The following is a 57,008-nucleotide window of genomic DNA, read 5'->3' on the forward strand; positions in this document are numbered from 1 at the left end:
CAATGGAAATCTCACTTTCTCGTAATAGGCTTTGACTACTACAACTACAACTATTAATACTACCAAGAAAATGTATTTGATCTGTAAACTACTTTTCAACACTCTAGAACATGTTTGACACAAAGCAGGAAATTTAAAACTGATCATAAAATCATTGGGTTTTATGATAGAAAAAGAAACCTGACAAAGCTCTCAGATAAAATTGTGTTCACTTTTTGATAACTTTAATTTACAATAAACTTGTTTCGGCATAACTTAGTTGTTGTTTGACTCCTCTATGTTTCTTCCCTTGAGCCGGGTCGTAACATATTGGGGGCTCGTCCAGGATAAATTCCTAGTTTTGTAGTTTTTTTCTCCTAGATTGTGTAAGATTGAGTTAGTGGTGTGTTGTCTTAAAAATGCGGCTGTAGGCTGCTGTGTTTCTGCTGGTGAGTATATGGTGAATATAGTGTCTGAGTGTTGTTGATTTGAAGATGTCAGTGATCTCTGGTTAGTTAGGGGAGTGTGCCAGCTGGACTGATTTATCTGTCCTTCCTTCGGTGTACTCATTTGTTTTTTTGCCTTTGTTACTTTTGGAGGTAATCCTTGGTGGAGACCTGTTTCTCTGGCGGGGGTAAGCATTTCAGGTCCTTGGTCGTATAGCTAACGTTTACTGAAGTTTTGCTTTTAAAGACGCCTTGGGCCCGGCACGCCTCTGAAGACACTTAGGTTTAGTGAAAGTTAGGCAGGAACCAGGGGGTTTGCTTTAAAGGGGACATAGCATGCCCATTTTACCACAAGTTGATATGGTTCCTTGGGGTCTTAATGAAATGTCTGTAACATACTTTGGTCAAAATACCACAAGGATCATTTAAAACAGCACCCTTTTTACCCTGTATAAAACAGCCCTCCACAGAGTGACCTGTTTTGAGTGCCTGTTCCTTTAAATGCTAATGAGCCAGCTCCCCCCTCCCCCCTCTCCCCCCATGATTTTAAACGATATAACGATTACATATTTTATATGATATAAATTATCAAATATGCATCCCATACTTTGTATTCCCCTTGTTGTCCTGGAGTTTTAATTTTCCCAATCACATAATTAAATGTCCCCCTCTGCCCATCCACTACAAGCACACAAGCAGACAGACAGAGAGAGAAAGAGAGGGGTGGGGGGGGCTATGAAGACCATCATTTACCCCCGAACCCCGACATTCAACGGGTACAACAACAAGCGGAGAAAGCATAATCGCGGGCTGACCTTATATATACAGTCTATGGGGCTGACCAGCGCGGAGAAATGCACGTCCCGTGTGAACAGCCAGGCGGCTGCGCGCTGGACAACGGCGCTGCGCTGCCTCGCAGCGGCACTTCCGCGTCCGGTGTACCCCGGCGTAACGAGTGGGGGGGCTCGGTGTCTTTGTGCCGGTGTTACAGTAGTGCTGAACACTGCGGAAGTCTTCCACACTGCTGGCTGTGTGGCGCTGACACAAATTCCAGCTCACGCATGGGAGAGCGAGCGGTCGCACTCGAGCAACTGCTGCAGCCTCCCAGTCCCAACGATCCAGACAAATGCCACATGTGAGTGAATCGCGGGCTGACCAGCGGAGAAATGCTCGTCCCGTGTGAACAGCCCGGCTGCGCGCTTGGGAACGGCACTGCGCTGCCTCGCAGCCTCGCTGCGTCCGGTGTAAACCTGGCGTGACGGGGGGACGGGGACGGGGGGATGAGGTGGGGGTGGGCCAAGACCATGTAGGGAGACTTCCAGTGCCTTGTTACGACACAAAACCCAGGAAACTCAATCGAGTCGCTCAAGCATGATGTTTCTGACTTAGAGGAACCATAACAAAACGCGCAAGTGTTTTTTTCCCAGAGTTTTTGGGTTGGTAGACATGCCAGATACCCACATTAACGTGTAGAAGCACTAACAAAGTGGAATTTGCATGCTATGTCCCCTTTAACTGTCACTGCACTCAGAGGCTTGCTCACTGTGCTCACCAGTGAGTGATTTGATAAGTTAGGTGAGTTAAAGTTTGTGCTTCATTGGGCACAACTGTGGTAATGTGTCCAGGATCCTAACTTTGTAATGCAGTTTTTGATTTGTCAATTGATGTTTAACTTGACTTTAGAGTTTTTAGTTCTCCTGTAGTTGCCTTATTGATTACAAGCAGGTTAAATTGTGGTTATGGGGTTTGTATGGGTAATATCTTGTGGTACTCTAGTAGCTTGATGGGTTGTTTCTAGGCCTATTTGTGATTATGGTTTTGGAAGCCATTCAGTAGAGAGCATTTTTTGACTTAGCTGTTTTGTGTTATTGGATACTTTGTGCTGTGCATACTGGTTTAGTCTTATGGAAAGACATTTGGTGCATCTCAGTTTGCTGTGTTGGATGAATATTCTAGTATGGCAACACTTGATGACTTTATTAGTGCACCTTCAGAGGAGTTGCTTGGTCAGTTTACAAAAGACCAGCTTCTTAAACTTGCGAGTTATTATGACATTTAGATTGTGAGCAGTGAGAAACGAATTAACGATAGTATTAAATATGCTCTTAAAGCTATTCTAATAGAAAATGGTGTCATCAAGCCATCACGATCACAAGCTTCTCATCAAAGTCCAGGTCATAAAATGTCAGATCCTGTGATTGAGTTGATGTTAAAAGAACTTGCTTTAAAAGAACAGGTGCACCTAGAACACAAGCATTTCAATAAAGAGCTGGAATTCAAGCATGCTGCTTTTGGCTAGTTTTATGTTGCTTAATCTGAGTTTAATGCCGTAAGGAACATTAGATTGGTACCTCCATTCATAGAAAGAGATGTTGAAAAATATTTCCCTCATTTTGAACGTGTGGCTACCATCTCAAAGTGGCTTAAACATGCCTGGACGTTACTTTTGCAAAGTGTTTTGGTAGGAGAAGCACAGGAAGCTTACTCAGCTATAAGCATTGAGGATAGCCAGGAGTATGAAACAGTTAAAGGGGCCATCTTAAGAACTTATGAGCTAGTTACCGCCAACGCTTTAGAAGCCTCATTAAGCTTAACACTCAAACTGATGTTGAGTTAGCAAAGGAAAAGGAGACCTGTTTTAGTAGATGGTGCAAGTTACAGACGGTAGAAACTAAGGAAGACCTTACACAACTAGTCTTGCTTGAAGAGTTTAAAAACTGTCTGCCAAAGGTTGTTTTCATTTATCTCAATGAGCAAAAAGTGACAACTCGTGACAAAGCTGCTATTCTAGCAGATGAGTTTGGGTTGACACACAAGATACATTTTGATAGTGGACAATGTGAGCAAAAGGGAAGATCTATGTTTAATAGAGCTTGCTCTTCAAAGCCTCTTCCCACTGTCTCTACAGCTTTCACTAAGAAAGTCGGCTACTGTAAGAGCTCGCTCAGAAAAGGCTTGTTTCTATTGCAAGAAACCTGGTCACCTGATTGCTGATTGCCCTGTCTTGAGCAAGAAACAAAAGTCTTTTAAGCCTGTTGCCTTGATAAAGACCGTTAACTCTGCTGTAACCCAAGATATGGAGCGTTTAACCCAAAAGTGTGAGTTGGCTGGCTCTTCATCTTTCCTTATGGATGGTTTTGTTTCTCTTGTCTCTCATTCTACAACCAGGTGTAGCGTGAGGGAAAGCGGGGAAAATGAGGGATTGCAACAACGTCACCTGGGGAATTTCACCTCCAGGAAATAACTAAACTCTTGTGTGCAACAGCACAGTTTCGTTTATATCACGGGGCAAGAGACGTGTTTTACTTGTAGAAAAGAACTTTAATTTAACTCAATAAATGCATCAACAAAAAGCACAATGCAACAAACAATCAACAGAACACAAATTAACACATGAAATTAAACACTTTAGACAAGAGCAAAAAGGACAGGGCTGGGACTTACATGGCGACGAGAACCAAAGGAAAAAGAGAAGGATTAATAAACTAACCACCCGTGACACTGCAAACCAACAAAACGGGTCGTGAAGAAAACGCCACCACCAGGGATTGGGTCGCCGCCTCAGGCCCACAGCACCTGTCCAACAATAAAAAGATAATTAAAACATGTCACAGGGTTAAATCAAATGCTGGTAAAAACAAACAAAACATACAAAACAAAATAACAAAATAAACCGAATCCAAACCAATATAAACAACAATTTAAATGGAATTAGAATGTTAATAAAAATCAGGCGTCCCCCTGAGGTGGTCACTCCACGCTTCAACTCAAATGAGCGTGGAGAGCCACAGTGAAAGAGAGAGATAGAGAGAGAGCACTCCATTAAAAGCGGAGCACTTCCTTAAAAGCCCAGACCGTTCTTTACAGCCAGAACAGTTTCTTTATAAGCCAGAACAGTTTCTTTATAAGCCAGAACAGCAGGGTTGTCCGAAGCGTGGTGGCCAATGACGGCTGACGAAGGAGCAGGGCCTCTAGAAAGGCGAATAAACAAATTTAGTAAATAAAATGACAAATACAGAATTGTCCAAAAGTCCAGATGAGCTTGAGAAGCAATATCCTGAGACTTTTCCGGTTTGTGTTGAGATTGCACTTTCTGACACATTCTTTACAAAAGATGAAATGTTGGGTTTTGGTAAAGTGTTCACCTCTTGTGAAGAGCTAAAATGTGAACAAGTGAAAGATGTAACCTTGTCCTCCCTTGTTTCTGATGATAAAATTACAGCTGTCTTTATTTTGTGAACAATGGCGTGTTAATGAGGAAGTGGACTTCTCCTGAGATGTCTTGTCAGAATGATTGGAGTAGTGTGTTTCAGGTTGTTGTTCCCAGTGTCTATCGCTGTGATATCTTGCATTTGGCTCATGATCATTGCCTTGCTGGACATATGGGGATTAAAATAACATGAGAGATTTTTTCTGGCCTGGTGTAAAATCTGATGTTGCTGGGTACTGTAGAACATGTCATGTGTACCAAACTGTTGGTAAGCCCAACCAGAAAATCCCACCGGCACCGTTTCATCCTATTCCTGCTATAGGAGAGTCCTTTGAGTGCATCTTGATTGATTGTGTTGGTCAACTTCCTCATGCCAAATCAGGTAATCAGTACTTACTGACCATTATGTGTACAGCTTCTCGGCTTCCTCAAGCTATCCCTCTATGCAGCAGTTGTCCATTGAGCACTGCACGTCATCTGCTCACCACCCAGAGTCTCAGGGAGTCCTAGAGAGGTTTCACCAGACTACTGTAAAGAGTTTGAGAGAGATTGGGATGATGGAACCCCTTTACTCCTCTTTGCAGCTAGAGAGATGACCCAAGAGTCCCTTGGCTTTAGCCCAGCTGAACTGGTGTTCGGCCATACTGTGCGGGGCCCTCTGAAACTGTTGAAAAATGGTTGGCAAACAGTCTACTGCCACTCATCTGTTATACTTTGTTTGTCACTTCCGGTCTAAGCTTAGCAGGGCATGTGAACTGGCCAAGCAGAACTTGGGGGAAGCCCAGGGAAGAATGAAGAAGTGGTACGACAAAAAGGCAAAGCATCGAACGTTTTCCCCAGGTGATAGGGTGTTGTTGCTGTTGCCACTTCCTTGTGAAATCTCTGCCTTTGTGACTCCAGATGACTTCTGTCAGTACACAGTTATGGCTTTCGGGATGCGGAATGCACCTTCCACATCCTACCGTCTAGTATATAAGGTGTTAAAAGGAGTTACTGGTTGTGAAGCATATCTTGACGATGTGGTCATCAACAGCTCACCCTGGTCTCAACACATAACTCAGCTGGAGGTGGTGTTCCATAGGCTTGCTGCTGCCAATTTGACTTTGAACCTTGCCAAGTGTGAATTTGGACAGGCCACTGTCTCTTCCAGTCAGGACCTGGTGCTCTACACACACCATAACCCAAACCTTGTTTGTGTCAGCAGGATGAAAAACTCCAATCACCGTTTAATGTGATGGAGTTTGTTTTTGCAAGGGTTTAACCTGAAGATCCAGCACATTTGTGGAAAGAACAACGTGCTGGCAGATGTCCTTTTCAGGTCGTGAGTTTACTCCATTGTAGCAAATATTCATTCATCTTTGTTTCATATTATCTTTGTGTTATTTTCTCTCCCCGCGATGCCGTTCCAGTCCCTGAGAAAGACCCTTCTGCCCCTGCTGCCTCCTCTCTCTCACTCTCCGCCCAGCCTCCACGCCTCATTGAGCCGTTCATTCCCACACCTAAGCGTTATTTAGGGGAATTGGGGGCTTGTGGTCGGTTCTTGCTCCAGTGCTCCCTTTGTGTTTCAGCAGCAGCCTGCGACTTATTCTAGGGATCCATCCCGTCATCGGATTACTATCAGGTAAGGCAGCTCAGTGGGCTACAGCTTTATGGGAGAGAGGCTCATCTATTTGTAGTTCATATTCCTCCTTCATAGCGTAGATGAGAACACAAGAACCACGGTCTTCTCTCCACTCATCGCCAGATTGTTCAGTCACCTCAGTCGTATACTCTCTCTCGATTGAACTACTAATGAAAAGTTTATTTGTATGCTTCTTGTGAATCACCTAATGTTAATCTTCTCCTGTGCCTCATGATCGCCAGAGCCAACTCGCCTGCCTCTTCTCCAGCTCACAGGATCCCATGCACACCCTCAGCCAGTCATTGGCCTGCCTTTGCTCAACATTAAAAACTCTTATCCTTCACACCAATCCCTCTCTGTGTCTGCTGTCTGGTCCAGTTAAAACTAAAACGTCACACTAAGCCCTCAAATGTTTTTAAGATTTTAACAATGTCTCTGCCCCAGCAAATCCATATTGAACCCTTAATTGAAAATAATTAAACTCTGTATTGTCTTTCTCTGCCTCAGAGTCTGGTCACTTTTCCCATTGTCACCATTATCTTTCTGCCGCATTCTTCAAGCCTTAGTCGAGAGGCTTTTCTGTTAATAAGGAGGCTGAGGGCAAGGCTGGTAGTTTAAACATTGACACACTTCTCCATTATGTTACAAACTGTTTCTTCTAATTAATGTTGTAAATACTGTTATCTTGTTGATGCGTTCAGTTACATGCAACATACATTGCACTTCTGTCCATCCTGGGAGAGGGATTCCACACATGTGGCTATCTGAGTTTCTGCATTTTTTCCCCCCCAACTCTCTTCTTTCCTTACATTCAAAAGCACTTGAGCGTGCTATCTTTAATCAACTCTCTTCCTATCTTCACCAGAACAACCAGTCTGGTTTCAAGGCAGGCCTGTCAACTCCTTGCTGTCTCTGAGCCACTTCACACTGCTAGAACAGCCTCTCTCTCCTCTGTCCTCATCCTTCTAGACCTTTCTGCTGCGTTTGATATGGTGAACCACCGAATCCTTATTTTCTCCCTTCAGGATCTGGATGTCTCAGTCTACTCTCTCCCTGCTCTCATCCTACCTCAAAGACCGCACTTAACTTGGAGAGGATCTGTGTCATAACCTTTTTCTCTCACTACTGGGGTCCCTCAAGGTTCCGTCCTGGGTCCTTTCCTCTTCTCTCTGAACACCAACTCTCTCGGCTCTGTTATTTACTCACATGGCTTTTCCTACCACAGCTATGCAGATGACACCCAACTAATTCTCTCTTTTCGCCTATCTGAAACACAGGTAGCAGCACGAATCTCTGCCTGTCTGACTGACATCTCTCAGTGGATGTCTGCTTACCATCTGAAATTAACCTTGACAAGACCGAGCTACTTTTCCTTCCAGGGAAAGGCTCTCCCATCCATGACCTTACTATCTCCATCGACAACTCCATGGTAGCCACCACCCAAACCGCTAGGAACCTGAGTGTGACACTCGACAGTCAACTCTCCCTTACTGCCAACATTGCTGCAACAACCCGCTCGTGTAGATACATGTTGCACAACATCAGGAGAATACATCCCCTTTTCAATCGGAAGGTGGACTTCAGACAACTCTTGTGATTCTTCCGATCAAGATCAGACTGATTCCCAACGAGCAGAAACCCAGCCAATAGATGCTCGACCAGTGGGCGTAAAACCAGCAACAATTGCAACCAAGCCCTTGAGGAGTGAGCAAGAGTTAGATTTTCAGCCCATGGAGGTGGGAAAAAGATGAAGAAAACAAAACATGACCCGATTAGAGAGTTTGCTGTACAGCTTCTTCCTATCCCTCCAGAGGCTAAGCAGTTTACTCACCATAATTGAATAACTGTATATCATTTGATCAGAAGCCCTTGGCAGATTAACGGAGATGGGTTGGTGGTTTTCAAAAATGTGGATTTGAGAATTCACAACAGAAAGTGTCACCAAGAAAAGGACGAAAAGCGGCTTGGACAAGTTCGCACACCCAAACAGGAGAGGATGGCGAGAGTAACCAGTGGAACTTATTATGTCATAATACAATTATCAGTAAACTGCTTTGCATAGGGGGAGTTGAATGACAATCACTAGGTGGTGATATTGGAGGCTCTAGAGAGAGGATTTTTGAAAGTGAGAGAAATGGCATGTAGGAGAGTTATAATCTATGTCGACGGACCGAGAACAAAATCCCTGCCCTGGAAGGAGGCTGAAAAGGCCTTTGTGGCAACTCTATCTGAGAAAGCCTCGGTTCGGGGGCAGTAACAGAGAGATTGTGATCATTACTGCTCTGGAACCTGATGCAGAGAGACAGAAAAGAGAGATGATCAGGATGAGCAGGATTGGCTAGATCGAGGAGCAGGTCAGTGATAGACCCAGGCAGAGATCACAGACTGTGAGTAGAGATGAAGGAATACAAACAGAGCCAGAAGAACTCCCACAGATCCCACGAAGCAAAGCTAACACCACCACCCTGATGTCAACGCAGGGACAACGATGGTACATCCAGTGTGACCCTTCAGAGCGGTGGATGACGACAGGCAACACAGATGGGAGCTACCTACACCGGGAACATCGCACACAGTCAATGCCAATCATCAACCAAGTGCCCAGCAGAACCTAGACTGGTCCTACTGACTGAACTACAAGTCAAAGTGAGACGATGGGGAGAAGCTATCCTCCTGTCCTGATCCAAGATGTAAGTGACTCTGAAGGGGAGAGGGATCAGTCCAGAGGGGATGACGACTGTGGCAGTATCCTGTCCCCTGCATGTCAATCCGAAGGTGATTACAGAAACCTCAGAGATGGATAGTGTAAGGGTGTGAAGAAGAAAGAAGAGATTATGGACATAAAAACTGTCTTAGAGAGATTTGCTAGAGATGTGCATTTTGGTCCCATAGCCACCACAGATAGGGGAGAATTTTTCATTCCAGAAGCTGGACAGACATTGTAGATATTCCTGGAAAGTGGCTATAGCACACTGCTTCCTAATGATATCCATGTACCATACTCTGGTTGAACATCGAGAAATGACTGGTAAATTTCGACTAGTTTATGTAGGGGGAGTGCATGATGTTATGCTGGGAAGATTAAATAAAACTGCTTTTAAGTATTAACAAGCAGTTATAAAAGAAAGAATTGAAGAAAGAGACAGAGACTGAGTTTTTGATGATGAACATGTCGGTCAGCCACCGACATCTGAGCTTGACGGCGTGGGGACTGATTCCACCCCCAGCACCAGCAGCATTGGGTATTATGCCAGCACCTTCCCCTTTTCCAGCTGTACCTGCTCCTGTGGATCCTGTTCCACCACCGGCAGCTGGTTTGCCACCGGCCTCAACTCCAGCTCCTGTCGCCGTAAATGAGCGGCAGGAGTTCAAGAAACTCAAGACCATGATAAGAGACCAGAGGCCTGGGGAAATCATGCAGGAATACCTGGGTAATGTGTGGCCAATGCTTGAAAGAAGTACTAGATGTGATGCAGCTAGGAAACTATGGTTGCAGTCTACAACATTGCATGCAATCGAAACTAATGAGACTGCTCAAGATTATCTGGACAATGAAGATTGCATACCTACAGCGAGCCCAGGCCAGACTGGATCAGGGAGCTATGCTGACTCAGGTGTGGAGAGTGTTAAAGTCAGCAGTAGAACCTGCCAGATACGTGAGGGCCCTATGGGCCATAACTCAGGGCTGACGAGGAGAGGTAACTTTTGCAGAGCAGATGATGAAGAAGAGAATTTGGAGAGGCTGTAGAAATTGATCGAGAAGATAATGGAGGCAGGTTTGAAACTTAACCTGAAAAAGTTTTGGTTTGGACAATTTCAAGGGAACTATCTGGGGTTTCAGGTCTCAACTGATCTGGGACTCTTGGAGGGTTACAAAGAGAAGCTGGAACAAATATCTCTGCCAACATCTCAGAACTAACTGCAGAAAATCTTGGGACTGTGTCACTATGTGAGAGACGATGTAACGAGTTACCAGAAATATGCCAAGCCATTGTGTGCATGTCTAAAGAAGAGAGAAGGTTCTAGCAAAGACTGGATATGGACTGCTACTGATCAACACCATCTTGACGAGTTGAAAAAGGCCATCAACAAAGCTGTATGCTTGGAACCAAGAAGCCTAACCACCAGGCTTATGGCAGAGCTCAGTTGTGATGATGATAATGCTATGGTGAAGGTGAACAAAAAAGGTAGGGTTATTGTAGCTATGTGGAGCTATATGCTGTCCACGGTGGAAAAGAAGTATCCACCGGAGGAAAAAGAACTGCTGTCCTGGCTAAGTACTGGAGCGCCCTGAAAGATTGTGATGAAGTGTGATGACTATCCTGAGGAAAGGAACCCTAGAAACCACCAAAGCTACTAATATGCGGTGGGGGAGATGGGAAGACATCATCTTGGAACCTGATCTCGAAATCGGACTGGCACACCACCCACCAAAATGCCAGTGAAACCACCTGAACCTGAAGAAAATCCCTTTGAATGGATTATTTACCCTGATGGATCAAAAAGGGACATGACAACACGCAGGTGAAGGCATAGCTGTGATGAATTGTACAAGCGCAAGATAAAGAGAGCCAGAGTTATCACAGACAGTTTTTACTGTTTTCAGGCTCTCAAAGAAGACCTGTACACTTGGGTTGAAATGGTTTTGAGGGTGCCAAGGGAAGAATGGTTGCCCATCAAGACATGTGGAAGGAAATTGCTGAGCTACGGCTTAATATGGATCTAGATTTAGTGGTAGTGGTGCAGGCTGTATATGAAGTGCTAGGCCAGGGGTCGGCAACCCGCGGCTCTGGAGCCGCATGCGGCTCTTCAGCCGTCTGCAGCGGCTCCCTGTACAGTGTTGTGCATGTCGCGCATATTTTGCGCGAACAGTTAACTTAACGAATCAGTTTTCATATGATTAACGTGAACGTGAGTGAACGTCACGTTCACGTTAATTTTCTAAATCATCATGAAATACCAGGAGCGGGCGAATGTGTGTGTGTGTGTGTGCTCCCAGACAACGCACACTCAAACAGGCCCCGCCTCCGCCCCCGCTAACTCCCTCAGAGAGATACACAAAGTGAGATCATAGCTCGTTCACGTACTTACCGGCTGCTTCTTATCTGTGGAAACACAGAGTTTCTCTGGTCACAGCTGCTCAGTGATCAGCGCCACAGCTTCTAGATCAGAGCAGAAGCTGCAGTTGGTTTGTACCGAGCTTCAGTTTCTGTGTCTGCCTCCAGTCTGACCTGCTCTCACTTTTTGTTTTAATATTTAGTCAACTAAAATATATATTTATAAGCTATTAGGCTGTAGCTATATCTTTTTATTTCAAAGTGGACTACTTCTTATTTTATACATTTCCCACAAATATGGGGAGGACTCTAATAGGCCTGCATAGTTCTGTGTTTAATTTATTTCAAAGTAGGCCTTCACATTGCCAGTGTATTTTGTTCTCCTCTTAATAAGAGTTTGGTGTTTTCCTTTGTTGTAACAGTTAAAAATAGCAATAAAATGTCAACAGTTTTCTTTATTGTCGTTCTATAATTTCATAAATGCAACAAACTAGAGGTTTAATATATATAGTATAACTATATATAAAACTTTACAAGCTGTGTTATCAAATATGTTTTGCGGCTCCAGACAAATTTGAATTGGGGGAAGAGGGGGCAAAACGGCTCTTTTGATAGTAAAGGTTGCCTACCCCTGTGCTAGGCCATGCAGGTACTCCATCTACGCGGAATAAATTGGAAAAACAACAACTCTGGATTTCTGAGCGCCAAATCAGTCACCATAAAGGGCACCATATCCTGGGGATCAGTATGTATGGGCATAGCTGGACCTAAGGGGTTAACAGGGAAGAAAGGTGAGTAGTATATTTTGGTACTTGTGGACTCAATGTCAGGATATGTAGCCATTGGACCTGTGAGGTAAGCTAATGGTAACAGTGTTGTGAATATGCTTGAGCAAGTCTGAAGAGATTTGGGAGTACCTAAAAAAACTGGATTGGTAAAAGCCTAAATTCTATGGAATGGAGCAAGAAGACACTGGAGTTGGGGATGGCCCTGAATGACAGGCATCAACCTGATAGGCCCTCCCCCTCAGTTGAGCTGAATCGCCAACAGTGTGTGTCTCAGGAAGTGGGGCGGGGTTCTGGTGACAGGAAGACAAACCAGACCCCAAAGTCCCATTCCATGTTGGACAGCAGGTATGGGTGAAGGCGCATGGCCACCCTACGGACACTGCAGTTGAAGCCAAGTATGATATATCTGACACAATCGAACAAAATGACATCAGGCTGGCCAATGTTAATGGGGCAGTTGCCCTGAGAAGAACAATTTCCAGGGTCTCTGTAGGAAGAGCTATAATGAGTCTGAATTTTGCCAAGAAAGGATATGTGTCAAATGATTCTGAGATTTCTACATGGAGACAAGCTAAGAACACTTGTCTACTGTGTATGGCACCCACCACACTAAGCATCCAATGGAAACCACTGGTGATCCTGAGGGCGAAAATTATGGATGCTTATTTTTGTGGCAAGAGTAGGGTGAAGAATCGTCGTAATCCAATTGGAAAGGCCAATGTACACCTTCACAAACACAGTGAGAAGAACGCACACTGTTCTTTACCTGTTGATTAAGTGTACAACGTTTCAGTCCCGTGGACCTTCATCAGGCAAATCATGTAATGGACATTTTTTCATTTGCGAATGTGATATTGCATGAGCAGACGTGTATGTGGAAGACTGACCAAATTGTTTATCTAAAAGGGCAACTTTAGGGTTACGATTATTTCTTAGAGACTTTAACTTTAAGCCTAAACGTTATGGTATCTCTTGGCATATGGTTGGGATCTCACATCTGGGGTCGTCCACAGAACGTGAAGTCAGGATGTCTCCTCCACACTGATAAGACATCAGGAGGGTAATAAATACCTTTACATACCCAATGGGAGGGGGCTGTGGGTTATAAGAACACAGATTTCTCCTCTGTTCTTTGCTAATTTGTACATGTCATCCAGAGTACGTGGATGACATAGATAGAACTGTTGCTATCATTAAAAACATCTTTACTTCCGTAAAGAAGTCAGTTATAGCTGAAACATGATGGTACACAACTGTACCTGATCTCTCTCTCCTCTCTCTACTTTCCTTATCATTTGGCGCATGTAGTCTTTTCTAATTAGTTTAATGGAAACAGACTGTGGGTCTGAGAGCCTGATAGTTCCTTCTCTCTGATTGGCCACTCTCAAGAGGTTTAGCTTATATATGTGTTGGAATATCCTTTGTCTCACTCTTTACCTGATGAAGGTCCAGAGGACCGAAAGGTTGTACACTTAATAGTTTTTTTTGCAAGTACTGGACAGTGTGTGAGATTTCTCTTCTCTCACCTGCTCCAAGAAGCAGTATCTACGCACAGAAAGGACTGAAGGCCTAAAACATAAAAATTAAAAGAATTGTTTTATTTTATTTGTTTGATTAAATGATGTTAAATGTGTTTATATGTTTGTTTTGGAAAATAAATAAAGTTAAAGGCTCTTTTATTATTTTTTGGTAATTGTTTAGTTATAAACTCAAGACAATTACGGGTCGGTGTGTCTTAGCCATTTATGTTAATTTTTGGCCATTTTGTTTTGGTTATTTGGGGAAATATTTTGGTTTGACTTACTTTTGGACACTTGGTGGCAGTCATTAGAGGCACTGGGTGATATAAGTCGGGCATAGGTAACAGGAAGTGTAGGACGCAGGAACTGGGAGAGCACACAGTTATCACCAGAGTACCAGACAGAACAGACAAACCCTCAGACTGACAGATAGTCATACTAAGAGTGAATCTCCACAGATCCAACCATAGATCATCTAACTGCACGCCAAAGTTCGCCTCATCAATATTTGTTATTTCAGTCCATGATTATGAACACATCACACGCATTAGCCACAATGGAAAGAAATGTGCCAGCAGTGGGATGTCTCTCATAACCAGTCGGGGGCGCTGTGACCGTGCACACCACGTACTCTTCTCCTATCGTGCCCTCTCATTTCAGTCTTCCCTGACTCTGACGCATCGTTGTGCACAAGAAGGCGACATAGTTCAGTCTATGTGGTCCATGATCATCTAGGTAACCAAAGAGCTGTTGTGCATACGTCTGAGCAGACATGTCACATAAAGAGGACTGTAAAGCGAAGGAGAGTCCCGTGGAAAAAAGCTACAGGACGCCAGGGCTTAGGGGTGCTAGGACTACCACACTGTTCCGAGCGGTCAACCCTGAGCTCTTCATCAAACCTGTAAGACGCAGTGGCTGTGTCCGAAATTACTAACTAATCAATATATACTTAACTATATAGTGAATTCGCCTTTTTGATAGTAGTTTCCGAATGTTTAGTGATTTTTTTATTCCCTATATAGTGCACTCAGTGTTTCACATAATGCATCATGAAAAATAGTGTACAACCGATGCGGAGAGACGAGAAGAGTGGGGGCAGCAGGACCAGCCCAACCTGTCAGACAAATGTAGCAGAACATCACAGCACAAACTGCAGCAAACAAGTTTATTCCTACATTTAAAAAAGTCAGTTGCCTCATCACGAGACAAATAAACATCAGATTCTCAAAGTCAGCCATGTTTGTTAACGTTTGACGTCATGCCCTCAGTGTGCATTTGAACGCTGGGAAGTCGGAATATCCGACTTGCATTGAATGTAGCATTACTGTTGTACGTCATAATCCTGCGACAATGACGTCATTATCGGTGCACAGAAAATGCGGGGTTTTTTTTATGGAACAGTGAATTATTTTGGATTAAGCACGATTAGCATTATCACTAAACATCAGGCTGATGGATGATTTCACTCCAAAGCCGTCTTTGTAACATAAAACTATGTTGTTTTGTAGAATAAACCAGTGATGATGTTTGGACTGGTGACCATCACTCTATGTATTGGATACCTGGGCTATCTGCACGCAATGAAAGAGAATGACCAGCAGCTTTATGAAACCATCAACAGTGAAGGGGAGAGATGCACGAGGAGGAAGACGTCCAAATGGGAGTGATGGCTCATCGTGTTCTAAAGTACTCTTGAGTGTGTTTGTGGGTGTGTGTTGATGTGCTGTCAGAACACAGTGAATTAAAACCTGGCTTGACTGAACCAAGGACATGTCTCTAAATGCTTCCATCAAACAAAGTTCACACAAGCTCAAAGCGTCTGATAAGCTCCTTTACTGTTTGTCATGATAAATCAAACATTGTTTCAAACTGTAGGCTGGATAAAACATGTCTTCTGGCAACTTGTCAAGGACAGTTGTCATTAATTAAATGTATGTTACAAGTTTACTAAAAGTTGATTCAGATGATTAATAAAAAAATATTTGCAGCCTTAATTTGTCTACATTCGAACCTGAGCAGTGGTCTGTGGGTATGCAGAAGCCACTATAATACATGTACAATTTTAAATACTAATATTGCATTTAGCCTCACTGAAGAAACCAGAGCCTGCTCATTAACATTACTTCTAGTTCATTGTTTATTAATTAGCAGATGCTAAATCATGGAGTAAGAAATTCAAAAAAATACTTTGAGAATGAATTACATGAATCATAGTATATCACTCTCCAATCACAAAAACACTGACATATCACTTCATATTTATTGAGTTCTCTTTATACACAAACTGTAAATTGTTAGTTTGTGGATTCATTATTTGGGGCTTATTAACTTATTTGACTTAAATTATGTTTTTCTGCTGCCATTGATGAACTGATCAGTTTGTCGATTGACAGGCTAATGAGCCATTTCATGGACTGCATGGTGAAAATGACGTCAGCTCCTTTCCAATTGTTGAGATCTTCACATGGGAGCTGTCAGTGTGAAGCTAAAATCAGCAGCTTCACCATACAAACTTCATGTTTTATTAAACATTAGTAACAACCAACAGCAGATAAAATGCATGGTAAGGCACAGATGTTAACAGCAGAAAATGTTGGTGTTGATCCATTATTTGGCTCTCTCATCCTGTGGAGTGAAACAAAAGGCAGTGATCTGAGATTGTGGGGCTTCAAATGTCATAAGCAAAGGGCCTAATATTGACTGCTTGGTAAGTACATGAAAATAAAATCATTGCTATCCATGAAATTTATGATTGAAGATTAATTAGTTTTATTCAATCATACTTTTAAGTTTGTCTGAGGTGGTACCTTAATAACCATAGCCAGCTCCTGCAGTGTTTGTTCATATCGGGGTTCCATACTCTGGAGGTTCTCAGGTTTAACAATCTGCTTTTGAATCCCAGGGCTTCCTGCTTCCACCACCATCTGAAGGAAACTCTTCTCCTGAGAAGGCCAACATAAATCTCACTTTGCACTGCCTTCATAGTTTGTTTATAATGCTTATTTATGTACAAGTGTTTCACCTGAACTCGGAGTAGAAGGGTGAAGGCCAGGCCTGTTTTTCCTGCTCTTGCTGTTCTTCCAATCCTTCATAAAAAGAAGTCAGGACAGATTCGTTACACACTAGACAATACGAATGATCTCTTATTCTACACACGGCAGTGCCTTAAAAAAAATAGTAAGCAGTTAAATACCTACAAGAGGGACAGCTCACCTGTGAATGTATGTCCTGATGTATTGTGGTGCATCGTAATTCACAACACATTTGACTCTGTTAATGTCAATTCCTCTGGCAGCTGCATCGGTGCAGACCAACCTTTGAGAGGACACAAGTCATTTATCCTTTATGCCAAGGAGTTCATCAACGGTTGACAACAAGCTGGATTCAAAGTATCAATATTCCATTTAGTGTTCTTTATACATTTACAACATTGAAATTAAGGTCCTCAACTACTAATGTGTTTACTTAGAACCTCCCAACTGATATTTGTTTCTTTGTTTTATAATGTTGCCTTAAATTTATTGTTCAAAGAATTGTGACATGTAGTAAGTGTTACATTTTCCAGTGGACTAAGTACTGAATGGACGGTTTCTAAGTTACCAAAAACATATTTTTGACATTACAATTATTTTCACAACAACATTGTTTCTTAGGGAGAGTGTTCACTGCTTAATGTACTCTGTCCCCATGATTCCTCTCTATCTGTTGTCAACTGTCACATGCTTTTATCACTCAGATCACACAGTCTCTCTGGAGGCCTCTTCCCAACGGATTTTGCAGCTCTAGAAATTGTGAAATAGCAACAAACCCTCAGCATTTTTGTACTATATGTTTCATTGAATTATTGATTTTTGGGGTGTTCCTCTAACATACACAATCCTTGAGGAGGTTGCTGGACCAAAATATAATTATTTGCAGCATTAGTGTACAGGAAGTGATCTTTGATACTTTTGTGATCTACTATTTTCTTACACAGCACACACAAGTACACTCACAGTTGGATTTTTCCTTGTTCAAATTCTTTCAGCTTCTTCTTTCTCTCTCCAGGAGAGAGGCGTGAGGAGAACTCGGCAGCATTGATTCCACCAAAGAGCTGTACTAGGAGGAACAGTCTGAGGAGGAAAGAAGGGCAAATAAAAAGTATGAACAGCCTTGAAAATTCAAAACAATTTACGCAACAGCTCTCTCCCACCTGTGTGCAGTCTCTCTGGAATTGGTGAAGCAGAGGATGGGGCTGAGCTTCATTCGTAGGAGGAAGTGAAGGATGAGAAGGGGTTTGCTGCTTAACGTACAGGGAACATAGTGCTCCTAAAAACACAAAGGTGCAGGTGTTCAAAAGGTCACATATTTGCTCCATATTTCTCTCCACTTACATGTTTGCCTGTGCTCAATCCTGAAGGTTAATTTGTCATCTCTTACCGTCAGGCCTTGGGGGAAGTCAAACCGCTCTTGTTTGTGGGTGGGGACTGCAGGTGTGGTGATGTTGCTGCATCTGTGGAGGGAGCTAAAGAGTCTGGGCTGGTGGAGGCCCAGCTGCTGAAGCTTTTCTGGGTTTTGTGTGAGTGTGGCAGAAAACAGCAGCTTCTGTAGTGGCATCTGAGGTGGAGACAGACTGAGAGGAGACATGGGCAAGGTTACTAATGTCTACAGCATGGCTATTAAACAAGTGAGCTGCAGGCTTGATAATGCCTGTAAAAAATTGTTATTGCCTGCAAGACTGCTTATAAAATCAGACTGGCATGTTTGTGACATGCAGCAGAGCGGCAGTGGACATGGACGTGGTGAACCAGATAGAGTTAACGAGTTCCAATGCTCCTTAATATTTTTTGCAGTAAAAAGTAAAAGGCAAATTAAGATATGTATCAAACCACCCATTTAACAAATGCAGTCTGCAGGTGACATGTTTTACATAAACACAGTGCGTTGGTTAAGGTTATTAGTAGGGCTGTCAAATGATTAAAATTTTTAATCAGATTAATCACAGGGTAGAGATATATATATATATGCGTGTGTATTGTTTGCAAGTATTCTGTGTGGCCCACAACCCCCCAGTGATGGGTTAGGGGCGCATTGGTCAGGTCCCCCAGGCTTACTTGCTTACATACAGAAAAAATGGTGGATTTTTTCTGGGGAGGTCTACACTGGGTGCCACAAGAGGTGCTGTTTTTAGCCAGAGAGGAGGGGGGACAGGGCCTCGTCCACCTGGCCAGCAGGACTGCCACTTTCAGACTTCAGTTTATTCAAAAGTACCTCACACGTCCGGTAGATCTGGTGTGGAGAGATGTGGCCAGCAGCACCCTTAGGCATGCCAATAACCTGGGGGTTGGATGATGCTCTGTTCTTAACCGATTCTAAATTTCTAAAATTAAGTGGGTTGCCTCCTTTTTATCAAGGTGTTTTTAAATCACGGGCCCTTTTTTACCATAAAAGGTGCCCAAAAGCTGACTCTCTGTACTGGTTGTTGAGAGAACCATTAATCCACGGAGCAAGACTTGACGTCAGCAACCAAACCACAGCCAGCCTGATGAGGTTTGATCACTGACCCGGTCTGGGACTGTGACCCTGAAGCAGCTGGTGGATGCAGTGGGGCCAGCGCTGGGGCTGGGGCTGCTGTCTACCCGGGTGGCCCAGAGGATCCTGGAGCTCTGGACCCAGAGGCTCTCTGGGAAAGAGAAGGGCCTCCTGATGGCCTACCACAGCAAGGAATCTGAACCTGATGCTTCAGACCCCTACCCTGAGATCATCCTGAGCCCAGGGCTGGGGGAAAAGACCGGCCCCCTTCGTACTGTAGTGAATGAACTAAAACTGACCCTTCACAGAGGTGATAAGGAAACCCTCTACAGCAGGGGTCTTCAACATTTTTCAGGCCAAGGACCCCCAAACTGATAGAGCAGGAGAGATGGAGCAGGGACCCCCTTCTATATATATATATTGTATAAAATTGTGTTTTATATTAAACTGGCCCTAGTGCCATGTATAAACATAGCTACCCTGTTATTGTGCATTCAATACTAAGCTATTCAAATAATACACAGGTTCATATATTCATGTTTTTATTATTGTGTCGCTGAATGTGTGCATTGCTGACTGAAAGATAACATCTTCTGCCTCCATTTATCCGTTCGCTACAATATGTTGGATTCATGTTAATGTGTATTTAAAGACATTTAAATTTGTGAAAAAAAAATTGGTTGAATTTTTTTTATTTTTATTAAAAAAATATAAAAATTTGTCTAATCAACCAAAAATGTCGCCACCCCCCTGCAGTACCCCCTGTTGAAGACCTCTGCTCTACAGGAACTGTGTGAAGAGCATCCACCAGTCCAGACTAAGCAACAGGCCCCCCTCTGTGTGGTCACAGAGGGGGGGCGAAAATGGACCCAGCCCACAGTGGAGGATTTTATATAAACCTCCCCTCAAAAAACGGACTGGCGACCTCCAGTGGAGAATTTTACACGGTGCCGTTGCTTCCAACGCTTTTATTTCTTTTCTTAATCCAACTGCTCTTAATAAGTGTCCATTCTGCAACCTGCGTGAGACCTGAGTGCAAGACTAACAAGTCTTTTTCTCTCTTTTAACAACAGTTTTTAGTCTCTTTAACATTGTTTTTACTGAGTCTCTCTCTCGCTCTCTTCCATGGTACACAAATTATGTTTTTTGTTGATTCTGGTGCTACAAGCTCCCGATTATACACACGCAAGATTATTTCCCTGTTACACCCAAAGAAAGTGCTTGATTCACACACTACATTGGCGCTTCTGGCAAAATTGTTAAAGAAATATATATTCTGTTCCTTTAACTTCTTCTGATGATGGAACTCATGACAAATTCAGGGTGTTGTCCTATTAATTTATAAGGACGAGACCTCATGTGTAGTCTAGGGATAGGATTAACTTCCAATCCTGATGGCCTGCAGGTTGAAACAAATTTGGATCAACATCAGCCTTTGTAAAATATGACCCTGACCTCTTGCTGAATGTTTATCAGTGGAAATTGCCAACTGGAGTAGTAAGTGGTGCTCTTCTGAAGGAATCCAGGAAATACACCTCCACTTTGCACACACACACACACACAATACATGCAAGAGGAATCTCTGCATTGTACATTACATATGGAAAAACTTTTAAAAACACATTTGTGCAGGGAAACACACCAATGTGCGAGTTTAGTTTGCTTATCAGAAAAATGTCTAAAATGTTTCAAGTCTCAGTCTCCAGCCTACATATATCACTCATTAAAGGAGAAAAACTACAATGGGGTGCATTGCTCCTCTGATGTTTCACATGTAAAATGAATCTTATAAAAACCTGCTGAATTCATATGGATATTCCTGGATAAATAGGGCATCGCTTTCTTTGCAACAATGAAGTTAAAGCACTGCGTTGCGTCTTAACCCCGATGTCCTGTCTGTGCACATCACGTTATGTCTTATGTTGTGTAGCAGGTGTCTCATAAACCCTAGAGCGAATCAAACAAACACAAAGTAAACATCAGTACTGTTTGTGTCCAAATAACTTCTGATCAGTGATGGTGTTTATTGTTTAAAGTGTAAAGTGAGCGCAGGTCAGAGGGGGAGTGAGGAGGCAGTAGACTCCGACAGAGACTGACACATGTCCTGTATGTGTATGGCTGGACGTTTAATGTTGCTAAAAAGAACATGAATCGATTATGTCACTGCATGGAAATGTCCACTCTAGTTCACTCTAGCTCTAGTGCTCACCACTGAGCAGATGTTGAGAGAGGAACTGTAGAGAGGCATTGGAACGCGACAAAGTCTAATCTATCAAGCTGATATTATTATTTTTTATGCAATCAGTATATTTGTTTGACAGGGAAGCTGTGCACAAACGGATTCATAAATTCATTTATTTCAACATCAAAAAAAAAAGCACCCCAGAAAAAGGGCACTTTGTCGCAAGGAAGAAAAAGGGCAGGGGATCAAGCCCCTTTTGATTCTATGTGTACATGTGCCAGCTCTTAGCTATGCTGCTATAGGCCTAGATTATTGGGGTATACTCACATATTCTACCATTACTGGCAATAACTCCTGCATTTCAATTGTCATAGCTATCTATCAGACATTTTTGGATTAATGGTCTGTATTTATGTAGGACAAAATATGTTTTGTGAGGCCACCATGGTCTTAAGCTTTAACACTCACAAGTTGACGATGTCGTATACGACATCTAAGGACATAGCACACAAAAGACTAAATATCTCGGGAACGATTGATGGTAGAGAACTTTCAGAATGTTTTTATACTTTTAGACTCCTGAGGGTTAACTTCCAAAATGTAATTAGTTAATCTGTGAGTCTAGGCCAGGAATCGGCAACCCGCAGCTCTGGAGTCGCATGTGGCTCTTCAGCCCCTCTACAGTGGCTCCCTGTACAGTGTTGTTCATTGAACGCGTTCATCTCTTTCGTGAACGATGAATTGAACGAAACAGTTTTCATATGATGAACCTGAACGTGAGTGACGTTCAGTCCAGTGAGAGTAAACGTCACTCACGTTCACGTTCATTTAAAAAAATATTATTGTATCAGGCCATCATCTGAAATACCAGGAGCGAGAGAAAATGTGTGTGTGTGCTGCCAGACAGCGTACACACACACACGGGGCTCCGACCCACTGCCCCCACTCACTCGCTCGATCAGAGTTCGTTCATGTGAAGCAGCCGGTAAGTGACTTTGTTGAAGAACATAGTTTCTCTGGCCGCCGCTGATCAATGATCAGAGCAGAAGCTGCAGTTGGTTTGTACCAAGCTGGAGTTTCTGTGTCCTCCTCCACTCTGACCTGCTCTCACTTTAACTAATAAACACTCATCACTAGTTATCAGGACCTGATCAGTACATGAAGTAACTTAGTGTTTGTTTGATTCGCTCCAGAGTTTATTAGACTGCATTTACACATCATGAAAAATGACATGTCAACATTTTGTGCTCGGTACAACACGAGACGTGATGCTCACAGCCAGGACTCGGTGTTAAAATGAGCGGAGCGACACGCAGACATGATCTGACACCATCGATTTATAACTAAACACATGATTTAGTTTGTCACCTAAATTATCCCAATAAAAAATTGAAAAAGTTAACGTGAACTAGTTAATTTCTGGAACCGTGAACTTAGTTAGAATTTTTTTAATGAACTATGAACATGAACTAGTTCATTTTCATCTGCATGAACTGAACTTTGAATTAGTTCATTTTAAGTGTGAACTGGCACAACACTGAGTATAACTATATGTAAAACTTTATAAACTGTGTTATCAAATATGTTTTGTGGCTCCAGACGAATTTAATGGAGGAAGAGGGGGCAAAATGGCTCTTTTGATAGTAAAGGTTACTGACCCCTGGTCTAGGCAAACATTTTTGTCAAATTTAACAGGATTCTCTCAAAGTGTTCTAAAAATAATGTGCTCACCAGTCAAAAAGGGTTTTGTGAGGTCACCAAAATCTAATTCAGTTAATCTCCGAGTCCAACTGAAGATTTGAAGAAATTCCCTCAAGGCTTTCATGTTCACAAGAATGGGAGGGCCGGACAGACGTGTGTTGCTAACATTGGTAGAGCAGATAACTGTACAACCCCAAAACATAATGCCTTTAGCCACTGGCTGAATGACAATTTCTACTGGTGGAAAATCAGTTTCACCACTAAGACGTTGGTCTTGATATTAATTGTAAGGAGACAATCTGACTCACCTGGCTGCTGTGATGTATGCAGGTTCAGTTCTCCTGAAGATGGACATTGCTCTTTGTTCACTTCCTGATCTGAAAACTGCCCTCACCACATGATTGAGCCAAGACTGGTGCATGCTTTCAATCATCCTATCAGCCTCATCAATTATCTGCGTTGGATGAAAGAATGAAATCCACTTTAAAGAGGCCACTAATGATAAATAGCAAATTCACTTCACTGTCCATTATATCTGCTGTTGTTTGTGAACATTAGAGCAGCAACTAACAATTATTTGATAATAGATTAATCTCAATCTCTCCCCGTTTCCAGCTGTTCCAGACGCTTCCTGTCACCAAAATACCAAACAGCACAGTCATGCTCTCTGCGCAATTGGTCATTTAACTTGCTTTGTATGGTGCATCATGGTGCACGGAAACAGGCCACTACGTTATTGACTAGTAATTGCAAACCTTTCCACCACAGTGTGGCCTCAATTAGTCCCTGCACACAGCGTATGTCAAACTAATGCCCATTACATAGGCTACATCATTTGAGTAAGTGAAACTTTTCATATCTCATCCAAGAGGCTTCTTCAGTTTGGTTCGCCAGGTCTTGAACAGTTTCATATCTCATGGCCACTCTATCTTCTTCCTACGACTTATTATGTTTATCTTATTCCCCCCGACTTCAGAATCCAGCCACCATCGGAACTCGTAGCCACAATATATATCACTAGAGGGGCTCCATAGTTGCCAACAATTTATTGATTATAATTGATTAAATCAAGTAGTTGTTGCAGGCCGAGTAAAGATATTGGTTCAAGTTACATAAGTATTAAAAACTCACAAGAAACCTCAGATGTTTCAGACATAAGCCTGAATTCTTGTTGATGTGATCAACCAGTCGACCTGGAGTGGCCACAACAATGTCTGCTAAACTGCATCTTATGCCTCCCCTGGGGAAAAAAAAAACAAATTCAGGATTAAAAGAAATCTTTAAAAAGGGACAGTTCACCCAAATATCAAAATTCACTCATTATCTACTCACCACTATGCCAATGGAGGGGTGGGTGAAGTCCACAAGTGTTTTGTGGACTCAAACACTTCACCCCTCCATCTGTATAGTGCAGCAGAAAGCACAAAGTGTCATGTTCTTTTTGTACTCACCTTTGCTCAGAGAGTGAAGCCTGCTCTGCAGCAAAGGACCTCTGTCCAGCCAGCATCACCACTTTCAGAGTTGTTCCCTCAGCATATGATGTGAACACTTTGCAAACCTGCCCAAGAGAACATGTCCGCTTAGCTTATTCGTAATCTACAGCAAACACACAAGGGTTTGAGTTTGAAGACATTCTGACCTGCTGAGCAAGCTCTTTGGTTGGCAACACAGCTAAAGCCCGGACTTCACACACCACCCGCTCCATCAACATCTGATGGTGGAAAAATCTTACCACATATTACACATGCTTCAATCATGCCATATAGGTGTACATACATGTGTACTCAAAGGTACTTATTAGAGAAAGCAGGCAGCTTACCTGTATGACAGGTATCACAAATGCAAGAGTCTTGCCACTGCCTGTAGGCGCAGACACACAGATATCTCTCGGCTTGTAGCCACCACGTCCAATAAGCAGCCCTAGCTGCATGCTCTCCAAGATGGCCGGAATGACCTCTGCTTGCACTGTGAAAACATCACAGTAACTATTCACAACTTTTATTCTGTAAGTGTATAGTCACTACAGTCATGGTTCAAAAACATGAGGGCCTTAGAGCGCAACAGAATATTTATCTATTATAGGGCCTTTTTTTACCAGGAAAGAAGTGCTGAATTCCATTATTCTGTAGTTTTTTCACAAGTGGCGCACACAGTTGGGAGATGTCAGAGATGGGGACCTGGTTGTTTTTAATGTCTCTGTGAATCACATCAGGCTGAGCAAGCCACTGTGGCAGGACTCTTTGTATCTGTAAACACAGGAATAAACACTATATATGATGTACAAGCGTATATGGTTCCCACATGAGCACTGCTAATCATATTGTTGACTCCTACTTCAGCACCATCAAAGTAACACCTTACCTTTTGGAAAGGTTTGTTTTCAAATCCTCCCACAACTGTGAATCCAATTGGAGTGGAAGGCATCTCTGTGGTTTGCTTTAATAGGTCATTTTCTGCCTCTGCTGCTTCACTCTCCGGTCCATCTCTTCCAGTCACAGGAGGCTCTGACAGACATTGAGGTGAACTGTCTAACAGATCCAAACAAAGATTTTTACAATATTGAATCAAATTCAAGCATTTCAAGTCCAGTATAGAAATGTGTTAACTTGCAGCTTCCCAGCAGCAATTGAAGTAAGTAAAGTCTTGAAAGACAATGCAAAGATTTCCTACAACTTTTCTTGATTATTTTGTTGATGACTTACAAACCAGTAAAAGAAAAAGACATTCATTCTACAGCAACATCAGAGTCATCCTGACTCACCCACCCAATAACCACAAAACATGGAAAGAGCAGATTAATTAGACAATAATACAGCGATCAATGACTTGTCGGAGCTGAATAATGACACTCACATACAGTATGTTAACATGAACTTAGATTAGAATTAACATCTTTCTAATGATGGGAGGCACATTATATACAAAACGAGTGCATGATATTACTGACTGTTGGGTGCATTAGAGGATGACACTGGACAGTGACCCTGAGGCAGCTGTGTGAAAGAGAATACGTCTATACGAGTCTCATTTCAATAGATTTTGGCTTCTATTTTCAGAAATTGAATATAAAACAATCCCAGTGATGTTTTCACTTGTGTGTAATAATCTACATTGTACAAATTATTGTTTTCTTTAATTAGAATGAGCCCTTTATATTTAAATACTTCATATTTACATCAGGAGCGGGTCCTCTCTACAGAAGCCGCCATGTTTTTTACAGTATCCCAGTCAGGATAAACTAAACACATTTCGAGTTTTTATGACAACTGAAGGCTACCATTAAGTTTTCCTTAATGCTTGGAAGGGGAGGGTGAGGTGAGGGGTATTCAGCTGCAACATGCAACCTCACCACTAGATGTTACTAAACCCCACACACTGAACCTTTAAGAGCAGTTCTTCCATGAGACCCAATAAGGTGAAAGACAAAAAGCAGAGAGGGACAGCAGAGTCTGTGTACACACCTGTAGGATTCTTTTTTTTCTTTTTCGGTCTTGCATTCACACCTTTCTTATTAATTTTCTCTTTGACAGGCTCATCATGGTTTGCAGAGTTCAACTCACACAAAGGAGCTACTTCTGAATTCCTCTTTTTATGGTGTTGAGGCTCCTGACTGCTGTCCTTGTCAGCTCTTCTTTTCTTTTTGTCAACCAGCTGTAGTGTCTGCTCCTCAAACAGGTCTGGTCTCTGTTCTGTCAAACTCTGTTTCTGCTTCTCTTTAGCCTTCTGCTGCAGTTTAGCAAGCAACGCCTGAGACTGAGATTCTTTTGAGATGCTCCCATCTTCCTCCACTCCAAGATACCTGTGAGCAACAAGACAACATTTTTCAAAGCCCATATATCTGTAAAACAGAAAAGGCTCTAGTCTCCAACATGATTTTCTCTATTTATTCAAGAGGGTTTTCGCCTTTGAAGGGTCAGTCACTGCTCTGTGAGGCTTTGAAACCTCAAATTTAAAATCATTTAAAATTAATCAAATATTTTGTGAATGACTTGTTAAGATGCCGTCAAAACGAAAGTCATTTAAAAAAATGTCTGAGCTTTAACCGTGTTCACACAATGTGGTGGAAAAGCAGAAATGAGACCAGAAAATCTTGTCGACGAACAGGACAGTACATTCAACTTGAATCTACCAGATATAAAACACAATCAAAATTTTGATAGCTTTTCGAACTTCTTAAAAAAACCTTTAATGTAAAATAGTTTTAACCGCCAGTATCATGCAGTAAATGATCTGAAAAACAAGCGATGTGAGCACAGAAAACAAGCCTACCTGTTCACAAGAAACAGAGACATGTCTGAAGCGAGATGAAACGCTCCTAGTGCTTGTTTCAATTACTTTGAAAGATTAGTATTGACTAAATATTCTCTCCGTCCAGATTCGAAGTCTTTTAAGTTATGTAACAGTCAGCCTTCATTGCCCCACATTTCCTCGTGTGTTGGGTTGGTTCGCTGACTGCGCAGCATGCATTTCTTCTTTGAGGTTTATTGGCTGTTGGCAAATAACGAATTGGTGCATTACCTCCACCAACTGGTAGGGAGGGCCTCATGCGGTTGATGCTGTTGATGTTTTTTTACTGGGTGCGTATGACTTAAGGTGGTTCTCCGCATCAGGTTAACATCGGATAATAATCATAATTATTTTTGCTAAATAAAAACGATAAAAACATAAATCTGTTCAAACCAGAATTGTCAAAATTGGTTCTTCCGTTCGGGGTGAAGAATAAAAGGGTCCTTTTTTTCATTTTAAACCATAGGTGAAATTTGTAGTCACGTGATCTTCTTCTTCTGCTGCTTCTTTTATGGCGGTTGGCAATCAACATTTAAGTGCATTATTGCCACCTTCTGACCTGGAGTGTGGATCAGAATTGTTTTAGTCTACACTATATTCTTTTGATTAGTCTTGGTCAAGATAAAAAATACATTAAAAAATAGCCTTAAAATCAAAGCAAATCAAGTTTATTTATAAATCAAATTAAAAAACAACCAGGGTTATCCAAAGTGCCGTACAATCAAAATAACTTTATTATACCTGATATGCCCTGAGTTCAATGTCAGCATTTCGTCCATTTGTATGCTGATATAATTTCCTGAAGATATTGATGGCAATGAATCATTAGATGTTCTATGGATGTACTCACAATTTTCGGTATCATGTTTACCCATTATTCTTAGTGTGCTTTTTAATCCTGTGTGTCCAAATCTCATTTCGCTTCGCAGAAATGTCACTATAAACTTCCAAGGTCCCATCTCTTAACTCTAACCAATACAAATCTGTGTGTTCGGCAAATTCTTGGGATTCTCACGGTCTCTTTATTTCACAGATAGGACTTATAGTTTTTGAGTAAGAAGCAGTTGTTCTAGGACTGCGCTAGAGCATAGAGCTGTCTCTTCCCCATTGGGTCTAATGTTAATTTTGAGAGGAAATTTCTGGAAGGAGCCACACTTTTCTAACTCACTCCCACGGTCAAACGTTTTGGCTCTAACCAATAAAAAATATATCTCTAGGTTCGGCAAAGTCTTGGGATTCTCACAGTGTTTTTATTTTACAGATAGGACTTGTTGTTCGAGGGCTTTACTAGAGTGTAGCTTTCTCTTTTCCAGTGTGTTTAGCCAGGAATGATTCCTTTGATGTCTTAGATGTTGCGATTCAAGCTTGAATCTCTCTCTCTCTCTCTCTCTCTCTCTCTCTCTCTCTCTCTCTCTCACATATTACTCACATGATTATGTGAGTAATACATGGAGCTTTAGCTACAAACAGACACCGAGCTCACCTGGACCCGAGCACTGGGGAGGTGTCTTGTCCTCAACTAGAGGTTTTATTTAGACAACTGCAGCTTTTACATCTCAGTGGGGGATCAGACAGGTTTTATGTTCACTAGAGGAGGACGGTTCACTGGTCCTTCATTTTTAAACTCCGTTTGTGTGTGACATGTAGTTTTCTTTTGTAAAATATGATCTGATTGAAGTGTTATTTATAATTTTTTTGCTGATGCTACTATTGGAAAGATCATGAAATGTTATAAATAAAAGTTATCTTAATAGTCCAAAAAAAAGTCTCTCTCTCTCTCTCTTAATCCTGGTTAACTTTGAAGGACGCATTGGAAAACTTGCTCTACTTTTCCTCCCTTTTTATTTTCAATCCACTTAAGTGAAAAATGGAGGTTTGATATTGATTGTAGAGTTTTCACAGTTTTTGTTTTTCAGGGTTAATGAGAGTTTTATTTCAGGTTGATAACCTTTAAACACACAAATAAATAATGCTCTCAGTTTTAACTCAACACCTCCCACTTGAGCTCCTGGTTCTTGAACCCAAGGAGGTCACACCACTCTAACCCATGTCCTGTTGTTGGAAGGGCTGAGCTAAATCCTCTTTTCCCACATCCTCTTCACCATCTGTAGTCCCTGCATTATTTTTGCTCTTCTAGAGGTAGCAAGACAACTACAAGCCCGATGTCTCTGTGAAGAACTGTAGCAGGGATTTTACTTGAAAGCTTCTTTTTTTGTTTTGCCAACCTTGCTCGTGATGCTTTCTTGGACAGACATCACAGTTGAAACTGGGCAGAAAAAAAAGAAGAAAAGAAAATACAAATACAAGTTAAATTCGAATGCTTCTTATATAGATACTACTTATCCGTGTCTTTTAATTTACCAAATTACAAGGTTGCCATTCTGTTCGCAGCAGAGGAGCATTTAATCAATCTTTCCAGATTCATTCTCTTAATCCAATATGTTTTCCAAATCTGTAAATTCTAGATAATTGAGAAAAGGACCCCAAGGTCCACTGGATAGAATAGGTGATTTTTTCTAAGGGTATACATGCAGACAATTCTTTCAACCATTTACCAGTACTTAGTTTATTTACATTTTTCCATGATAGTGCTATCATCCGTTTTGCCTGTAGCAAACATAAATCCCCAAAAATGTGCTTTTCCTTCCTTAATTTATGTTCTTTTGAACAGCAACCTAAGATGAAAAGCTTGGTCTCCATTGTTAATTGTATCGACAAAATAACTTCGATTATATATTTTACCTCTGCCCAGAACTTTTCTATCTTATCACATTCCCAGACACAATGAAAGAAGGTTCCCTTGGATTGTCCACATTTAAAACATCTGGCATATTACTATTAAATTTATTTAGTTTTTCTGGAGTTATATGTGTTCGCATCAGCCAATTATATTTTAAAAGCCTAACACGGGTGTTTGCTGTTGTTATGATCTGTTTCTTGCGGACCCAAAGTGCAGAACACAAACACAGCAGATAGGTGGTAGTAAACAAAAAGGTTTATTGCTCGATAGCTGGAGCTGGGCAGGTGGTGGCAGGCAGTGGAGATCCAAGGGTGCCGGCAGGGTGAGGCCGGAGCAGATTAAGGTGAACAAATGGGCGAATGCTGCGCAGCTGGTTTTCTGGCAAAAAAGGGAGCACGGGGTAAATAAGCAGTAAAAAGCAAGAGAGGTTAACAGCTGTTTGTGTTTGAGCTGCTTTGCAAGCATTTTCCCAATCATCAAATGAAATAATGTCATGTAAGTCCTCTCTCCAAGCTCTGAGTTTAGCTTCAGAAGATTCAGGGGACCCAGATATGAATAAATCATAAAATCTAGATATTAGGTTTTTCCCAGTACTGTCTTTTAAAACAGTTTTTATCTAATGGTGAAAAGGAAGGAACAGCTAGTGATTGTTTTTAGTTTGCTTCAATAAAGCTTCGGAGTTGCAAACATTTCAAAAAGTGTGTCCGTGGAATGTTGTATTTACTTACAAGCTCCTCAAATGACATCAGTTTATCATCATTTAATCATAAATCCTGCATTTGCTGTAGCCCCTTATCTAACCAGGTCCTAAATCCACTATCAGCTCTACCAGGAGTGAAATTATCATTTCCCCAAATTGGACTAAAACGTGAAATACAAAGTGGCTCATCCAAATCTTTCCTTACCTCATACCAAACATTAATCATGTTCCTGGTTATGGGGTTAGTGGTTTTACTTCTGAGTTTCTTTCGACTGGTAGTACATATATTCAGGAAGGGATAGTTCTAGGGATTGAGAATGCATCTCTCGCTAGACAGGAGAATTATCATTTGTAAAGTAGAACATAATAGTTCTTAGTTGAGCTGCCCAACAGTGCAGTACTGAATTAGGACACTGAAGCCCCCGTCTATCATAGGGTGAGAACAGAAAGAGACATCTTTAGTCTGGGTCGTCTGTTATTCCACAAAAATTTTAAGAATAACTTTTTTAATTTAGAGAATAGATTTGAGGTAGGAGGCAATGAGATGTTCTGGAACAAAAAGAGTAGTTTGGGGAGTATCTTAATTTTCAAGATATTAACCTTTCCAATTAATTCATGTAAACTGACTAACAGAATTAAACAGAGAAACTTGTGCAGACGGATTACCTCTCTCTTTAGAGTTTAGTAGCATTATAGAGGATTTGGAGATATTTATTTTGTAGCCTGAAATATCACCAACATTTTGAATTATTCCTAACACAGCTGGTATGGATTTCTCCAGGTTACTGAGAAAAATAATTACGTTATCAGCATAAAAAGCAATATAGTGATCAGTTCGACCTATGGTTATACCAGCTATCTCTTTAAGGGATCGTACGGCTATGGCAAGAGGCTCAATGGCCAAATAAACAACAGTGGCGAAAGGGCACCCTTGACAGCATCCTCTATGGATCTTAATTTGTTTTGATATTGTATTATTCGGGATTACTTCAGCACAGGGGTCCTTATATAACAGTTTTATCCATTTACAAAAGTTTTCCCCACATCCGAAGCGTTTAAGAACGTCAAAAAAATAGGGCCATTCGACCCTATCAAAGGCTTTAAGAGATAAGAGAGCCGTGTCTGGTGTGTCCTTCTGGATGTGTAAATTGTTCAACACCCTCCTGACATTATGCAACCCTTGTTGACCTTTAATAAACCCGTTTTGATCTTTTTCAATTATTTTTGGGAATCAGCCTTCGAACCTCTTGCCAGGACTTTACATTGCACCTTTACATCCAAATTTAGAAGACTAATTGGTGTTAAGTTTTCACACCTATTGCAGGGTTTCCCTGCTTTTGGTATCAGTGTTATCAAGGCTTCCCTCAAGGATGGTGGAAGGATTTCATTTTGAAAAGATTCTAATAACATATCCCATAAAGGGGTCTGTAATTTGGTTTTACATTTTTTGTTAAATCTATAGGTAGGCCATCAGGACCCGTCGCCTTTCCAGATTTTATACTATCAATTGCATCGGAAATCTCTTTTAATAATAACTCAGCTTCCAGGCTAGATCTAAGTTCCTCTGGGATACTGGGTATATCGAGATTATCTAAAAATATTTTTTGGGTCTTCAGGTTTACATTCATGTCAGAAGTATAAAGGTTTTCATAGAAATGTCTAAAAGCCTCATTTATATCTTTAGGGTCAACTATATTATCCCCCGGGCTATTCTTTATTGAAGTGATGGATCTCTCCCTTTTGTAATTGTTTAATACGCCAAGCTAATATTTTTCCAGGTTTTTCTCCTTGATCGTAAAATGTTGGTTTAAGTCTTAATAAACATGCCCCTGCTTTAGTCACTGACAGTTCATTATACTGTGACCTCAATAATAACAGTTGTTGTTGAGTTTTAGAGCAATTTTCTGAAATGCTTCATTCTCCAGGGCTTTTATTTTTGATTCCAAAATTGTCATTATCTTTCGTGATTCTTTAGATTTCGAGCTTGTGAAATTGATCATTTGGCCTCTAATAAATGCTTTGAAAGCTTCCCATCTAACACATGCTGATGTTTCAGAGGTATTTGTCTCAAAATAAAAATCAATCTGTTCGAATAAAATTTAACTTAAAATATAGGGAGTGAGACCTCTTCATTCGAAATTAAGCTGGAGTGAACTCCGGTGTACAGAAGACACAGTGTACAGACGAAAGAGAGCATATCTCTCTGCAAAACAGGAGCTCACTTTTAAAGAATTGTTAACGAGCTTACATCCCATTATAGAGAATCAAATTCTTTACATTCAACAAAAGACTGCATTTAACCCTTTTAAGTGCTGGTGTGCTATCCAAGCGTTGCAGGACTTAATACTTATATAACTGATAGGAGCACCTAGAGTTTGCGTCTTCCTAGCAGGTAGCCATAACCGGAAGTCTATAATAAGCTCTTTGATTCATTTTCTGAAAGCTAATTTTCCTCTTCCTATTCTCTTGACTGTCCCAGGGGAGCTAATAGGTATAGATTACCTGTACCATCAGACTGGAAGGGCCCTGAAGGATGTACATCCTGACTCAGAGGAGACCGACCAGATGCTGGAGGATGTTGACAGTGAGGAAGAGCTGGAAGATGAGGGCAGCTTGGACCCCACCATTGAGCTGCTGGCCCTGTCCTCAGATCCATCACCTACCAACACCAGCTCTGCTAGCTATTCAACTCCCTCTTCTCTCCACGCTACTGCTGCTCCTCCTAGGCCTGGATGTAGCCCTACTGCAGCAGCAACTGAGCATCATCTGGTAATATTCTCATCACATGTCTATTATCATACAATGTCAGTGGATTTCCAATTATTTCATGTTCATTATAATTGTTACTGTGTTACACTAATAGTAAAATTTGTAGCAGTGCTATCAAGAAACCAACACAAATAAAAGGCAATAAAAACAACAATCTGGAGAATGAATGAATTAATAAAAGCATAATACCAAAAAACTCTAATTAAATTCCATTTTATCTCTAGATTGCGTATGAGAACACAGAAATGCCCCCTGGCACATCAGCCCCTCCTGCTACTTCTCTTCTTGTCCTCCCAAGTCCCACCAGCCTTTCAGCAACTGTTTCTCCTGCTGCAAGGGCTGGTCCATCAGCATCACCACCAGTCACACCTGCTGTAGCACAACAACTGTACACAGCACGGGGGAGGAGGCATTTAGGAGGGACGGTACACTACAGCGCTGTAGTGTACCGTCCCCCGAAATTCAACAAGGACTTTATGCAAGAATTTGTTGAATTCATAGCGGGTATTTTGATGGATTATGACCACTTTTTAATTTGTGGGGATTTTAATGTACATATATGCTGTGAAACTAAACCTATGGCTAAAGACTTCTTAAAGGGGACATAGCATGCCCATTTTACCACAAGTTGATATGGTTCCTTGGGGTCTTAATGAAATGTCTGTAACATACTTTGGTCAAAATACCACAAGGATCATTTAAAACAGCACCCTTTTTACCCTGTATAAAACAGCCCTCCACAGAGTGACCTGTTTTGAGTGCCTGTTCCTTTAAATGCTAATGAGCCAGCTCCCCCCCCCTCTCCCCCATGATTTTAAACGATATAAATTACATATTTTATATGATATAAATTATCAAATATGCATCCCATACTTTGTATTCCCCTTCTGTTGTCCTGGAGTTTTAATTTTCCCAATCACATAATTAAATGTCCCCCTCTGCCCATCCACTACAAGCACACAAGCAGACAGACAGAGAGAGAAAGAGAGAGGTGGGGGGTGGGCCAAGGCCATGTAGGGAGACTTCCAGTGCCTTGTTACGACACAAAACCCAGGAAGCTCAATCGAGTCACTCAAGCATGACGTTTCTGACTTAGAGGAACCATAACAAAACGCGCGAGTGTTTTTTTCCCAGAGTTTTTGGGTTGGTAGACATGCCAGATACCCACATTAACGTGTAGAAGCACTAACAAAGTGGAATTTGCATGCTCTGTCCCCTTTAAATCTTATAAATTCCTTTAATCTCACCTAGTCAGTGTCTGGACCCACACATGAAAAGGGCCACCCATTAGACCTTGTGTTGTCTTATGGCCTACATGTTCATGTCATTGAAATCTGTGATACTTGTATATCAGATCATCTGCCGGTTTTATTTACGATTACTATCCCTGGCTCTATAGTCAAGCCAGCTCCCCCTGCACGCTGCCGCCGTATAATTAATTGTCAAACTCCGTTGCATTTCTCTGCTATTTTTAAAGACTCTGTGCTCTATAACTTGGATTGTAGTGATGTTCTCAGTGCTGATGAGTTTATCTCTCTCTTTAATTCAACCTGCACAAGCACTCTGGACTCTGTTGCTCCTTTGAGGATGAAACGCACTAAAGCACTTTCAGAGCCATGGCTAAACGACTCTATCCACGGTCTCAGACGTGCATGTCGGCAAGCAGAGAGAAGGTGGAAAAAGGACAAACTCAGAGTATCATATGAAATCTTACAGAGCCGTCTATCTGATTACCAGAAAGCGGTAAAATCGGCAAAAACTAAGTTTATATCTAACCTGGTCTCCAATAACTATCACAGGCCTCAGGTTCTTTTTAATATTTTTAATAATATCATAAACCCCGGTAGTCGTACTCCTATTCTGCCTACACCTATCCTCTGTGATTCCTTTCTTAAATTTTTTGTGGAATAAATTTCGCTTCTTAGATCATGTCCACTGACCATCAACCCCCTATCCCTCCCATGCTCCCAGCTGTCTTTGGTCAATTCGAGCCGATATCAATATATCCTCCCTATCTGAGGTGGTTCACCATCTGCGACCCACAAATTGCCCTTCTGACAGCATCCCCGCCAGTCTTCTTAAAGAAGTTTTCAACACTGTTGGCTCATGTATTCTGTCATTGATTAACACCTGTCTTCTCTCTGGTAGTGTCCCAGCTGCCTTTAAACATGCTGTTGTACAGCCCTTGTTAAAGAAAGAAAACCTTGATCCCTCTGTTCACTCTAATTTCAGGCCAATTTCTAAGCTGCCTTTCCTGTCCAAAATCCTAGAGAAGGTAGTTCTCACCCAGATGCAGACATTTCTTATCGACAATAACAATCGACAGAAAAGTTCCAGTCAGGTTTTAAACCGCATCACAGTACCGAAACAGCTCTTTTAAGAGTTTTTAACGATTTGATTTTAACTGTTGATTCAGGAGATTCTGCTGTCCTAGTGCTCCTAGACCTGACGGCCGCTTTCGACACGGTCGATCACGCAATGCTAATATCACGCCTGGAAAACTTTGTAGGGATTAAAGGTACAGCACTCAGGTGGTTTGAGTCTTCCTTAATAGATAGGAGTTTCTCTGTCCACCTGGGTGACTACTCCTCTAGGAAAGCCCCAATTACATGTGGGGTACCTCAAGAATCCATTCTAGGCCCTGTCCTTTTCTCCCTATATATGCTGCCCCTAGCATCAATTTTTGAAAAATATAATGTCTCCTTTCACTGCTTTGCAGACGACATTCAAATATACTTGCCCCTGAACCATAAAACTAAGACATCACCACAGCCCCTGCTTGACTGCTTAAATGACATAAAATCATGGATGGATTCAAACTTCCTCAAATTAAACAACAATAAGACTGAGGTTATCATATTTGGACAATCGTAACTGCAAGATGTGGACAATCTTGGGCCTTTGGCTCCAAATACTCACTCCACTGTAAAGAGTCTTGGTGTTCTTTTTGACAGGGCTTTTAATTTTGAAAAGCAAATTTCTTCAGTAGTCAGAGGTAGCTTTTTTCAACTGCGACAAATAGCCAAGGTAAAGGCCTACCTCCCACAAAAAGACCTAGAGAGAGTTATCCATGCGTTCATAACCTCCCGTCTTGATTATTGCAATTCCCTGTATGTAGGTTTAGACAAATTCTCCATTAAACGCCTGCAGCTAGTCCAAAATGCTGCTGCTCGCCTGCTGACTAGGAGAAAAAAGAGAGACCATATCACACCCATGTTGCGCCTCCTACACTGGCTTCCTGTTTGTCACATGATCGTTTTTAAAATCGTACTTTTAACTTTTAAATCTCTTAACCGACTGGCACAGTCTTACTTATCCGAACTTCTCTTTATGCACACTCCAGTAAGGGAACTGAGATCAGCCACTCAACTGCTCCTTGACAAACCTCAGACAAGGCTAGTAACCAGAGGTGATCGCGCCTTCGCAGTAGCCGCCCCAAACCTGTGGAACAACCTACCACTTCACATTAGATCTGCCCCGTCTTTAACACACTAAATCACTACTAAAACCACACCTGTTCTCCCAGGCTTTCTCCTCGAGTTGAGTACGTTTCATTACAGCTGATTTTATTAATCTTATATCTTATATCTTATATTTCATTTTATTTTAATTTTATTTATTTTACATTAATAATTGTATTTTATTTGTATTACTTGCACTATGATGTATTACGTTTTACTGTCCTTTTGTTGTACCATTACACCTGTAAAGCACTTTGGTCAACCAAGTTGTTTTAAATGTGCTATATAAATAAAATTGACACTGACATTGACATTGACTGTGACAGATATTTTACTTTTCTGTATTTGCTACTGTGTTATATATATTTTTTTCATTTTGATATACTCTTATATTTACCAGGCTGTTGATGAGTGTTGTGTTCCGGGAATGCACCTTGTGGACAGCCTGGCGGAGTACTTGGTGGGGCTGAGAAATGAAACAGGCCAAACCCTCAACAACCTGCAGGCCAGTACCATTATAGGTCATCTGACAAGATGGACTCTCATCCTCACAGACTATAGCAAGATCAGCCCCCCCCCCTATTTTGTCACTGCTGTCTGTTTGTTCGTGCGTTAACTTCATCCATATTTCTTCGTGCACTGAAAAAACTACTACTGCCCGTCACCTGAAGTTCTTTGTGAACTTTAAATATAACTACATGCATGTATGTCTCGTGATTTTCATCAACCCAACTTCCCCCCTCTCTGTTCATAATTCCCTGTCTACTTCTAATAAAGCTTTGAAAGCATTCATTTCTGATGTAATTTATAAATGCTCCAAAGTAATGAATAATTGCTTATCAGAGAAATATCACATTTGCTAGAAAATAGTCCAGAAGTCAATCAATCAATCAAATTTTATTTGTATAGCCCATATTCACAAATCACAATTTGTCTCATAGGGCTTTAACAAGGTGTGACATCGTCTGTCCTTAACCCTCAACAAGAGTAAGGAGAAACTACTAAAAAACCCTTTTAACAGGGTAAAAAGAACGTAGAAACCTCAGAGAGAGCCACATGTGAGGGATCCCTCTCCCAGGACGGACAGAAGTGCAATAGATGTCAAGTGTAAAGGAGAACATCACCAAGATGAGGGTTTTAGCAGCATTGATAAGAATAAACATTTTGAAGCATAACTGGAGGTCAATGAATTGATAGATTATTGTCAGTAACGGTCGAGGATCCGAGGAGAAATACTATATATCAAGCAGTCCTGCTGTAATCATCATAGTCTATGGTCAGCAGCCAGCAAGATCATGATCCACCATCAAGATCAGATGCCACTATAGTCCACAGTCATTGTCCACTGCCGCCATCAGGATCCACCATCAGCTGCCACCTCGATCGTGGTCCACTACCAGTATCTGATGCCAACACGAAACAGAATCCGCCATACTGGACCCACCATTACGATCTCTGATACGCGATCCACAGATCATAATCCACGATGTGGCCGCAGCCGCGGCCCTGGATCTGCGGACGATAAGGCAAAGGGACTCCGGGGAAGAGGTCAAGTCAGTAGCATGTATTGATGAGATATTAATTTCTTTGATGTGATAAGGATGGAGAAGAGGAAGGAGAAACTGGAAAGAGAAGCTCCGAGTGTCATGTGTCCCCCCGACATTCTAGACCTATAGCAGCATAACTAAGAGCAGGTCTAAGACAAGCCTGGACCGGCTCTAACTATAAGCTTTGTCGTAAAGGAAGGTTTTAAGCCTACTCTTAAACGTACAGATGGTGTCTGCCTCCCGAACTGAAAGTGGGAGATGATTCTACAGGAGAGGAGCTTGATAGCTGAAAGCTCTGGCTCCTACTCTACTTTTAGAGACTTTAGGGACGACAAGTAAGCCTGAATTCTGGGAGCGCCGTGCTCTAGTGGGGTGATATGGTACTATCAGCTCTTTGAGGTATAATGGTGCCAAATTATTAAGGGCCTTGAAGGTGAGGAGGATAATTTTAAATTCTATTCTAGATTTAACTGGAAGCCAGTGTAGCGAAGCTAATACAGGAGAAATGTGGTCTCTTTTCTTGGTTCTTGTCAGGACACGTGATGCGGCATTTTGGACAAGCTGCAGAGTCTTTAACAACTTACTGCTGGAGTAAATTTGTTTTAAGTGAGAATTAAAGGACAAATCAGGATGGAAGATCACTCCCAAGTTCCTGACTGTTTCATTGGAAGCAAGGGAAATGTCGTCTAGCGCAGCTATATCATTAGATAATGTATCTCTAAGGTGTTTAGGGCCAAGTATTAGAACCTCTGTTTTATCTGAGTTTAATAAGAGAAAATTGCGGGTCATCCAGGTTTTTATGTCCTTGAGACATGCTTGGAGTTTAGTTAATTGATTACATTGTTCTGGTTTTATTGACAAGTATAACTGGGTGTCATCCGCATAGGAGTGAAAATTTACAGAGTGTGTCCTGATAATGTTTCCTAGCGGAAGCATATATAATGAGAATAAAATTGGGCCAAGCACAAAGCCCTGTGGAACCCCGTGGTTAACTTTGGTGCGCACAGATGACTCATCATTAATTTGCACAAATTGGAATCGATCGGAAAAATATGATTTAAACCAGTTTAGGGCGGTTCCTTAAATGCTAATTAACTGTTCTAGTCTCTGTAATAAAATCTGATAAAAATTGAACGAGGACAGACACAAATCCCTGATCTGAAGCTATTAGAAGGTCATTAGTGACTTTTGCCAAGGCTGTCTCCGTGCTGTGATTGGCTCTAAACCCTGACTGAAAGTCTTCATATACATTACTTTCCTGGAGAAACTCGCACAGCTGATTGGCTACAACTTTTTCAAGGATTTTAGACAGGAAGGGGAGGTTGGATATTGGTCTGTAGTTGGCTAAAACCTCCAGGTCTTCAGAAGGGGTTTGATTACAGCTATTTTAAAGGACTGTGGTACATATCCTGATGATAATGACAGATTGATTGTGTTCAGTAACGTACTATCAATTAGGGGCAGAATTTCTTTAAGTAATTTTGTAGGAATGGGATCTAAGATACAAGTTGTTGGTTTAGAACATGAGATTATTTTGGTCAGCTGATCAAGGGTGATCAGAGAGAAGCTGTCTAAATAATTGGTAAGATTCTCAGCCGTTTCTGAGATTTCTATTCTTGATGGGGTATTAGTGCCAATTGAGGGCAGGAGATGGTTGATTTTATTTCTAATAGTTAGAATTCTATCATTAAAGAAGGTCATAAAGATATTGCTATTCAGGGATCGAGGAATACTGGGTTCGGTGGAGGTGTGACTCTCTGTCAGCCTGGCTAAAGTGCTGAAGAGAAACCTGGGGTTGTTTTTATTTTTTTCTATTAATTTGGAGTAGTAGGCAGCTCTTGCTTTGCTGAGGGCCTCCTTATATGCTTTAACACTATTCTTCCAGGCTAGGAGATATTCAACACGGTTGTTGGAGCGCCACTTCCTTTCTAGTTTTCTTGATGCTTGTTTTAATTCATGTGTCTTGGAATTATACCAGGGAGCTAATTTACCATGTTTTACGCGTTTCTTTTTTAGAGTCGCTATTGAGTCTAATGTTAATCGTAATGACTTTACAGAGCTAACGACGAGATGGTCAATCTCAGTGGAGCTAGGGTTTTTAAAGAATTTGTTGGTTATATCGACGGATAATAAGGGATTAAATGTAATTGGAATTATTTCCTTAAATTTAGCTCCAGCACTATCAGGTAGACATCTAGAAAATGAGTTTTTTATTAGTGGCATATATTCTGATAATGAGAAATCGAAAGTTATTAAATTATGGTCTGATAGAATTGGATTACGCGGAAGTACTATTAGATGTTCAATTTTGACACCGTATGATAATACCAGGTCAAGTGTGTGGTTACAACAATGAGTAGGTTGGTGTACACACTGACTGAAACCAATTGAGTCTAATACTGAAATAAATGCTACGCTAAGGCTATCATTAGTATTATCAACATGAATATTAAAGTCACCAACAATAATCATTTTATCGGTCTTTAGGACTAGGTTTGATAAAAACTCAGGGAATTCTGTTAAAAATTCAGAATAAGCCCCAGGAGCACGGTAAACTACAGCAAATATGATTGGCTGTTGGTATTTCTTGGATAGGTGTGGAAGACTAAGAACAAGACTATCAAATGAGTTGTAGCTTTGTTTAGGTTTAGGATTAATTGATAGACTGGAGTTAAAAATAGCAGCAACTCCACCTCCTCGGCCAAATTCTCGGGGAACGTGTGAATTTACATGACTGGGGGGAGTAGATTCATTTAGGCTGACATATTCATCGAGATGCAGCCAGGTCTCAGTGAGGGACAATAAATACATTTTTTGATCCGAGATTAGTTCATTAACTAAAATAGCCTTTGATGATAATGATCTTATGTTTAAAAGACCACATTTAAAAGTTTTTGTTTCTTGAGTTGTTGCAGAGGTTGTGTTAATTTGTATTCGACTTTTGTGTAGAATTCTCCCTCTGTTATTGTTTGATTTACATAATTTAATGGGACGGTGGACAGACACATTCTCTATGGGTTTGTGGTTGTGTGACTGATCCAGATGGAGCGCAGAGAAGTGTTTTGAGTCATAGCCTTAGTTATGTTCTGACACAAATTAGTAATTATTATGCAATTATCTTTCTTTCTCATAACGCTTACCATTTACAGTATTGTTTTAATTCTAGCTTGTTTTTTATTTTATTGCAGGTTTTTCTTTTGTCATCTGAGAACATCTTTGGGGGACATCATTTTGTTTTGGTAAGTGACTTTTACAGTACTTTTAAAGATAAATGTTCTGTACAGTTGTGGGACCAGTTTTGTATCCTTCTTTAATTGGGGTTTCCCATGTGTGTTGGCAATTAAGAATACCAAAAAAGGTCAGACTGTAGTGCAGAAGTATCTAAGCGATCACAACCTCTTAAACATTATAGACTAGAACATAATCATTTTGGGCGTGGCCATCTTATCAAGTGTGTATACCCTGATTGTCCATGCATTTTTAAGACTTGGAACTCCCTTTTGACACACTTGTCAAGGAATCACACAATCCCTTAAAGCGCACTCACATAGTTACTACATTTTCTTGTTATTTATGTGGCTGTAGTGAACTTGGAACAGAACAGGATTATTTTGTGCATATAAGTCATCATCTAAAAAACAATGAGACCATCACTTGTATGTTTAAAGGCTGTGAATACAAATCTAATGTATACAGCACCTTCAAGCCGCACAAAAGTAGTAAGAACAGCTCACATTTACTGGTAGATTTTAAGGATGGAGTAGTCCAAGGAACTTGTGTTGATGACACTGGAGAGTTAAGTATTTCAACCAATGCAGAATTCTGTGATGAAAGTCAGTCTGATGTTGATTTAGATTTGCCAAAGGATCAGCCAGAGATAATTGAACAATAAATTGCAGCAGTATTATTTAAGTTGGATTTTTCATGTGCCAAGTGCTGCAATTGATGAATTGCTAAAAGAATTTCAATATTTGCTGAGCACAGCATCTTTGTGTAGCACAAGAAACGTGATACATCACACTGAACAGTTACAACCTACAAGTTGACCAGTCAGTTGTTGACGAACTTGCATCTGCTCTGTATACGTCTAATCCCGTATACAAGTCAATTGGTAAAGGTTGCCCTTTGTCAACGTCATTTAAGCGCAAAAAATACTACAAAGACAATTTTCAAGTTCCGGAACCCATAGAATACATTTTGGATCACAAAGACTAAAAAACACTTCAGTTTGTTCCAATATTAGAGTTTTTGGAGCAGCTTTCACCAATGGTGACATTCTTAACAAAGCATTAGAGAGTCATCTCATATCTGAGGGTAGAGGAGAAGAGGTGAAATGTGAATATTTTCGAGATGGTTTGTTTTTCAAAAATACTTTTTCTTTATCAGGTGGTGAGTTGCGAGTGTTATTGAATTTGTATGTTGACGATTTTGAGATTTGTAATCCACTTGGTACATCTTGGAAAAAGCACAAGATCTGCTGTGCTTATTGGAATCTCAGCAATTTGCAACCAGGTTGTCATTCTTCATTGTCTTCAATTTATTTAGCATTACTCTGCAGGTCTGAAGATGTGAAGAAATATTGCTATGAAAGGCTCAGAGCCTTTTTTGAGGGATCCTGCCATTTTGGAAAGTCAGGGTATTTTTATTGCAGAGGTTGGAGATTTTGTTAAAGGCACACTATAGTGTGTCATAGCTGACAATTTGGGAGCACATGGAATTGCTGAAATTCAGGAGAGGGAAGTGGCTTCAGGTACGTTTACTCTCCGAAGCAAAGAGTTGCATGAAATGCATGTTAGGTCAGCAGAGGACGATGTTATTAAGAAGTTTGCCAAGCATGGAACTGTCAAGAACCTCCCTGGACGTGGGGGGGAAGAGAAAAATTGATGAGAGAAGTCTTCGAAGGTTGGTGCGAATGGTGGAAAAAACACCACGTCAAACATCCAAAGACCTGAAGGCCAACCTGGAACAGTCTGGGGTCATGGTTTCAACAAGTACCATACGCCGCACATTAAACCAAACAGGGCTTTGTAGGCGAAGGCCAAGGAAGACACCATTGCTGAGGAAAAGACATAAAAAGGAACGACTGATCTTTGCCAAAGAGTACCTGGACAAACCGCAGTCCTTCTGGGAAAATGTTCTGTGGACAGATGAAACAAAAATAGAGCTTTTTGGCAACAGTTTGTTTACAGATGGCACAATGAAGCCTACAAGGAAAAAACACCCTACCAACAGTTAAGCATGGTGGAGGATCCATAATGCTGTGGGGCTGCTTTGCTGCATCTGGTACTGGAGGCCTTGACCGTATCACAGGAATCATGAAATCAGAGAATTATCAAGAGATTTTAGAGCGAAATGTCCTACCCAGTGTAAGAAAACTTGGTTTGAGTCGAAGATCATGGGTCCTCCAGCAAGACAAAGACCCAAAGCACACATCCAAAAGCACGCAGGAATGGTTGAAAAGAAAAAAATGGACTGTTTTAAAATGGCCAGCAATGAGTCCTGATCTCAATCCGATTGAAAATCTTTGGGGTGAGCTGAAATCTGCTATTGGGGAAAAGAACCCTGCAAACGTTGAAGAGCTTGAACAAATTGCAAAGGAAGAGTGGGAGAAAATACCAGGTGAGAAGTGCAAGAAGCTTATAGATGGCTACAAGAAACGTTTGGAGGCTGTCATCACTGCCAAAGGGTGTGCAACCAAATATTAAAGAGGGGTGCCGTTATTGCTGCACAGGATGTTTTTTCTGTTTCTTCTTTGAAATTACAATATGCAAGTTGAAAGAACAATTTTCTTTGTTAAATTACTTTGGACCTCCAATTAAAAGATCCTGATGATATAAATTTGGTACATTTCCATTTATTTCTGAAGATATTGTACGGGTTATGCAAAAAATGAAGGGGTGCCAATAATGGTGAGCAGGACTGCAGGTTAAGAGAGGTGTTTACATGAGTTTCGACAAACAAGCTGCTTTGAAAACATACTCTTGTCCCTTGCGGTGAAGCATCAGTTAATAAATGGCATATCACTTGGAGTCAATCTCAGCCAAAACATCCAGTTTGTCTGTTTCAGCGGTTTCAACTCCTGCTGTTAGTCTATTTTCTTTGTCTCCTTTAAAAATGTGAAGAATGGCACACCATCTGAAGTTAAGAGTCATTGTGGATGATGAGGACTACAGAAGACTTGATGTGTCCACTGGAATGCCAGAAACTTTAGAAGACTTGTGCAATACAATTCGTCAAGCATTTGGTATTGAAAGGGACCATGGACTGTGGACCCTAACCCTCCCTCACATAGCCCACCACATATTAGCACGCACACGTAGGGCAATAGAAAAGTGAGCAGCCCTTGCAGATGTACTTGTTACACCCGCGGCACACGGTGTGAGTTTTACAGTCCTTTTTCGTGGGGCATATCTAACACCTCGTCCTTGCCCCGAGCGGGGCTGCTGCGGCGGCGACTAGCGCTAGGGAGGAGGCCGGACGCTCGGGCTGTTGTTGTTGTTGTAGTAGGGCTAGGGCTAGAGGGGGCGGCCGGACGCACGGGTTGCTGTAGGGCTAGGGCTAGAGGGGCGTCGTTGTGGTCAAGAGCTCTCCGCGCGGCGGCGGCTTTCACAGCCTTCACAACCGTGGCGGACGCTTCCGTGCGGGGGATGCGCTCCCTTCGTGCAATGAACGGAGTCACGAGAGCCTTTCTCAGCTGCTCGAGGAACACCCTCCGCTTGTTCCGCTTGCCCAGCATCCAGTCGGGGTTGATCTCTCTCCATATCACGAAGGCGTTGTACGAAGAAACGTCGAGGATGTTGTGGAAGATGACCAGGGGCCAGTGCGCGGTCATCCTCCTGCAGCTGTACGTTCTGATCACCTTGTCTAGGTTGTCCACGCCTCCTTTGTTGCGGTTGTAGTTGTTGGCGGAGCAACGTTGATCACCTCATTCTGTTCTCAATTCTCCAGTCCGCCGTGTTCATTTGATAGAGGAAAGTCACACACATACAAGGTAGTTATCAGACAAAAATGTTTTATTATAAATCATGATACTTACAGAGTCTCTGGGCTCAGTTCCTCTGTTCACCAACCCCGAGGATGGATCATGAGGAAATCAGCCCCGGACAACATCGTCCGCTGATTTTTATACACATACAATCTGGGTGGAACCTATATCTCCTGTCCCACAGCCTTGGGCTGTGAGTTATGTTTTCGTCGGTATTCCCCTGCTCAGTCACATGTTCCTCAGTACTTTTCTACTTATGAGGCAAGAATATCTAACATAGTCCAGGACGATGACCGGTTTCCTGTCCTCGCGGTTGCTGACGTTGGCCTCCCTGTGCCAATTGCTCAGGAGCACCACGTTCTTGTTTTTCTTAGGGATGTAGGACAACAGAGTGGCAGTGAAGGCGAACCTGGAGGAGAACACCTCTCTTCCCTTGACCGCGAGCAGCCACGGTCGGGAGCTCGGTCTTGTTCTTCCGAACCGTGCCGACCACGGTGATCTTCCTCTCCAGGAGCTGCCGCGCGAGTTCGTAGGAGGTGAAGTAATTGTCGCACGTGACGTTGCAACCGCGCAGTCCCTCCGTGACATCGAGCACGACCCGCAACCCCTGGTTCCTCTCTGGGCGTCCGCCGCTCGGCTTTCTGGTGTAGACTTGCATCTTCCAAGCGTAGCTGGATTTGGCGTTGCAGGCCACGCATGTACTGTCGGAAAGGACACCGGCCTGGGGAGAAGAAGAGGAGGAGGAGGAGGAGGAGAGGAGAGGAGATGAGATGCAAAGTTTGACAGGAGAGGAGAAGAGATGAGAGGAGATGAGATGAGATGATGAGGACTAGCAGCCACTAGCTAGCTATGGCAACATAACACAATAACATAACATAATATAAAAAAATTTAAAAAAAGAATAACCTCTGAACGGAACCAGTTGCTCGTCCACGGTCACTTCGGAACCCAGCGCGTAGCGGCGGCGGCGCTTTGAGCTGCAGCAGAGGAGGAGGAGGAGGTGGAGCAGCGGCCCTCCTCTCAGTCGTACGCCCTCGAGGACCATGTTATTTCTCCGTTTCTTGACAGGAAGGTCTCTCTTTCCAAGAGTCCAGTGGTGGTGCCGTGGTCTTCTTCTCCTTCTCCTCCTCCTTCTTCTTCCGAGGATGAGCATGATGACGAATCTGCAGCAGCATCACACACTGGGTCTTCGTCTTCTTCTCGGTCCACTTCTCGGGCCGCTTCTCGGTCTTGCTCTTCCACGTCCTCTTCCGGTTCAGAGGATTGTTGCTGGGAGAACAGCTGTTGGAGAACCTGTTCTCTGGTGAAACGTGCTTGACGTGACATCGTGACCTGGTCAGGGAGAACGGCACACGGACGTGTCCTGACTTGTACCGGATTTATTGTTAGTAATCTATTTATATCCCTATACACGCGCACACACGTTGGGGGTGGGGAATTGGTCAATTTGCTCGACAATACAGCCGATTCCAATTGTGATCTCGGGAGAAACACACCGGCCTCTCTGTGGGTCTCAATGACCCCAGGAGAATTGGAGAATGACAATCCGTGGGTCACCCTAGCCCTAACCGGCCAGGGCTTGCAGATGATCGCACGCACACTCTGGGTCAATCCGACCCAGGGACAACACAAGGGTTAAATATAGACCTGTAGAATAAATTCAAAGTAAATATATTCTTTGCAATAATTTATAACCTAAAAGCAGCAATTACTTGTGTGTGTGTCAGATAAATGCTGAATTCCAGCGGATCACAACAGTCCCTCTCGAAAAAAAAATCCTTTTTACCCCACCTGACATCCCTATTCCAGATGAGGGGAGGTGTTTTGGGACAAAAGCTTGCAAAACATCTGGGAATCTTGCCACACACACACACACACACACACACACACACACACACACACACACACACACACACACACACACACACACACACACACACACACACACACACACACACACACACACACACACACACACACACACACACACACACACACACACACACACACACACACCCCTTCACTGCTGCTTCAGATGTTTTGCCATGGTGAACCACCGCTCTCAAAAAGTTGTAATTAGCAAACATTAGAATTAAATGTAGACAAAATACACCCTCTGTATATGCACAAATACACGTTAAGCGACCAGAATCAGCTGCAACAGTATCTGCTCTTGAAGAAGCAGACAGTCAGACAGTGATTATTAATTTTATTTGTATTTATTGATGTATCAAGAATATTATACTTTTAAAACCACGTTACAAGTGGTGTCAACCTTAAAAGGGCAGCAGGGCTCAAGGCACTGAGCATCTACCTTGGTGAGGATGCTGGGAATTTCATTCAGGAGTATATAGTAAGTCATTGTAATTGAATTCCAGGAAGATTTGGGTGGAATCGGTCACATTGGCTGGGCTGTGTTTCTTTTCTACACTGCACATGTCTGTAATCGAGGACAACAATAATCATGCGTGTCAGATACAGGGTGACACATCTTAGTGCAGTTAACATTAACATCGAAGACACAAAATCAGAATGTCTGTAGGTTCTCTCTAACTCCGGATTCTGCTACTGTACATCATGTGGGATAATGCTGCGCTGTCATTGGTTGAGGAAGAAGGTAGGATCACTTGTTTCGATGCATCTGTAGTCCCTGTTTAAAATGCAGCAGAATCACTACAATTGGTGTGAATCCAGATTACGATTTTAATACGATTAAGCCCTACTCTCAAACATTTCGGACTTATGGCTCTCAGCCCCAAGTTCATTGGTTCCTTCTAAAGACATAAAATGAAAACATTAAAAACAGCTCAAATACATACATTTTATTTTGAAATAACACTCAGTCATTTCCTAAAACAGCTTTTCACTGTAGGTTTGACTAAACAAACAAAGGAAATAGTGCATTTGTTATGGAATCCACATGATGCTTTAGTGAGTATTTACAGCAGGATGGTGGGAATATAAACTACAGTGTGTGTTCGAGGTAATAAAGAAACATGTTATCCAGTGTAACAGGTTGTCTAATTTATGTGTTTGTAATAGTTTTTTGGACAACAATGGAGCTCTATGGAAGAGGAAGAAGATATATCAGGCTTTGATATGCACACAAAACTTGTTTGTAGATACATTCACTGTTGGGTCTGAACATGAAGCAAAATAAGAGAATATCACCAGACATCTTTATCCTATTTTAGTTAATAAAAGGTTGACCTGTGAGAAAGAAACATTTTTCCAATTATGGCAATAAAATTCTACAACAGATAAATAATTTTTTAAAGAGGAAACTATATGAGGTAATTAAAAGGGCTCCAGTTGAAGCTCAAAGCAAGGAGAAGAATGTGGAAAACATTGGAATTTAGACATTTCTGTTGTCGTTCTACAGACATTTTATCATCATTTGTTTCGATTTCTGTTAGTCATTGAGAAGCCAAAGCTTTAGTGCCTTTTAGTTTGTTTCCTATACATTGTGATTTATTAAAAAAATAAATAAATAAACAACAAAAAAAACTGTTCAATTGCACTTATTTGCATTTTATTTAAGTAGCATTCTGCCTTTATTGATAACAAGTTTTGTTCCACCCTAGCCAAGCATAAAATGTTCAGTGTAGAATTTCAAGGATTTTGTTTTTAGATAGTTACAGGATGTTGCCAGGAAACCCAAAAGGTAGCTGGATTTTCAAAATAAAAAAAGAGCCAAGATGGTAAGGACAGAAACCTAATGCACTTTACAGGGTGCAGCAATCAGTGAGTGAGTTTCCATGGCAAAGTGACACACATGCAGAGCAAATGTAATAAAAAAATAGGCAGAAGAGGGTTTTGGGGAAATATTATTATCCAAGAGATCAGATCATAGGTTCTACATTAATGGAGAACCCATTCCAAGTGTGTCTGAGGAACCTATAAAAATCCTTGGACGATGCACGGCTCAAAGACTGCGAGCAGATGCAGCAACTGAAGCAGGATGTCAACGGTGGCCTTAAGAACATCGACCAGTCCATACATCCTGGCAAGCTAAAGCTCTGGGGCCTCATTTAACATCTCAAAACAATATAGTAATAGGGTCTCGAACTGAAAGGGAGAAACAAGATTATTCTTTGCTGCAAACAGGTTTAAATTTAACTTTATTACATTACTCTAAAATCTCTATGTAGTGTTCAAAAGTTTGGGGTTAAATGCCAATCGGGTTCACCACATATATCCAGAATAAACGGGACGGGAGGCTGATAATTCCAGAAATAGACAATTTATTCAATTCTGACACATGATTTAAAAAGACTGATCAAACAGCACAGGATAATGTGCAAAGTATGGAGTACTGGCCTGTAGAGAGAATTTAAAGGCTCAAGACCCAATTTAACAGAGCTAAGTTATCATGCGTAAAACGAGCACAGCACACTTTAAGAATCCTAACACTGATGTGATTGCACCAGTGGATGATCACTGCAAGCGATATTATATCATGAAATAACAAAAGAGGGTCTCTAGTTTACGGAGCCAATAACTCACCAATATTCAAGCCATTACACCAGGATTGCACAGTACCCGTCAACCATATTGCACGTTGCCCATAGAACCAAGAACAAAATAAAATAAAAAAGAAACCGGAAATCAAACAAATTAATCAGGAAAAAAAACTAATTCTAAACAAGGCCAAATATTCTAAATGAAATCTTAATGTGGGAAAAAACAGTGACCGTGAATATCCTGCCTGAAGGCAGCCCTTCAATTCATTACAATAAAGCAGAGACACACGCCGTCCTTATTGTCTTGACGACAAGTAAAGTAAACTTCGCAGACTCCCCGCATCCTATAGGCATCGCCGTTCTGTCAGGTAAATTAGAGCTGTGATTTTATATCTACAATGACATAAACATACCTGGGAAAGTAACACTGCTAAAATGATCCTGTTGTAGCTAAAGCTTTTATTAAGGATTAACCCCATTGCATCTATACCAAATCTCTAAAAACTATAAAAGCCAGCCTACAAGAAAGAATGGGGTATGTGAGCTGAGGCCACATGTGGAGAGGCAGTCTAACCAAAGGAGTGCCACCAGTTACTTACCTCAGGTGCATCACAGCAACAATGGTGCACATAACACTCTTATCCCAATGCTCTCACTCACATGCATTACGTGGGGACCTCACCCGGAGTGCCTAGCCTCCCAGCCCTCAGCTGCACTGAAACAAAAACTAATATAGAAATTCAGAATATAACCATAAACAATACATCCGTAAACAATATAACCAATAATGGTGTAACCCAATTGTTCAAACAAAGATAACAATTCAAACAAACAATAAAGTAAATGCTGCCAAAAAGGAATACAACCAGTAAGCAAAACAAAAGCAAACAAAACAGCAGCAAGTGAACCTAAGACAAAGAAAACAATTAGTTAGGCTGCATAAAAACACATTCAATATAGGGGGCCACCACTACTCACCACCTCCAGTATGGTCCCTTGGCATGTGTCTCTCTCTGCAGGCTGTAGTGGAGGCAGTCACTTTAGTGTGCATGCCATAGCAAATGAGCCTGGCAGGGTAGAAAGTGACTTCAGCCATATACCTGTATAACCAGCAGCCACAACTACAGCAGGACAACAGCAGAGACTCACAGGTGCCTTATAGCCTGGCTGATTAAAGGAGGAGTCAAGGTTGGGGCTGCATTCAGCACTGCTGCACACTATGTTCTCCCACAGTGAGGATTCTTCCCCACCACACCTTCGAACATTTTGGAGACAGGAATATGAAGATGCAAACGTGAGGTGGTGAACTGAAGCCAGATTATTGATCCACTTCATCATTAACATAAAAAACAACATTTTTATTTGTGCTCGTACAAAACTGTTACATGAGGACCTTCAATTGCACATTACGATCAGATACCATTAAACAGCAGAGTTTAGAGTGCCAGAATAGAAGGATGAGGAGGAAACGAGTGTTCAGCGATCACAAAGGTACGTGTGTGATATGATTAACACTGTAAAAATATTAAACCTTTCTTAGCCTCTTTTAATCATTTAAAAAATATTCTTTTGTTAGATTATTATATATATTATATCTATTTACTATCATACTGAGCATAAATATTCTATTAATTAATATATTTATTGCAATGGTTTAGCAGGTGCAAAGCTTACAGCAATGATTCAAATCCAATGTAAAAGTTAAAAAAATCAAGAGTAAAAATATAGAAGATAAAAACTTCTGCATACTGTACTAAAAGTGGCCGAAGCCACCTCCTGTTTCCTACCAAAAGCCTGAATTTGTTGAAAATTCCCGACTCAGTACAAAGTCCGACAGTTCTCTTTTGTAATCCAAGACTTGAATGGAAGAGCAGGCAAAAGTAGGCTTGTCTCGATCTTGAGATAGTTGACTTCCCAGATTAATAAAATCCAAGCAGTAGATATAATCCATGGTTGCTTTCTCTCGAAGAGAAGTGACTGCATTCTCTATCTCATGTCCTCGTCTGGGAAGGGCCTTCACAGGTCAGCTTGGCTGCCGAGAAAGGAGAAACTCTATTTTCCCCAGTTTACCCCTCATATACTTTTCCCACTCTCTCCACCCTTTCCACAGACGTTGTCACAATGATCTAGCAGTTCTAAGACATTGTCATAGTGTTACGACCCTGAGGTCGTGGTCTTTGGTGAATGTGCTGTTATCTACTGTGCCTGTGGTGTGGATCTCTCTCTCTCCCTCCCTCTCTCTCTCCCTCTCTGCTGTGATGCTTGGGTGTGATGTGTTTCAGGTGTGTCTGGCTCCACGAGTGACTGAGTGTGTAGGTGTGTTTCCAGGGAGCTGATTGGTTCCAGCCTCCAAGCTTGAAGGATAAGAGGACGGCTTCCCCCAGCTCCTGCGGTCTCTCCTTTCGCCACTGCCAGCCAGACCTCCAGCTGGAATCACCTTGTGAAGTGTTGTAAGAACTGTTCTTTGTGTACCAGGCCGGTTTTGGTAGGGGTGGGTAGCATTTCTGTTGAAGCCATGTTTCCCCCTGTTTTTGGTTGAGGAGTTAGGTTAGTACCATGTCTTTTTGTTTCTTTAATTTGAGTAGGGAAGTTTAGGTTGTTCGCCTTAGGGTTGTTTTTGTTTATTGTTTTGCTATTAGTCCACCCTGAAGCAAAAGAGTTAATAAACACAAACGAGCTGTAAATTGTTTGTTGCTGGTTCTTCTTGGGAGCTGGGAAAGGGGGGACTCGTGTATCATGTTGTGACTGGGTTTTCTCCTGGGCGGGGTCGTAACAATAGTAATTAAAACAGTTTATACAATACATACATAGTTGACCATTATTAACCCTGCCCAATCCTGTTGTCTACTGCACTTCTTCTTTCTCACAGAACACACACACACAGCCCAAAGCCCAACCCTTTAAACTCATATGGCCTTGATACCTTTTGGTCTTATCTATTACATTTCATTAATTATCATTTTAAAGAATATTCTCGTTATATTTCATTCATTTTACCAGAGGCTATGTACTTAAATCACACATGATTTGTTTTCCATTAGTTACAGTAGTTACTTAACACAACAGGTTATATGTAATTAACACTTCTTTAAGCATGCTATAAACAAGAATTGTATACCTCTACTTGCTTAGGCACGTGAGATCCACACTTTTTATGACAACACCTACCAAACAAACGTGCAATCTATTATAATGCAACCACAATTTAGCACTCTTTATTTGGGATCTTAGTAGATGAGGCCCAAAGATAACTGCTTCCAATGCCTTGCCATCCAAAACATCAAACGCAGTTCAAAGGACAACTGTGGAGGTAGCTGGGAGAGCATCTTCACCTGTACCAGAGGATCAATCAGCGCAGGTGATTAGCTGATTGATTGATCATCAGGTTTAAAAGGCAGCAGCAGAGCTGCCTCAGGGAGACACTCAGAACTGAGACATGCTGAGAGTCATGGAGAGAACGGAGACGCGGAGGAACATATAGACACATAGACACATGGGGGAGAGACTGAGATGAGAAGCCACGTTTATGTGTGATTGATGTTAGCTCAAGTGTGTGGTGGATAATAAAGATGCTGCAAGGCAACAATACCGTCTCTGGCTGTGTGTGGTGGGGAGCCCTGTGTCATGGTCATTTGCCACAACAACATTTGTCCATGAGGGGTAACAGGGACAAAGAGAGCCTCCTCCACTGACCAGTAGTGGTCAGTTGGAGAAAGCCCGAGACCAGGAGTTGTTGGTGGACGTGGGCCAGCACCTTAAAGTCCCATCACAAAAAAAGAATCTGATTTATAAAACCATGCGACACGCACACCTGAACACAATTTTCCGTTTATAAATCACAATCCACCTGGAAACGTGCATACATGGATCTGCCTCATATCCTGACCTCTACAAGCCTCTACACGCCCACATTAACCATAAATAGTAACCTGTTGATCAATGAATTTTTACGGCAAATCATGGCGAAAAAAGAAACGCAATTTTACTGACGCCGAAATTGAGGTGCTTGTGAGTGAAGTGGAGGTCAGAAAAAGCATTTTGTTTGGAAGCCACAGCAGTGGTATGACTAATAAACGAAAACGCACCGAGTGGCAGTGTGTTACTGCTGCAGTGAATGCAGTGAGTGCCACAGAGAGAACAGTCCCGGATATAAAGAAAAAGTGATCGGACTTGAAGGTGGAGACAAAGACGGGAATTGCTTCACACCACCAGAGTGTGACTGCTACTGGTAGGGGCCAGGGCACACCCGAGCTTTCACCGCTGGAGATGAGGATGGCCTTGATTCTCGGGGAAACCAGTTTGAGTGGCATTGTGTCGGAAAAGGAGGGTGACACCGATAAGGCTGAGATCACAAACAACACAGGTTAAGCACAATTTGAATATTTATTTAGTACACTTCTGTAAAAGTACCATGATTATCATGTTCCTGTTACTCCAGAGTCTATGGGAGCAATAGGTGGTGTGGAGGCCCCTGGCGAGGAGGCAGCTGCAGAGCGTCTGCCAGTCCCAGGCAACAGTGCGTCCCCAGGCAAAGGCACCTCTGGGCGCGTGCTAACCGATACTGTGCTGCAGAGAGAGACCATTAGTGCAATTCATGTTTTAACAGATGAGCTAAAACAGATAAAAATGGTTTAACTTCATGAAAAGAACTTGTGAAAAAGTGAACCATTGCATCGTTGTATTTTCACAAATGCTGCATCTCATCCTCGCGTATCCTAGCTCCTAGGTGATAGGCTTCCTGTCTGGGAGGAGAAAGTGGGTCAGGGTCGTCATTTTGGGGGGGCGGGAGGTCAGGAGGTAGGAGAGGTAGGGGAGGGCTAAATATTTGGGACATGTTGTGCGAAACTGCACATGCCCTGATTACGTGGCACACTTTGGGGGGGTGTAAAGAAGCCTGCCAAAGGCACCGTCATTGGCACTTAAGGAGCCCAATGACGGTGCCTTTGGCAGGCTTCTTTACGCGTGCGCTCACGTGTTTACCTCATTTTAGCCCGTTTCTTCTGTGCTCTGAGGAATGGAAAAGGGGTTGACTTGATTGAGGTCACCTGCAGGCTATAACGGAGAGTCATTATTATTAATTTAACATAATTATATTATTCACAAAAGGCGCTTTGGCAGAAAGGAAAATATTGTATAATTTTAATCATATCAAACACAAACCTGTCTGCTAATTCCCACTGGTAAGAGCCGGTTGCTAGAAACCCCAGGATGGTTGGTAATTGTGTTGGCACCAGGATGGCACGTTACATGGGGTCGGTCTCTCTAAAACTGGAACCAGTTCAGCACATAGATCCAAGAGCACAGCTCTCGGGAATCTAAATCGGCAGATTAGGAGAATCAGAATCAGAATCAGAATCAAATAATAATTTATTGATCCCAGGGGGAAATTGTGTTTGTTACAATAGCTCCATGCAAGATTAGAAATATAAGCTTATAAAGATTTACAAAATATATGAAATAAAATATGAAATATGAAATATGTACAATATGTGCGTTCTGTACAGTATTTAGTTTAAGCATGGATATGTCAGATATTGCTGGCATTGTAATGAGTCTAGTCGGTTGACTCAGAGGGAGGAGTTGTATAGTTTGATGGCCACAGGCAGGAATGACTTCCTGTGGTGCTCTGTGGTGCATTTTGGTGGTCTCAGTCTTGCACTGAACGTGCTCCTGTGTTTAACCAGCACGTCATGGAGAGGGTGGGAGACATTGTCCAGAATGGCATGTAACTTAGACAGCATCCTCCTGTCTGAAACCGCTGTCAGTGTGTCCACTTCCACCCCCACAGCATCACTGGGCTTGCGGATCAGTTTGTTGAGTCTGTTGGCGTCCGTAACCCTCAGTCTGCTGCCCCAACACACAACATCAAACAGGAGAGCACTGGCCACCACAGTCTCATAAAACATCCACAGCATAGTCCGGCAGATGTTGAAGGACCTCAGTCTCCTCAGGAAATCGAGGCAGTTCTGGTTCTGGCATCAGTGTTCCTAGCCCAGTCAAGCTTATGGTCTAAAAACACTCCCAGGTATTTGCATCCTCCCCAATATCCACGCTGACCCCCTGGATGGAAACAGGGGTCATCTGTGTCCTAACCCTCCTCAGATCCACTACCAGCTCCTTTGTCTTTGACACGTTGAGCTGCAGGTGGTTCTTCTCACACCATGTGACAAAGTTAGTCACCACAGCCCTATATTCAGCATCCTCACCCTTGCTGATACATCCAACTATTGCAGAGTCATCAGAAAACTTCTTGAGATGGCAGGACTCTGTCTGGCAGCTGAAGTCCATGGTGTAGAGCAGGGGTGTCAAACTCATTTTAGTTAAGGGGCCACATACTGCCCACTTTGATCTCAAGTGGGTCAGACCAGTCCAAAGTTTAGCGGGGATGTCCCATTCGCCAAGCCGGCCGGCTTCAGCACCATCAGCTGATCGCTGGAGTAAACAATGTTGTGTTGCTGAACGATGGTCGAGTGGCAGAACAAAGCGAGTAGTTCCAACGTGAAAAAACAGACCAAAACTCTCCACACAAAAATGTTTAGAGAGGACGCAACTTAAATAAGTTACTTACAAAAGACAAATCAAATATGTCAAAGGAAAAAGACAAAAAGTATGAAAATATAACAGAATCAGAATCAGAGTTCTTTTAATTGCCAAGTATATTTACACATACAGGAAATTGACTTGGTGCGGTTGGTGCATTGGACATAAAACAACAATCGGACATAAAACAACAATATATATAGTAAGAACAATAAGTTATGGGCACGTGCGGTGCTAAGGTGCAGTGATTTGGTTTTGGGATAGTGCCAATAATATATAAATTACGTGCGGGGACCAGAGTCAGTGTGATGCAGGGGGCTTGTTTGTGAGCCCCACTGCCATGGGGAAAAAACTGTTCAGGTGGCGCAAGGTTTTGGTCTTTATAGCCCGGAACCTTTTGCCGGATGGGAGTCTCTGAAATAGGTGGTGACCGGGATGGGAAGGATCAGCAATGATCTTGCCTGCTCTCTTACTGGTCCTGGAGTGGAACAGGTCTAGGAG

The 57,008-nt window shown here is 41.9% G+C and overlaps 2 protein-coding genes across 3 annotated transcripts; one reads left to right on the forward strand and one right to left on the reverse strand.

The window, feature by feature from the left end:
• The first annotated feature begins 14,259 nt into the window (after positions 1 to 14,259).
• On the forward strand, positions 14,260 to 15,383 carry smim8 (small integral membrane protein 8). Its single transcript, XM_035143807.2, has 2 exons — positions 14,260 to 14,522; positions 15,130 to 15,383. Exons 1-2 carry the CDS (start codon positions 14,394 to 14,396, stop codon positions 15,286 to 15,288), a joined length of 288 nt encoding a protein of 95 aa, XP_034999698.1. The 5' UTR covers positions 14,260 to 14,393; the 3' UTR covers positions 15,289 to 15,383.
• A 357-nt stretch (positions 15,384 to 15,740) lies between these two features.
• Positions 15,741 to 27,497, reverse strand: ddx51 (DEAD (Asp-Glu-Ala-Asp) box polypeptide 51). 2 transcript variants are annotated; one of them, XM_035143806.1, is made up of 16 exons: positions 27,285 to 27,497; positions 26,576 to 26,814; positions 25,377 to 25,543; positions 25,111 to 25,261; positions 24,835 to 24,980; positions 24,655 to 24,726; positions 24,467 to 24,573; positions 24,147 to 24,255; positions 23,324 to 23,469; positions 18,041 to 18,233; positions 17,814 to 17,929; positions 17,617 to 17,733; positions 16,835 to 16,936; positions 16,644 to 16,707; positions 16,429 to 16,563; positions 15,741 to 16,246 (listed from the first exon to the last, which is right to left on the reverse strand). In XM_035143806.1, exons 1-16 carry the CDS (start codon positions 27,305 to 27,307, stop codon positions 16,229 to 16,231), a joined length of 1,905 nt encoding a protein of 634 aa, XP_034999697.1. In that variant the 5' UTR covers positions 27,308 to 27,497; the 3' UTR covers positions 15,741 to 16,228. The 2 variants fall into 2 exon arrangements, with proteins under 2 accessions (XP_034999697.1, XP_034999696.1); XM_035143805.1 differs by having other exon boundaries at positions 26,477 to 26,814; positions 27,285 to 27,496.
• Positions 27,498 to 57,008: the final 29,511 nt, after the last annotated feature.

The sequence above is a fragment of the Hippoglossus stenolepis genome, chromosome 20 (genome assembly GCF_022539355.2).
Source record: "Hippoglossus stenolepis isolate QCI-W04-F060 chromosome 20, HSTE1.2, whole genome shotgun sequence".
Lineage (NCBI taxonomy): Eukaryota > Metazoa > Chordata > Actinopteri > Pleuronectiformes > Pleuronectidae > Hippoglossus > Hippoglossus stenolepis.

Excerpts from the sequence above, each read along its gene's own strand:
- smim8 (XM_035143807.2), top strand. The coding sequence starts at position 14,394 with ATGTCACATAAAGAGGACTGTAAAGCGAAGGAGAGTCCCGTGGAAAAA. Across the intron at positions 14,523-15,129 it reads CTGAGCTCTTCATCAAACCT|AATAAACCAGTGATGATGTT; the intron begins GTAAGACGCAGT and ends GTTGTTTTGTAG.
- ddx51 (XM_035143805.1), bottom strand. The coding sequence starts at position 27,307 with ATGTCTCTGTTTCTTGTGAACAG. Across the intron at positions 24,727-24,834 it reads TTGTGATACCTGTCATACAG|ATGTTGATGGAGCGGGTGGT; the intron begins GTAAGCTGCCTG and ends TTCCACCATCAG. Across the intron at positions 17,734-17,813 it reads TCCAGAGAGACTGCACACAG|ACTGTTCCTCCTAGTACAGC; the intron begins GTGGGAGAGAGC and ends TTTCCTCCTCAG.